General features: G+C 38.1%; 1 protein-coding gene and 1 pseudogene across 2 annotated transcripts; both read right to left on the bottom strand.

The window, feature by feature from the left end:
* Positions 1–17,746: 17,746 nt before the first annotated feature.
* Positions 17,747–44,565, bottom strand: LOC119522315 (annotated as a pseudogene).
* A 3,427-nt stretch (positions 44,566–47,992) lies between these two features.
* Positions 47,993–49,669, bottom strand: BEX3 (brain expressed X-linked 3). 2 transcript variants are annotated; one of them, XM_037822492.1, is made up of 3 exons: positions 49,518–49,669; positions 48,972–49,060; positions 47,993–48,605 (listed from the first exon to the last, which is right to left on the bottom strand). In XM_037822492.1, the coding sequence occupies exon 3, from the start codon at positions 48,579–48,581 to the stop codon at positions 48,243–48,245; it is 339 nt and encodes a 112-aa protein (XP_037678420.1). In that variant the 5' UTR covers positions 48,582–48,605; positions 48,972–49,060; positions 49,518–49,669; the 3' UTR covers positions 47,993–48,242. The 2 variants fall into 2 exon arrangements, with proteins under 2 accessions (XP_037678420.1, XP_037678421.1); XM_037822493.1 differs by having other exon boundaries at positions 47,993–48,563.
* Positions 49,670–72,089: the final 22,420 nt, after the last annotated feature.

The raw sequence follows: 72,089 nt of genomic DNA, 5'->3' as shown, positions 1-72,089 counted from the left end.
ACCCTGATCCCTTGTAACCCCCTATGAGAGGATGTGGTACTCACCCAGAGACTGAGCCCAAAAGTCACCCTCTTTCATTCATAACCACATACTCAGTGGCTGCTCTGTGGCGTGTCGTGTGCCAGAAAAAGATGACAGTGTCTGTCTTATTCCAGAGGCTCAGCCAGTCCCTTTGGCTCTGCATCAGAATTTAAAATCTGACTGATAGCAAAACTGAAGGGAGCAACAGATGTATCTACAATAATAGTGGGAGAATTCAACACACCACTGTCTTCAATAGAATAACCAGACAGAGGATCGATAAGGAAATACCAAACATCAATAACATGACAAATGAATTATACCTAACAGACATATATAGATTGCTGCACCTCAAAACAGCAGGAAACTCATTCTTCTCAAGTACTCATGGAACATTCTCCAGGGTAGATCATATGCTGGGGCACAAAACAGGTCTTAATAAATTAAAAAAAAAATTGAAATTATTCAAAGACTTTTTCTGATTGTAATGGAATGAAGCTGGAAATCAATAACTACCAAAGTACCAGAACTTTGACAAATATATAGGGGTTAAACAACACACTCATAAACAATCAGTGGGTCAAAGAAGAAATTGCAAGAGAAATCAGTAAATATGTCAAGGTGAATGAAAATGAGAATACAACATATCAAAACCTATGCAATGCAGTGAAGTAGGCGCTGAAAGGGAAATTCAGATCTCTAAATGCCTACATTAAAAAGGAAGAAAGAGCTAAAACCAAAGATCTAACTGAACAACTGAAGATACTAGAGAAAGGGCAGCAAGGTAACCCTAAAGCAAGTAGAAGAAAAGAAATAACAAAGATTAAAGTGGCAATAAATGAATTGGAGAAAAAAAAAAACAGAGAGAAACAATAAAACCAAAAGTTGGTTCTTCAAGAAGATGAAGAAGATAAACAAAGCCTTAGCTATACTGATAAAGTAAAAGAGAGAGAAGATGCAAATAAAAAACATCAGAAATGAGAGGAAACTGCAGAAATTTAAAAAGTCATAAGAGGATATTAAGAGCAAATGTATGACAACAAACCAGAAAACTTGGATGATATGGACAATTTTTTAGAAACCCACAAACACACGAACAACCTATACTGACTTGAGAAGAAACAGAAGACCTCAACAAACCAATCACAAGTAAAAAGATTCAGTCAGTCAGCAAAAACCTCCCTACAAAGAAAAGCCCAGGGCCAGATGATTTCACAGGGGAATTTTACCAAATATCCCAAGAAGAACTAACACCATTTCTGCTCAAATTCTTCCAAAAAGTTGAAGAAAAGGGAATAATACCTAATTCTATGAAGCTAACATCACCCTAATGCCAAAACCTGATAAAGATACTATAAGAAAAGAAAATTATAGGCCAATCTTCCTAATGAATATAGACACAAAAATTCTCAACAAAATGCTTGCAAATTGGATCCAATGGCACATTAAAAGAATCATACACCATGACCAAGTGGGGTTTATTCCAGGCATGCAAGGGTGGTTCAACACAAAAATATCAATTAATGTAAAACAACATATTAAAAAATCAAAAAGGAAAAATCACATGATTATCGCAATTGATGCTGAAAAGGCATTTGACAAAATTCAACATCCTTTCTTGATAAAAACACTTCAAAGGATAGGAATAGAAGGCAATTTTCTCAATATGATAAAGGCAATATGTGAAAAACCCACAGCTAACATCATACTCAATGGGGAGAGACTAAAAGCTTTCCCTCTAAGATCAGGAACAAGACAAGGATGCCCACTATAACCATTGTTATTCAACGTTGTGCTAGAAGTTCTAGCTAGAGCAATTAGGCAAGGAGAAGAAATAAAAGGCAGCCAAACTGGAAAGGAAGAAGATAAACTCTCATCATTTGCAATGACATGATCCTATATTTGGAAAATCCTGAGAAATCTATGACAATGCTACTAGTGCTAATAAACAAGTTCAGCAAATTGGTGGGATACAAGATTAACTTGCAAAAATCAGTAGTGTTTCTATAAACTAGTTATAAGCTAACGGAGGAAGCAATTAAGAAAAAAATCCATTCACAATAGCAACTAAAAGAATCAAGTATCTAGAAATAAACCTAACCAAGGTTGTAAGGGACCTGTACACAGAAAACTACAAAACATTGCTAAAAGAAATCAAAGACTTAAATAGGTGGAAAGACATTCTGTGTTCATGGATAGAAAGGCTCAATGTTGTTAAGATGTCAATTCTACCCAAATTGATCTACAGATTCAATGCAATACCAATCAAAAATCCAGCAACCTACTTTGCAGACTTGGAAAAGTTGGTTACCAAATTTATTTGGAAGTGAAAGGTGCCTTGAACAGCCTAAAACATCCTAAGAAAGAAAAACAAAGTACAAAGACTTACACCTCCTGACTTTAAAGCTTATTATAAAGCCTCAGTGGTCAAAACAGCATGATACTGGCGTAAAGGCAGACATATTGATCATGGAATTGAATTGAGAGTTCAGAAATAGACCCTTAGAGATGGTCAATTGATTTTTGACAAGGCCCCCAAATCCACTGAACTAGGACAGAATAGCCTCTTCAACAAATGGGGCTGGGAGACCTGGGTATCCATATCCAAAAGAATAAAAGAGGACTCCTACCTCACACCTTATACAAAAATTAACTTAAAGTGGATCAAAGACCTAAATATGACAGCCAGTACCATTAAACTTCTAGAAAAAAATATAGGGAAACATCTTCAATACCTAGTGATAAGAGGTAGCTTCTTAGACCTTACACCCAAAGCACAAGCTACAAAAGAAAAAAATAGATAAATGGGAACTCCTTAAGATTGAATACGTTTGTGCTTCAAAGGACTTTGTCAAAATGGTGAAAAGGCAGCCAACTCAATGGGAGAGTATATCTGGTAACAATATATCTGATAATGCATATCCAGTATATATAAAGAAATCCTACAACTCAACAATAAAAGGACAAACAGCCTAATTTAAAAATGGGCAAAAGATATGAATAGACAGTTCTCCAAAGAGGAAATACAAATGGCTAAAAAGAACATGAAAAGACGTCCATCCTCACTAGCTATTAGGGAAATGTAAATCAAAACCAAAATGAGATATCATCTCACACCTATAAGAATGGCCGCAATTAAACAAACAGGAAACTACAAGTGTTAGAGAGGAGGCAGAGAAATAGGAACTCTTATTCATTATTGGTGGGACTGTATAATGGTGTAGCCACTCTGAAAGACAGTCTGGCAGAAAACTAGATATTTCTATCAGAAAACTATATATTGAGTTGCCCTATTACCTGCAATTCTGCTTCTTGGTATTCACCCTGAAGATCTGAAGATCTGAAAGCAGGGAGATGAACAGACATTTGCACATCGATGTTCACAGTGACATAATTTACAATTGCCAATAGATGGAAACAATCTAAGTGTCCATCAACAGATGAGTGGATAAACAAAAAGTGCTATATACATATGATGGACTATTATGCAACAGTAAGAAATAATGAGGTCCTGAAGCATGAGACAACATGGATGAACCTTGAGGACATAATGCTGAGTGAAATAAGTCAGACAAAAAAGGCCAAATATTACATGATTTCACTAATATGAACTAACTAGAATATGTAAACACAGAGTCTTAAAACATAGACTATAGGGTACTAGAACATAGACAGAAGCTAGAGAAGAGGGAGCAGTTACCTAATATGTACAGAATTGTTAACAAGGTTGAACTTAAATTTTGGAAATGGATAGAGGTGGGGGTAGCTTGTTATTGGAATTATAAGAAATAGTGCTGTGGTGTAGGTGAATTTGGTTGAAAGGGGTTGTTTAGAGTCATATATGTCAGTGATTAACACTACAAATATAAATAACTTCTTGCATGAACTAGTACAAATGTACAACACTTGTACAAAGAGTTAATAATAGAGTGGTATATGGGGAAAATTACCTATTACAAACTGTGGACTACAGCTACTGGTAATACCTTAATATTCTTTCATCAATAGTAACAGGTGTACCAAACCAATACTAGGGGTCAATAATAGGGGGGAATAAGGGATGTGGAGTGTTTTTGGTTTTCTTTTTATGTGTCTATCTGATATTTTTCTTCTTAGAGCAATGAAAATGTTCTAAAATTGAGTATAATGATTATTGCACAACTAGATGATAATACTGTGAGGTATTGATTGTATACTTTGGATGGAATATATGGTATGTGAATATATCTCAAGAAAATCTGCAGATTCAATTAAAAAGGTGATTTAGGGCACAGAGATTTCCATCCTAGGACAGATGCCCCATCAGAGCCAGACCAATAAGTGTGACCTGCATCTCTCTCTGCTCATCAGGGTCTGCTGATATGTCCACACTGCAGAGAAGGTCTGTCAGAGAAGAAAAAGTGTTCATCCCAGTGTCCCTCCCCAGTATTGGCTGGTCAAACCTTCTTGTCATCCCTTCTGGGTGACACCCTCTCCCTAGCCTTCTGTGCACACTGCTGCCCAGAGCAGTTCTCCCAAGGTACAGTTCTGATGTCATTACCCGGACACCCTCAGCCCACTGCCTACCAACAGAAGCACAATCTTCTTGCTCTGGCTGCAACTTCTCACCTACAATCCCCCATATAAACCTATCTTTAGAGTGCAAACATTATTTACGTACACAGCCCTATGTGGGTTTAAACATAGAATTTGGGATTCCAGATCATCATGCACAATGCAAACTAGGCAAAATGAGTAAGATTTTCAAACAAGTGGAAGGAGAAAGCAACATATTTTCAGCCCTTATTACTTCAATTAATATTTGCCCTATGACATTTCTATGCTAATTTATCCTCAAATATAGTTGTAAGATTGTGGTAATTTTCTGAGACTTTTTTTTGTGAAGTGACAATATTTGAAGAAAAAATAGTCACAAGGAACGAGGGCACTCCCTTCCTTCTGTAACTTATTGGTGTCATGGACCCTTTCTCTACTTTTGTGGAAGGATGATGATTCTTGTCTCCATGTGGGGCAGGTAATTGAAATGGTTCACAATCACCACTGAAACTTTGTGTCCTCACCAACAGAAAGAGGCAAACAATCACTACTGTTGGGTACCATTTCTCACAGGGCTGAATGAATGGATGGATGGACGATATCCAAGGTACAGGAAGAAACACTTACCCATTTCTAAATGGATTGTTTAGCATCCAAACATCAAATTCTATATGGGTAGTTCATGGTCAAGCAGGTTGGGTATGCTAGACAATAGCAAAGTGGACGTCTAGAAAAAGTAGTAAAACCCTTATCTGGGTGGCCCTGGGTCTACAATATCCACAATAGGAAAACTGTTTAGTCACAGCTCTGTCCAGTGGTCAGCTCTTAACTCTGCAGAAAGGGTAAGTGCTCAAAAGTAATATATGAAATATAGTGACCGTGCGTGTTAAATTTTGCCTAACCTTGCCAAAGTGGTGCTGTGTTGTGATACAACTCATTGAGCTGATGAAAGGAGTGGAGGCAACAAAAGAGAAAAATCTCAGTGAATAATCTCTGGGAAGGTGTAGAGAGAAAACTAATGAAAGTGCAGAGAAAGCACTAACACGTGGAGAGAGTATTCCCGTTGAGAATGTGGCTCCAGGAGGTGGGTGGTAACTGGCTGGCAGATGGGAGTCCAAGGGATCTGGGTAAGAGAGAAACTAAAGGGAAGGTATGATTTCCAGATAGAGAGGATGGTTCAATTAATTGTAAATCTTTTGCCTCGATGTCTGCTTCCTACATTTAATGAAGATTTAGGGAACTGAACATCAACTCAGTTTCACTCCTGTCAGTGATCCTGGTTCTACCTGCTTTGTGGACCAGTGACAGATGTGGGGGCATTTTCCTTCTTGCCAATTCAGCATGTCAAGGGGCTATGTAACACTCCTAGGAGCAAACGTGGTGCTTCCTCAATCAGTACTAAACATGGACGACCTCAGACCCGTGGAGTTTCCAATCACTTATCTCTCAGCCCTGTCTGCTTACCTGGAAGCCCCCCACTCTTCACTCCAGTCAGGTTGGGCTCCCAGTTTCTTCCTTCGCATCCAGCTCCCCCATAAATCCTGCCCATTGTAGGCGGCCCAGCTCCTCTTTCAAGGGTCTGTGATGACTCCAGTGAGGCCTTCCTTCCCAGAGGTCACCATAGCTTACAAAAGGACCTGAATCTTGTGAGGTAGTCGTCTTGACATTTCATAGCATCATGTGGAGAGAGACAGCAGAGATGCTCAGTGATTCTGGTGAGGATGAAGATCTGTCCTGGAGGCAGGTTCTGTAGTGCAGTGCTTAAGGATTCTGGCTCTGAAAACATGCCATATTGCGTTCAAATCCAAGATGAGCCCCTCACTAACTCAGCAACCCAGGAGGATGGTGGAGATGAAATCCTGTCCATTGGACCAAGAGGACTGGGTATGGAGGCTGTGTTCATTGACTGGTCCCTGAGGTGCTATGTGGCTCAAGCAGAGGCATAGGCTATTGCTTATAGCAAAGTTGACCTAAGGGGTAGGCTGGTAAAACTTAAAGAATTACAGGTACTATACATTTTTATCTCCTTTCATCCTGCCTTTTATTTTTACCAGGGTCCAGATCAATTGTTAGAAGGAGTATTTTTCCCAGGGAAACAATCTTGTCAATTACTTCTCAGGGACTAAAAACCTGGAAATACTCAATATCCCAATGCTTTTCTACCCCAACCCCACCTTGGACACAGACTTTCAATGTCCCCAAGTGTATGGTTTAGTTTTTCTTTAAATAGTGACCTGTGTTAAAAATTAAAAAAAAAAGCCTATAAATTTTGAAATGTCTCATGTTTAGCTCTATATTTATGTTTTATATAAATGTAGCTACATATGAATGCTTTCAGTGTAGCTGTATCTATATAGCATATAAAATTGCATATATATTTATGGAATATATATATAAATATCATGTATATTTTTGTATGTTTGCATATATATATGCAAAAAGCTGGAGGAAAATAATTGTTACCTATATTGCAGACATGGGATTTAGAGTTAATATCCTTGACATATAAAGATCTCTTAACAAATAGAGAAATGGGCCAAGGAATTACAACAGAGAACGCACATGAAAAGCCACGTAAATAACCAGCAAACATTTGAAAATGTGCCCAACCACAAAACAAATGAAAATTCAGAGATATCATAATAAGGGAAAGAGGTAAGGGACAATATAAATATGTCAAGAGTGAACAAAATTTTGTAAAAGAATTGTGTCGTTTATATATATTTGAATGTTTTGATACATGAGCATGCATTACAGGGGAACAATCTGTAAAATACATAACAAGTGATTAATGGTGAATGGAGAGTCAATTGCCTAAAGAGTCCTACTGACAATTCATAAAATTTATTGGATCATTTGACTCTCAAACAACTCTCTGTGGTACATCAAGAGAAAGTGTTAAACCACATTTTTAAAGTATGTGTTTTGCTTTAAGAACATAAATCAGTTTGAAACCTCCAAGGGTTTGCTAGATAAATGCTGAAGACCAAGTAAAAGCCTCAGGGCAAAGACATTTTTTCTCCTTGACTCAACTTTCTGTTCTCAGCTCCTGACAAATGAGGAAAAGACAAGAGAGATGGTGCTAATAAAATACTTAGAATACTTTCTGATATACCCATTAAAGACACCTTTTCTCCTTTGGTTCTTTCAAATGTCTCTAAAATGTTCTTAAGATAATTACATATGTCATAAAACAGCAGTTATTAAGACCAGTAATTATTTTTAAATTATACCAGTTGATAGAATATAAAATCATAAGACATCAATAAGATCATTAAGCCTCTCAAAAGATATACTGTATTCAGGCTGCATAAATTCAAATTGGAATATTACAGTATCCTAGCATTCTTCAAAGAGACACAAATAGTAACTTTAAAAGCAGTTCATGAGACATTATGTATAGTGTGATGCCAAGTCTGTATGAGTAGTTCCTCTGAATATTAAAAGACTAAAGTGTATATACTCGGTATTCACATACTGTTAACCTCAGGTCTATATTTCCTTGGATTCTGCCCTCCCTCCAACTCTCCCTCCCCAGCGCCTGACCCCTTTCTCATCAGTGTGGGCTGACGGGTCCAGGATGTAGAGAGAGCCCCTCCTTTATCTCACTCCCATAAAGGCTTCCTGGACCTTCTCTGTTATCCCCTCTCCAGGCCACTATAGTGACAGCTGCCTAGCAACAGAGATTCAGAGTCAAGATACTTCTAACTCCAAATCCCCTTTTATTTCCATGATACCACAATACCTCAGCCATAAATCTCACATTTAAGAAATTATATTTTCCTGCTATCTGGAATAAAAATAAGAATGGTTATCTTAACTTCTGTGTAATCTTGGAAAAGTTAATGAACCTCTCTGTACCTCAATTTCTCAACTGTCATAGACTTAAGCATCAAGGTCTCTTTAACCTTTTTTCTACATTCTATGTATTTCTGAATCTACCACTTACTTAAAAGCATTAGGCACAGGACTGATTCAATGTAATCCCTGCTGTTAAATCTTTAAATACAATTTTAAAAATCTGTTACAAATTCATCAGTCTTATAAATTTAAATTGTCCCTGGCAGAGATAACATACCACAATTGGAAAACATGAAATATGTTCAGGATAGAGAAAAGAAACTGATCAGGCACTGGAATTATAGCTGTTTTTCTTAAGTAAAGAGTCAATCAAAATCCTATTAAGTACAGTAATAATTGTTCTGTTTTTGTTCCTCTCATTTTTGTTTAACTTTAGCTTTCATATTTTTCATATAGTTTTTTGCAAATTAAAATTTTAATACATGATAACACACGACAAATGATTCTGCAGTATTCACCATTGAACATATATCTTTGTAGACTGATACTTTTGTTTCTATTTGACAGATTCCCTGGAGCGGAATTTCTGGATCAAAGTGTAAGTACATTACTAATTTAACAGATATTGTCGTATTGCTTTGGTGTTGGAAGGCTATAATAGTTTATGTTTCCACCGGCAATGTTATGAGAGCACCCTTTTTCCTGCAGTTCCGTAAGAAAAAGTATTATTGCTCTTTTAAATTTAGGTCAGTCTGATGCATATGTGATTGTTCTTGTTATTTTGCATTTCCTTTAGTACTATGGAGTTTGAGCATCTTTTCATATGTTGGCCATTTGGATGTGCTCTTTGTGACTTTTCTATCCGTGTCCTTTGCACATTTTTGCACTGAGTGATTTCACTTATTTTGAGCAATCTGTAAAAGTTCTTTGTATATTATCAGTATCAGTCCTTTATCTTTCATTTGTGTGCTGCAAAAATTTCCCATCTCTGTCATTGTTTATGGATTTTATTTTGTCTTTTTACATATAAATATATATTTTTGAATTTAGTTAAATACACCTATCTTCTTGTTTTCCAGATTTTTGGTCTCTCTTAATTTGGAATGTCTCCCTCACCCCTGCATTGTAAATGTAGTCTCCTAATTTTTTGCATAGATTTTTATTGCTTCATTTGGTATAATGAAGTCTTTCATCCATCAGAAATTTACTTTTTTACCTTTTTATTGTATTAACATATACAAAACTGAAAGCTTCCCATTTTAACCACTTTCAAGTGTACAATTCATCGGCATTAATTACATTCACCATATTGTGCTACCAACACCAACATCCATTACCCAAACTATTCATCATCTCAGACAGAAGCTCTGCACCCATTAAACGATAACTCTCCCTTTCCCTCAACCACCAGCCTCTGGTAAACTGTAATCTACTTTCTGTCTCTATGAATTTGCTTATTCTAAGTATTTAATATAAAGGAGATCATATAATATTTTCAGCTTTGTGTCTGACTCATTTTACTCAACATGATGCCTTCAAGATTCATACAAGCAGCATGTATCAGAACTTCATTCCATTGTATGTATATACCTAATTTTGATTATTCATTCATCAATTGATGGACACTTGGGTTGCTTCCTGTTTTAGGGCAATTATGAATAACAATGCTAAGAATATTGACGTGCAAATATCTGCTCAAGTTCCTGATTTCAATTCTTTTGGATATGTATTTAGAAGTGGGATTGCTGGGTCATATGGTAATTCTTCACTTAACTTTCTGAGGAACCACCAAACTGTCTTCTTCAGTTTTCCATTCCCACCACCAATGAATGAGTGCTCCTATTTCTCTACATCCTCTCTAACACTAGAAATTTTTCTTTTTATAAATAGTAGCTATTCCAGTGGGTGTGGAATGGTATCTCCCTGTGGTTTTGATTTGCATTTCTCTAATGTCTAATGATGTTGAACATCTTTTCATGTGCTATCTGACCATGTGTATATTTTATTTGAAGAAATATCTATTGATATTTAGGTCAAGGACTCAGGCCATACATGTTCATAATGCACATTTGCATTGCTAGCTCAGGCATCTCCAATCAGGGTCCTCCTTATCAGGGGCCTTGGATCAGGTACTTCCTGGACACCTCCTCCAAGGACTCCTTATCAGGAGCCTTGGCTGAGGCACTTTTTTCCACTTTGTCTCAACACCTTTCCATCTGTAACCTTCTCACTTTTTCCTTCTCCTGGTCTGTAAAGAGGCAAGAACCTTTGTTCAAGATACCTTGGCAATGTCATGATTCCTACCATCTGTGTTGATCCATCTGACTCTCTCCCAGTGCTGTTCTGTAGAAAAAAGTGAACACTGGGGGCCAGTGCCTTTCTTTTTTGCCTCTTGCTTAAAGTGTCAGAGGAAGCAAATAAAGACATTACTTTCAGTTGGGCTCACTGTCTTAATTGATGACCTTGACACCTGGTTGCTTGATAGATTTATCTTGGTTGACACTTTTCTTTCAGCACTATGAATATTTCATCCCATTGCCTTCCTGTCTGCATTGTTTCTGATGAGAAGTCAGTTGTTTAATAATGTGGTTCCCTTGTATGTGGCAAGTCATTCTACTCTTGCTGCTTTGAAGATGTTTTCTTTGTCTCTGTCTTTCAATATTTTGACTGTGATATGTCTAGTTATGGATCTCTTTGTATTTATGCTACTTGGAGTTTGTTTAGCTTCTTGGACATGTTCATTTGATTTTTCATCAAATTTGGCAAATTTTCAATCATCATTATCTTTGAATATTTCTAATGCTTCTTTCTCTCTTTCTTCTTCAATTACTCCCATTATGCACATGTTTGTACACTTAATTTTGTCTTATTTTTATCTAAGACAGTTCATTTTTCTTCACTCCTTTTTTGTCCTCTGTTCTTTGGATTGCATAATCCCTAATGACCTATCTTCTAGTCCACTGATTCTTTCTCCTGCTACTTGACATCTATTGTTGAGCCTCTATAGTTGAAACAAAACTTTAATTTTGGTTATTTTTCTTTTCAACTCCAGAATTTCCATTTGGTTTTTTTTTTTTAATTATTTAATTTCTCTTTGTTGATAGTGTTTTTATTGATAGTCTCTACTTAATGATGTATTATCATCATACCTGCCTTTACTTCTTTAAACATGGTTTCTGTTATTTCTTTGAATGTGTTTGTAATAGCTTCTTTGTGTGTTAAATCTGACATCTGAGCCTTCTCACAACTTCACAGCCTTTTCCTCCTGTGTATGAATCACACTTTTCTGTTACTTTGCATGTCAAATAATATTTTGCTGAAAACTGGACTCTGTTTCCCTTCCTTCCCACTCTCCTTGTCTCCCTTTCTTCCTCACATATGAGAGATACTGATACTCATGAATATGATTCCATCCCCTACCCCCACACAGCTTGGGTTTTTGTTGTTTACTTGTTTATTGGTGTGTTCTGGTTTGGATCCGTTATGTACCCCATAAAAGACTATGTTCTTTTAGTCCACTCTTGTGGGTTCAGACCTATTGTGGGTGGGATGTTTTGATTAGATTATTTCCATGGAGATGTAACCCTGCTCATTCAAAGTGGGTCTTATTTAGTTTACTGGAGTCCTTAAGAGAGAAGAGAGAGAGAGAGAGCAAGCAAAAGAGAGAGAGGGAGAGCAAGAGAGAGAGAGAGAGCGCTAACACAGACCCAGACACTTGGAGATGCAGGCAGAAAGACATTTGGAGATGCTAAGCTAAGAGAGAAGCTAAGATATGTAATCCAGAGTTTGCCCCTGGGAGAAGCAAGCAAGGACCCACAGGAGCTGAGACAGAACGCTAGAGACATTTTGGAAAAGCCACTGAAACCAGAAGCTAAACCCTGGAAAGAAGGTTCAACAGAGCCAGCCACATGCCCTCCCATGTGACAGAGGAACCCTGATGCCATTGGCATTTCCTCAGTAAAGGGATCCTCTTATTGATGCCTTAATTCGGACACTTTTATGGTCTTAGAACAGTACATTTGTAACCTAATAAATCTCCTTTGTGAAAGGCAATCCATTTCTTGTACACTACATTCCAGCAGCTTAAGCAAACCAGAACATGGGGTTAGTGAGTCGGTTGAACTATTTTAATGATGTCTATTTACCAGGCAGTGTGAAGCCTCTGGTGTCACTCTTCAGAGACACCAGCCTTGGGAATGTGCACAATCACCCTAGGGTTACTGTGGTTTTAGAAGGGCTCTCTTTGATGATCTATTTTTCTGATCCGTTTGTTAATCTTTTTGCCTGTATTAGCTATTAGACTCTATTAGCTATTAGACTCCACTAATATCTGGCTGATTACACTATTATTTTTGCCTGGAGCATAAGTAGCTTCACAGACTGAACCAATTAAATTTAGGTCCCATCTCAGGTGTAGTTTTTTTTTTTTTTTTTTTCATTTAACAAATATTTATTGAGTTCCCACTATGGTCTTGGCCCAGGAGACACAATGATGAACAAAATAGAAAGTGCTGCTGTCTTCTCAGAGTTCAGTATGGCCTTCAGTGGAAACGGAGCCAGTGTGTTGAGGGTCTTTAGGAAATTGTATTGGCCAAAAAAAAGTGAGGCTAGTTTCACCCCTACCCAGCAGAGAAGAGTCTGTTATCTTTCTGGTTTGGAGTCTTCTTAGTTTGCCAGGTTGCTATGATGAATACCACACAATGGGTTCAGGTGTAGTTTTTGAGGTCAGTCTTTGAGGATTTTTATGACCCCAAGATGCATCTTCCTATCTATTTCATTCTCTGTTTCTCTATGATAGACTTTCTGGACTGTGGTTTAGCTTTTTGCTTCCATGGAGCTACCAACTTCTTAATCGCTTACCATCAAAATCTCTATTGTGTTGAGAGTGTTCTTAGTGTTGAAATTCCCCATAATCTGTTCCAAATAAAGTCAGTTACCTTGAGAAGAGATCTGAAGCTCTCTGTTCTCAGGAATTGTCTATTCCCCTGAGTCAATGCTCCAGAGCTGGGTAAGGGATAGTGGCCCACTTTGATAAGAGTGACACCTCTGCCTTGTGAGTAGGGCTCTGGACAGGAATGGTCACCTTGTCTCTCCTGGCATGGTTCCTCCAACCTACAAGTGAGTTTGGGAGATGGCAATTGGGGCTCCAGAATTCTTGGCCCTTCACACCTGAGTAGAGCATCCAACTACATGAATGGAGAATGGGTGCAGGACAGGAAGTCCTTCCCTCTGGACTGCACTTGACTGGAATTTAGCTTTTGCAACAGACAGCAGGGGGAGGGGTGAAAAATGCTGATGGTCTTCTCTGCCCAGAGAGATACCATAGCCTTTGACTGGGAGCTGTGGGTAGATGGAGCCCTGTCTTCCTGGCCACATCCATCTGGAGTGGAGCTTACATCACCTGGGAATGGATTGTAGCTTAAGTGACACAGACTCTTGGTGTTCTTATCAAATTTAGTAGATTTTCTTGAATAAATGTTTCTTTTCGCATTACATCTTCATTTACTGTATACTTTGATAAATTGAGACTTAATTTTTAAAAATAATTTCCCCAGTCATGATTACTTCACTGGGTAATGGGTCTATGGAATTCCTCACACCACCACTATGGAAGCAACTTCTGGTTGATTTTTCCCCCTTCATCCTCCAGATTTATTGGACAGTTTAAAATTACATTTCTGTTTTCTAGGGCTTCAGTTGCTTTTTCCATCTGACTTTTAAAAGCTGATTACACACAAGCAATGAAAGAAAAAATAGATAAATGGAAACTCCTGAAAATCGAAAGCTTATGTACCTCAAAGGAATTTGTCAAAAAGGTGAAGAAGCAGCCAACACAATGGAAGAAAATATTTGGAAACCACATATCTGATAAGGGTTTGATATCCAGAATATGAAAAGAAATCCTGTAGCTCAACAATAAAAAGACAAACAACCCAGTTATAAAATGGGCAAAAGATGTGAAAAGACATTTCTCTGAAGAGGAAATACAAATGACTAAAAAGCACATGAAAAAAAAATGTTCATCTTCACTAGCTATTAGGGAGATGCAAATTAAGACCATAATGAGATATCATCTCACACCAATAAGAATGGCTGCCATTAAACAAACTGGAAACTACAAATGCTGGAGAGGCTGTGGAGAAATTGGAGCTCCTATTCATTGCTGGTGGGTATGCATAATGTTACAGCTGCTGTGGAAGACAGTTTGGTGATTCCTCAGGAAACTAAATATCAAGTTATTCTATGACCTGCCAATTCCACTACTACTTTGTGCCAGTTTGGATGTACTATGTCCCCCCAACTGCCATTATCTTTGATGCAATCTTGTGGGGGCAGGCTTATTAGTATTGATTAGGTTGAAACCTATTGGTTCAGTGTTTCCATGGAGATGTGACTCAATCACCTGTGGGTGAGACCTTTCATTGGATTATTTCCATGGAGGTATTGCCCCACCCATTCAGGGTGGGTCTTTATTGGATCACTGGAGTACTTTAAAAAGAGCCACACAGGCCCAAATGCAGAGCAGCTGTGAGTGACATCTTGGAGAGCAACTGGGAGTGACATTTTGAAGAGGAGCTGCAACTAAGAGAGGACAGAACACCCCAAGAGCAACATTTTGGAGAACGTCATTTTGAAAAGCAACCTGGGAGCAAGTGGATGACAGCCTCATGCCTTCAGAGCTAACAGAGGTTTTCCAAACACCAATGGCCATCCTTCAGTGAAAGTACCCTATGGTTGATGACTTACCTTGGACACTTTATGGCTTTAAGACTGTAAGTTTGTAACCAAATAAACCTCCTTTATAAAAGCCAATCCATTTCTGGTGTTTTGCAAAAGGGAAGCATTAGCAAACTGGAACATTGGTATATATCTGAAAGCAGTGACGTGAACAGACATTTGCACACTGATATTCATAGTGACATTATTCACAACTTCCAAAAGATGGAAACAATTCAAGTGTCCTTCAACAGATGAGTGGATAAACAAAATGTGGTATATGCATGCAAAGGAATATGCAGCAGTAAGAAGGAATGAGGTCCTGAAACACGTGACAACATGGATGAAACTTGAGGACATAATGCTAAATGAAATATCAGACACAAAAAGAGAGATATTGTATAATATCACTGATATGAACCCCATGGATAATGTAAAATCAGTGTCTTAAAATGTAGACTATCGGGGACCTAGAGATAGGCAGAAGGTAGAGAAGAGGGAGTGATTACCTAATATGTACTTACTTGTTAATGAGGTTGAACTTAAAGGTATGGGAATGGACAGGGGTGATGATAGTTCGTTAATTGGATTATAAGTATCAGTGCCAGATTGAAGTCGAACATGATTGAAAAGGGTTGTTTAAAGTCATGTATCTCACAGATTAGCACTACAAATAGAAATAACTTCTTGAATGATATACTTCTAAGTTATGATACTTTTACAAAGAGTTAACAACAGAGTGCTATATGGGAAAAACTACCTATTGCATGCTATGGACTATATTTTATAGGAGCACCTTACTAGTGCCACACCAATACTAAGGGTAAATAATTGAGGGAAGGATAAGAGTTACGGGGTGTTTTGGGTTATGATAATTGTTTAAAATTGAGAGTGATGATGATTGTACAACTAAATGAGGGTAATGTGAGACATTGTTTATTTTGGGAAGAATATATGCTATGTGAAATTAGGGACCCCCTACTTAATAAGTCAAGCACTCAATCTTGAGGTTTGCTCTCTTATGAAACTTACTTCTGTAAAGAGGATGCTAAGCCTACCTATAATTATGCCTAAGAGTCACTTCCAGAGAACCTCTGTTGTTGCTCAGATGTAGCCTTTCTCTCTGTAAGCCAACTCTGCAAGTAAATTCATTACCTTCCCCCTGTGTGGGACATGACTCCTAGGTGTGTGAGTCTCCATGGTGATGTGGGACATGACTACCTGGAATGAGCCTGGGCCTGGCATTGTGGGATTGAGAATGTCTTCTTGACCAAAAGGGGGAAAAGAAATGTAACAAAATAAGGTGTCAGTGGCTAAGAGATTTCTCATAGTCAGGAGGCTATCCTGGAGGTTACTCTTATGCAAGCTTCAACTAGATATTGCAAATTGCCACAGTATGCTAAGCCCAAACCAACAGCATTCCAGAAAATCCTAAAGAATACCCAGGTCCCTACCTGAAATTCTTTTAAAATTCACTCACTAAAGTTTATTTTTCAGACACTTAAAACCTCCAAATAAGTCCCCAAACCCAGAGTCACCCGTCTCTTCAAGAACATCAACCAGCTGCATCCCCCTTCCCCATAATGTCAACACTCCTTTTCAATATGAACAAGTTAGAGTGGTCATTGCCTAGATATCCCTGATGACTGAGACAGTGATCAAATAAGAGGGAGGAGTAGCCACAGATAAGACAGGATTTAACCAGGATTATGACTACTGAATCATTAATATGTCTCTAGAAAATTAGAACAGCTATTGTGAAATTGTGAAACTGTAATCCATACTTTGAAATTTGCTCTATAACTACTTGATAGACTGTACTTTGAAAGCTATCACTTTTCTGTACATATGTTACATTTCACAATAAAAATGTTCAAAAAACTGTTTATAGCAAATGAAACACAGTTGTCTAAGTGATATTTTATACAAAAATAACATCTTGATTTATGTGAAAATGCATTTCTCTGCAATTCCAGAATAGCTCCAAATTATGCTAACTCTGTGCATCGATGTTTACTCTGGGTTTTAGATTTAGTCTTTAAAAAAATGTGTTCTAAACCTTTGCAATCATGGTCTGTATATCCAGCCTCAATGCCATGATAAAGTTGTTCCTATTTTGGCTTTTATCTCGATTTCTCTCTCGCACAGACATTAGCATGCATATTTGTCTTTTTATTTTGTTTATTCTCACTCAACTGTATTCTCTATTGAGGGCCTGATACAGATGTTATTTATTGTTATTTAATAGCTACTGAGGTCAGACAATCGAGGGCCATCATTGTGCTAAAATTAAACTTAGTTATGGAACTTCATAGACACTTCCAGATTTGGTGTTACCTCCTACATGGGAACATAGTCAAGAAACCCAAAACAGACTTAAGGGTCTGACTCAACTCATCCCATTTGTTAACCCCTATTCACCAGTGGCGTGGAAAGGGAGTTCTTTAACATAGCATTATATATAACACCTCTACCAAACTAAACATAAACTTTTATTGTAGTTAAATGCAGAAAGTCAATTTTTTTCCACCCCTTTCCTCCTTTTATATAGCAAGTAATGCTCACTGGCCTGGGAGTAGTCTCTATCTGCCAACCTTTGGCCAGTGAAGAGGATTCGGAGAAAATAATGCAACCATCAATCAGACAAAGGAGGGGCAACAAAGGAAAATAATTAAGTTGTAGCCTCAATTGTGCTTCCCCATGCAAGGTGTCCTGACACACCAAAGTGGTAATAGTTGACTTCACTTCTCTTGCCACAGTTGATGGCTACACGACCAGTTTCACCACACCTATAGCACTGCACTTTGGTGCAATATTTTTGAATGCATCCAAATTCTCTGCAAGAATAGCATTCTGCTCATCTGTGTGGTCACAGTCACAAGCCAGCTGGCCTGGTTTGCCATACTTGTAGCAGTACTGCTCTTGCTCTCTCTTAGGCTTTTGGCAGTCCTTGGCAATGTGGCCACCTCTACCGCAGCTAAAACAGGCATCCTTCTGAAGATTAAAACCCTTGGCAAGATTACCAGACTCACCACAGTGATAACAGATGTCTGGAAGAGATGAGGAAACAAACTGGAAACCTTTATCTGAGGTAAAACCACTTCTACCATGGCTTCTCATTCCACAACCACAGCCTCCTCCAGGAGGACACTCCTGGACCCAGTGGCCATATCGTGCACACTTGAAGCACTCATTGCTACTCACAGCTGCACTTAGATCTTCGGCACCTGAGCGGACCCGCAGTGGTGGAGACTCGGACGCAGCCCCGAGGAAGGAAGCTCACAACGGAGTGGCTGTTTATTTTCAGGGTCCTTGCTTGTGCCTCATGCAGGTCTGCCTTCTGATTGATTTTTGAAAGTCAAATCAACCTTGCTTTCTGGGATGAAACTTCCATTGGTCATGATGTTTTCTTTAATTCAATTTTATTGGGATATATTCGCATACCATGCAGTCATACAAAGCGTACAATCAATTGTTCACAGTACTATTATATAGTTGTGTGTTCATCACCAAAATCAATTTTTGAACATTTTCATTACCACACACAAAAAAATAATAAGAATAAAAATTCAAGTGAAAAAGAACAATTAAAGTAAAAAATAACACTGGGTGCCTTTCTGTTTTTTGCCCCTGTTTTTCTACCCATCCATCCATACACTGGACAAAAGGGAGTGTGGTCCATACGGCTTTCCCAATCCCATTATCACCCCTCATGAGCTACATTTTTATATAATTGTCTTCAAGATTCATGGGTTATGGGTTGTAGTTTGATAGTTGCAGGTATTTACTGCTAGCTATTCCAATTCAGTAGAACCTAAAAAGGGTTGTTTCTATTGCACGTAAGAGTGCCCACCAGAGTGACCTCTCGGCTCCTTTTGGAATCTCTCTGCCACTAAAGCTTCTTTCATTTCCTTTTACATCCCCCTTTAGGTCAAGAAGATGTTCTCCAGCCCATGACTTCCTCCCCAGGAGTTATATTACACGTTGCCAGGGAGATTCACTCCCATGGGTGTCAGATCCCATTTGGGGGGAGGGCAGTGATTTCACCTGCCAAGTTGGCTTAGCTAGAGAGAGAGGGCCACATCTGAGCAACAAGGAGGGATTCAGAAGGAGACTCTTAGGCACAATTATAGGGAGGCCTAGCCTCTCCTTTGCAGCAACAGTCTTCCCAAGGGCAAATCCTGTGGTAGAGGGCTCAGCCCATCAAACCACCAGTCCTTAATATCTGTGAGCACATCAGCAACCATCAAGGTGGGGAAGCCCAACACCCCTGCATTCTCCCCCAGTTCCTCAGGGGGGCTCTGCATACTTTTTCATTGTTTTTTTTATTAATTAGCTATTAACTATATCAAAAAAAAATTTTTAAAACATACAGTAAAACAACATTTCAAACAAACCAAAACAAGGGAATAAGAAAAAGACAACCTAAAATAACTACTTTACTTCCAACATGTTCCTACTCTACCCCAAGAAAGTAATCTAATATAGCAACATTTCCATGAACTTGTTCCTACCATACCCACCATAAATTAACAAACCAGTCATTCCTGGGCATTCCCAGAATGTTAAATTTACCCATAATAACTTATCTGCTCTTATTGGGTTATCATTCCCCCTTCACTAATTGCTCTCTATCACTAGGTCCCCTACATTCTACATTATAAACCATTTATTTTACATTTTTCGATGTTCACCTTAGTGGTAGCATATAATATTTCTCTTTTTGTGCCTGACTTATTTCATTCAGGATTATGTCTTCAAGGTTCATCCACGTTGTCATATGTTTTACGACATCGTTCTTTCTTACTGCCATGTAGTATTACATCATGTGTATGTACCACATTTTATTTATCCACTCATCTGTCGAAGGACATTTGGGCTGTTTCCATCTCTTGGCAATTGTGAATTGGCATGCAGATATCTCTTCATGTCACTGCTTTCAGATCTTCTGGGTATATACCGAGAAGTGCAATCACTGCATCAAAGGGTAACTATATGTCTAGTTTTCTAAGGAAGTGCCAGACTGACTTCCAGAGTGACTGAACCATTATACGGTCCCACCAACAATAGACAAGAGTTCCAATTTCTCCACATCCTCTCCAGCATTTGTAGTTTCCTGTTTGTTTAATGGCAGCCATTCTAATTGGTGTGAGATGGTATCTCATTGTGGTCTTAGTTTGCATCTCTCTAATAGCGAGTGAAGCTGAACATTTTTTCGTGTGTTTCTTGCCCATTTGTATATCCTCTTCAGAGAACTGTCTTTTCATAACTTTTGCCCATTTTATAATTGGGCTGCCTGTACTATTGTCATTGAGTTGTAGGATCTCTTTATATATGCAAAATATCAGTCTTTTGTCAGATACATGATTTCCAAAAATTTTTTCCCGTTGAGTTGGCTGCCTCTTCACCTTTCTGACAAGTTCCTTTGAGGTACAGAAACTTGTAAGTTTGAGGAGTTCCCATTTATCTATTTTCAGTTCTGTTGCTTGTGCTTTGGGTGTAATTTCTAGGAAGTGACCTCCTGATACAAGGTCTTGAAGATGTTTCCCTACTTTATCTTCTAAGAGTTTTATGGCACTGTCTTTTAAATTTAGGTCTTTGATCCACTTGAGATAATTTTTGTGTAGGGTGTGAGGTAGGGGTCCTCTTTCATTCTTTTGGGTATGGATATCCAACTCTCCCAGCCCCATTTGTTGAAAAGACTGTTATGTCCCAGTTCAGTGGCTTTGGGGGCCTTATCAAAGATCAGTTGGCTGTAGATCTTGGGGTCTATCTCCGAATTCTCAATTCGATTCCATTGATCAATATGTCTATCTTTGTGGCAGTACCATGCTGTTTTGACAACTATGGCTTTATTCTAAGCTTCAAAGTCAGGGAGAGTAAGTCCTCCCACTTCATTTTTCTTTTTTAGAGTGTTTTTAGCAATTTGAGGCATCTTCCCTTTCCAAATAAATTTGATAACTAGTTTTTCCAAGTCTGCAAAGTAGTTTGTTGGAATTTTGATTGGGATTGCATTGAATCTGAAGGTGAGTTTGGGTAGAATTGACATCTTAATGACATTTAGCCTTCCTATCCATGAACATGGAATGTTTTTCCATTTTTTAAGGTCCCTTTCTATTCCTCTTAGTAGAGTTATGTAGTTTTCTTTGTATAGGTCTTTTACATCTTTGGTTAAGTTTATTCCTAGGTACTTGATTTTTTTAGTTGCTATTGAAAATGGTATCTTTTTCTTGAGTGTCTCTTCAATTTGTTCATTTCTAGCATACAGAAACATTACTGATTTATGTGCATTTATCTTGTATCCAGCTACTTTGCTAAATTTGTTTATTTGCTCTAGTAACTGTATCATTGATTTCTCAGTGTTTTCAAGATATAAGATCATGTCATCTGCAAATAATGACAGTTTTGATTCTTCCTTTCCAATTTGGATACCCATTATTTCTTTGTATTGCCAGATTGCTCTGGCTAGCACTTCCAGCACAATGTTGAATAACAGTGGTGACAGCGGGCATCGTTGTCTTGTTCCTGATCTTAGAGGGAAGACTTTCAGTCTCTCACCATTGGCTGTGGGTTTTTCATATGTGCTCTTTATCATATTGAGGAAGTTTCCTTCAATTCCTACGTTTTGAAGTGTTTTTATCAAAAATGGATGTTGGATTTTGTTGAATGCTTTTTCAGCATCTATTGAGATAATCATTTGATTTTTCTCTCTTGATTTGTTAATGTGTTGTAATACATTGGTTGATTTTCTTATGTTGAACCATCCTTGCATGTGTGGAATGAACTTTGATATATGTAATTCTTGGCCCACCCTGCCTTTTCTGTCCCATGAAATAGAACATTTAAATCACAGAGCATCTGGAAATGTAGCAGCAAGAAGTGAATTTTGGTCCCATCTCATCATTTTCTTTTACTCCACGTGCCTCCTTGATTGTTAATTTCCCTTCTAGTTTGGCATGGGTGAATCAGTTTCTTACTGAATCCCCAAAAGAAGAAATAGTACAGTAGAGCACAGAATAATAAAGAGTGGGATAGACAGAGAGGGCATCATCAAACCTGTGTCCCAGGTGCCAGGCTCATCAACTGACCACGGGACCTTGGCTGAGCCCCTTGACTTGTGATGCCTTCAGCCTAAAACAGAAGAATACTCAGTATAGAAGCAGTGGTCAGGGATGTAGGTTTTGGGTCAGTATTTGACCCTAGGAACTATTACCTGCTGTTGCATGATCTTTATCAAGTTATTTAACTACCATCTGCTGTATAATTTCTGAGGTCCTTTATTATTGTTTATTATTATTATTAATAGTATTTCTACTAGCCATGGAAAGTGTGAATGATGAAAGTGTGGATTATGCTACCAGGTGTTACAATGTTCCATGAACCTATGATTTTGTAACAGTTGCATAGAGTGTTTGACAAACAGATTAAGGGAAGACTATAGAAATCTCACAAGTCGATCCAGATCAGTAACTGTGATGGTTTGAAGCTATGTACCCCAGAAAAGATCATGTTCTTTTAATCCATTCCCATGGATGTAGACCTATTGTGGGTGGGATCTTTTGGTCAGATTATTTCAATTGAGATGTGATCCACCCCATTCATGGTGGATCTTAATCCTCTTACTGGAGTCCTTTAAAATAGGATAAAAGACGCAGAAAAGAGCCCCAGAGAAGCTGAGAGAGAAAGCACTGAAACCAGAAGCTAAAGTAATGAAATCCAGGAGAGAAGGACCAGCAGATGCCAGCCATGTGTGTTGCCATGTGGCAGAGGAGTCCAGATATCATCTGATAATGCCTTGATTCTCATGCTTCAGAACTTTAAGTTAATAAATCCCCATTGTAAAAGCCAACCCACTGCTGGTATATTGCATTTCATCAGCTTTACCAAACTAAAGCAATAACATTATTTAATATGCAACAAATATGTAATTTTCAATTGTATACATTGTTCAAGAAATGTGGCTGTCTGGGTCAACTGGTATGGCTTCATTAAAAAGTGATGTTTGATGTTACCCTATACTTTGTGTTTTAATGTTGAGATAAAGACAAAAAGAATAATAATCCCCAAACCCCTGGAGACTAGCCTGTATATAGAGTATGATAATAGTTACATGAAATGTCTACTCTGTATGCACAGAAAAATTAGTGGAATGATGCAGCAAATGTGAGTTTTAATGATGATGGGATTGAGAGTATTTGTTTTTGTAATCTCTGCAGTAACCCTGTATTAATCGTTTGCTAAGATTTCTATGCATTACATTTATGATAAAAATGCTGCCTCTAAAAGTTCTGCGACTTATTTTTTTTAATTTAATGGTTTTTAATTATTCTTAGTCTAAGTCCTGTTTTATCAAGTAGGAAACTAAGAGTCATCTTACAAGTTAAGTGAGATGACCACATTTATAATCAGCAAGTCAGAAAAGTGAGGCAAGTGTCTTCATCTTCTGACTTCTACTGTTTCAGAAAGAATGCCATACCATAAACCTGAGTTATCCATTTGAAATAGAGTGAAAGAAATGGTAGCATGGAATAGGATGTGATACCAAGTATGTTTTCTCCTTCCTAATGTCACCATTCTGCAATGTCTGTTTATTCCTCTCTGAAATATGGAATTAAAAATAATTTAATATAGGATTGTGTCTTATGATGACTATGATGACAGTAAAGCCAAACTTATATTCACTGGTCACTATATGGCTTAAAAAATGCATCTTCATCTAATATTATGGAACCTTTCTCCATATCTCTCTCTCCTTTCTTTGTTTCTCTGTCGGTAGGGCCCCCTTTAGTATCTGAAGTAAGGCAGGTCTTTTATCAGCAAAATCTCTCAGCATTTGTCTGTGAAAATTTTAAGCTCTCCTTCAAATTGGAAGGAGAGCTTTGCTGGATAAAGAATTCTTGGCTGGAAATTTTTCTCTCTCAGAATTTTAAATATGTCGTGCCACTGCCTTCTTGCCTACATGGTGGCTGCAGAGTAGTCACTACTTAGTCTTATGTTTTTTCCTTTGTATGTATGTGGTGAATTGCTTTTCTCTTGTTGCTTTCAGAACTTGCTCCTTCTCTTCAGTATTTGACAGTCTGATCAGAATATGTCTCAGAGTGGGTTTATTTGGATATATTCTATTTGGAATTTGCTGGGCATTTATGCTTTGAGTATTTATGTTGTGTAGAAGGTTTGGGAAATTTTCCCCAACAATTTCTTTGAAAACTCTTTCTAGACCTTTACCCTTCTCTTCCCCTTCTGGGAAACCAAGGAGTCTTATATTTGGTCATTTTATTTTATCTATCATATCCCTGAGGTCCATTTCAATTTTTTTATTTTTTCCCCATTCTTTCTTTTGTTCTTTCATTTTCCATTTTGTCATACTCCAGGTCACTGATTTGTTATTCAGCTTCCTCTAGTCTTGTACTGTGAGTATCCAGAATCTTTCTAATTTGGTTGACAGTTTCTTTTATTTCCAAAAGATCATCTATTTTTTTATTTACCCTTGCAATTTCTTCTTTATGCTCTTCTAGGCTCTTCTTCATGTCTTTTATATCCTGTGCCATGCTCTTCTTCATGTCCTTTATATCCTGTGCCATGGTCTCATTGTTTGTCTTTAGTTCTTTGATTAATTGCTCCAAGTATTGCATCTCCCCTGATCTTTTGATTTGGGTGTTTGGGTTTGGGTTATCCATATCATCTGGTTTTTTCATATGCTTTAAAATTTTCTGTTGTTTTTGGCCTCTTTGCATTTGCTTAACTTGATAGGGTTCTTTTAGGATACATAGGTTTATTCAAAGACATATCTAATTTGTCAGATCTACAGCTTGGTGGGATACACTTTCTCTAACTAACCAGCTTGTGGCCTCTGTGAGCCACCTATTCCCCTCAAGCCAGTTCTCCCCAACTTTGTCTTTGTGGTGAGTGGGGGTCTGAGACTTGTGGGGGTCCAATTGATGCACCAAGTTTGCATGTGTATTTGGTGCTGCCCACCCTGAATGTGAGGCGTGTGTCTGTGAGGTTAGGGAGGGAAGGCAGCTTTAATAATCAAGTCTCCCAGGTGTTCCTGGAGATTTAAAACTGTTGCAAGAGTCTAAACCTTCAGTTCAGTCTCACCACAGTTTGTCTCTGCTGCTGACCCACAAGTCCTTGGTATTGGCGTATGGTCCCTGGGACTTCCAAATGGGTCTCTCTTCCAAGCTGTGCCCTCCTAGGGCCTCTGCTGAGGGAAGGCTGCTATATCACAAGTGAGCACCATCCCTAAGGGAAGTTCTGGGCCACAGGCTGTATAGGGATGTTCCCAGCCTGCTGAAAGGATGGCTGTATGGAGCATGTTAATTTCCCCCTTTTCGCACAGCTCTGCCTTCCCAGCTCCGGGACAATTAGCTGCAGGTGCATGAAAGGCTATTGTCCATACCAGATATTGTGGCATGTGCAGGTGTTGCTAGAAACACTTCCTGTCACAATGGGTTGTTTGGCGCAGCTCTGGGGTGCAGCGCTGGTGCCAGGCAGGAGCCTTTCTAGCCCGCTGGTAAGATGGTTGTAAGGGGTGTGTTTATTTTCCCCTTCTGGCTAACCTCTACCTTCCTTGCTCTGATAAAATTAGCAGCAGGTGCTCAAAAGGATATTGTTCACACCAGATATTGAGGCGTGCCCACAGGCTGTAGGGATGCAGTTCCCGCCGTGCTTCACTGTGTGGTTTTCGCTGCCACATCTGCCACTGCTTTGGGTTTTTAAGACTAGCCTGACTCCAAATGCCAACCCACAGTTTCCTCAGACTGCAACATGGCTGTTGGTTATTCAGCAGGCTTACTCACTCATTTCAGAATGCAGACTCCCGTTTTCACCAAGTGCATGCTTCCTGTGGGTTTAGCAGACCTTGTCCAGCTGGTGCATTGCTGGCACTGGTGTTCTGTGTCACTTTCTGTCTTTTATCTAGTATTTTTCACAGAGATGTTTTCCTTCCCTGTCTCTCCTAATGACCATCTTCTGGAAGCCTCTCATGATGATGTTTTAAAAATATTGGATTCAATTTACTAAGTGTTAAAGGATTTTTGCATTTATTCTCTTGAGAGATATTAGTTTCTAACTTTCTCTTAATGTCTTTGTCTAAGTTTCGTATGTGGCCTCAAGGAATGCATTAGAAGTATTCTGCCTATTCAATTTTCTGGGAGCATTTGGATAAAATTGCTATTTCCTCATTAGTTGTTTCATAGAATTCACTGGTGTAGTCATTTGTGCCTGGAGACTTCTTCCCATGAAAAATGTAGACTTATCATTTATTTACTGATTTATTATTTTTTATTTACTAATTTTTATTTACTTATTTGATTGCTGTGTTATATATGGTGATATTGAGATATTCTTTTGCTTCTATATCAATTTTGACATAGAAGATTGTTTTTGGCTTAAAGTTGTTCATAAAATATTCCTTTTTAAGATCTTTAAGTTCTAATGATGAAGTCACTTTCATTGCTGATATTGCTAATTTGTGGTTTTCCTCTTTTTTCCTTTATCAGTTTAGGAATGGTAGATATGTTTTATTTATATTTCCAAAGAACTTTTGTTGTTTTTTCCCTACTGGTTACTATTTTTATTTTACTATTTTCTGCTATCAGTTCATTCTATATATTTTGGGTTTAACTTGATCTTCTAGTTTAGCTTCTTCAGATGGACTCTTAGCTCCTTGATTTGAGTCCTTCATTCTCTTCTAATATAAGCATTTAAGGCTATAAGTTTCCCTTCCTACACTACTTCTACATTTCACACATTCTGATAAATGGTGTTTTCATGTTTATTGTTCAGATCAAAATATTTTCAAATTTCTTTTGTGAGGTCTTCATTGATCCATGGGTTATTTAGAATCATGTTGCTTAATTTAAACATATTAGTGGATTTTGTGATAGCTTCCTGTTATTTATTACTAATTTAATTCAGTTGTTAGCACTGAAAGTACTCTGGATGATTTTATTCCTCACATTTATTGAAGCTTGTTTATGTTGAGAATATTGGTTTATCTTGGTGAATGTTCCAAGAGCTGCAAGAGAAAAGCAATGTGTTACATAAAAGGGAGTCCCAACTAGATTGAGTTCCAGTTTCTCATCAAAAACCATGGAGGCCAGAAGGCAGTGGGTTGAAATACTTAAAGTGCTAAAGGATGACAATTTCCAGTAAAGGGTTTCATATCTGGTGAGACTGTCTGCCAAAAAATGAGGGAGAGATCAAGAAATTCTAAGATAAACAAAAGGTGAAGGATTTCATCACCATTAGACCTGCCCTATAGGCAATGCTTAAAGGAAATTCTTGAGACTTAAAGCAAGGGACACTAGACAGTGGTCCAAAGCAGCAGAAGGAAACAAAGGCCTGTGGTAAAGTAAGCATTTGAGTAATTACAAATGCCACTATTATTTTATTGTATTGTTTGGTATGCAATTTCATTTATTACATACCACAGTTGTTAAAAAGGCAAACGTGTAAAAAGGAATGATTAATGTATATTTTTAGACATAGAAAGATAAAAGTGGCAACAAGCACACAAAAGAGGTGGGGAGACAGAGGGTTATAGGAAAAGCATATGCATATGCTATTGAAGTTAAGTTAGAATTAAATCAAGTATGATAATTATATATTTAGGATGTTAAATTTTGTCCCCATGGTAACCACAAGCAAAACAGATGAAAAATATATCCAGATAGAAATGAGAAAGCACTCCAAATGTTACAACATAAAAGGCAAATAAATATAAATGTAAATTTTAACAAAAATGAGAGACAAAAATTGTATAAGTCTGACAAAGGCTAAATAGCAAAATATCAGAAAAAAAAATGTGCTGGTTTGTATATATTGTGTCCCCCAGAAAAAGCCATATTCTTTAATGCAATCTTGTGGGGGCAGACATATTAGTGTGGATTAGGTTGGAACCTATTGGCTCAGTATTTCCATAGAGGTGTGACTATGCCCATTCAGCATGGGCCTTGATTAGCTCACGGGAGCTCTATAAAAGCTCAGACAGAAGGAGCTCATAGCTAGCTGTAGCTGAGAAAGACATTTTGAAGATGGCCATTGGAAACTGATGCAGACATTTTGGAGAACCTGGGAGCAAGCAGATGCCAACCACATGCCTTCCCAGCTAACAGATGTTTTCCAGATGCCATTGGCCATCCTCCAGTGAGGGTACCCAATTGTTGGCACTTTATGGCCTTAAGACTGTAACAGTGTAACCAAATAAAACCCCTTTTATAAAAGCCAATCCATCTCTGGTGTTTTGCATTCCGGCAGCATTAGCAAACTGGAACAAAAATCCTGCATTATCAGTAGTGATGTTAAATGTAAATGGATTAAACTCTCCAGTCAAAAGGCAGGGATTGGCAGAATGGATAAAAAAAGCAAGACCCAGCTTTATCCTATTTGCAAGAGACTGTTACAAAAATGGTACAGCTGCTGTGGAAGACAGTTTGGTAGTTCTTCAGAAAGGTAAGTATTGAGTTGCCTTATGATTTGGCAATCTGCTACTTGGTATATTCCCAGAAGATCTGAAAGCAGGGACATGAACAGACCCTGGCACACCAATGTTCATAACGGCATTATTCACAATTGCTAAAGGATGGAAACAATCTAAGCGCCCATCAACAGATGAATGGATAAATAAAATGTGGTATGTATATATGATGGAATATTATTCATCAGTAAGAAGGAATGGAGTCCCAAAGCATCTGACAACATGAGTGAACCTTGAGGACATTATGTTGAGTAAAATAAGTCAGACACAAATGGGCAAATATTGTATGATCTCACTAATATGAACTAATGATATGTAAACTCATAGACATAAAATCTAGAATATAGGTTACACGGAAATAGAATAAGGATTGAGAATGAGGAGCAGTTGTTTAATATGTGCAGAATTTTTAACTGGGTCCAACTTAACCATTTGGAAATGGGTAGAGCACATTATTGTGAATATAATTAACAGGGCTTAATTGTAGGTTAATGTGGTGGAAAGGGGAAGTTTAGAGTCATGTATGTCACCAGAAGGAAAGCTGGAAGTTAGAACATGGGAACATATAAAACAGTGAATCTTGTGGTGGATTATGACTGCAATTAACAGCGCAAATATAAAAAATTTATTTCATGAACTAAAACAAATGTGCTACAAAATTACAAGGAGTCAATAATAGAGTGGTATATGGTGAAAATGTACCTATTGCAAACTATGGACTACAATTAACAGTAATATCTTAATATTCTTTCATCAATAGTAACAAATATACCACATAAATATTAGGGGTCAATAATATGGATGGATAAGAGATATGGAATATTTGGGGTTTTCTTTTTTATTTATTTATTTTCTTTTTTTTGGAGTAATGAAAATGTTCTATAATTGATTGTGGTGATCAATGCACAACTGTGTGATGATACTGTGAGCTATTGATTGTACACTTTGAATGGATTTTATGGTGTGTGAATACGTCTTAATATAATTGTGTTTAATAAAAACATTTATGAGGAACAAAGACGGTTATTATTTACTGATATAGGGGACAATTTAACAGGAAAATGTAACAATTATAAATACATAAGCTCCCAATTGCTGAGCTCCAAAATATATGAAGCAAATTATAGACAGAATTGAGGGAGAAATTGATGATACTACATTAACAGAGAAACAAATGGAAAATTCACAAATATATGGAGATTAAACAGCTTACTCTTTTTTTTTTTTAATCTTCATTTTATTGAGATATGTTCACATACCACGCAGTCATACAAAACAAATCGTACTTTCGATTGTTTACAGTACCATTACATAGTGGTACATTCATCACCCAAATCAATCCCTGACACCTTCATTAGCACACACACAAAAATAACAAGAATAATAATTAGAGTGAAAAAGAGCAATTGAAGTAAAAAAGAACACTGGGTACCTTTGTCTGTTTGTTTCCTTCCCCTATTTTTCTACTCATCCATCCATAAACTAGACAAAGTGGAGTGTGGTCCTTATGGCTTTCCCAATCCCATTGTCACCCCTCATAAGCTACATTTTTATACAACTGTCTTCGAGATTCATGGGTTCTGGGTTGTAGTTTGATAGTTTCAGGTATCCACCACCAGCTACCCCAATTCTTTAGAACCTAAAAAGGGTTGTCTAAAGTGTGCATAAGAGTGCCCACCAGAGTGACCTCTCGGCTCCTTTTGGATTCTCTCTGCCACTGAAGCTTATTTCATTTCCTTTCACATCCCCCTTTTGGTCAAGAAGATGTTCTCCGTCCCACGATGCCAGGTCTACATTCCTCCCCGGGAGTCATATTCCACGTTGCCAGGGAGATTCACTCCCCTGGGTGTCTGATCCCACGTAGGGGGGAGGGCAGTGATTTCACCTTTCAAGTTGGCTTAGCTAGAGAGACAGGGCCACATCTGAGCAACAAAGAGGCATTCGAGAGGAGGCTCTTAGGCACAACCATAGGGAGGCCTAGCCTCTCCTTTGCAGCAACCGTCTTCCCAAGGGTAAAACCTGTGGTAGAGGGCTCAACCCATCAAACCACCAGTCCCCTATGTCTGTGGTCATGTTAGCAACCATGGAGGTGGGGTAGGCGAATACCCCTGCATTCTCCACAGGCTCCTCAAGGGGGCACTACATCTTTTTTTTTCCTTGTTTTTCTTTTTTTTTTTTTTTTTTAACTTTCCCTTCTTTTTTAAATCAACTGTATGAAAAAAAAGTTAAAAAGAAAACAAACATACAATAAAAGAACATTTCAAAGAGACCATAACAAGGGAGTAAGAAAAAGACAACTAACCTAAGATAACTGCTTAACTTCCAACATGTTCCTACTTTACCCCAAGAAAGTTCCCTAATATAGCAACATTTCTGTGAACTTGCTCCTACTATATCCATCAGAAATTAACAGACCGTAGTCATTTCTGGGCATCCCCAGAACGTTAAATAGCTTAACTGTTCTTCTTGGATTATTGTTCCCCCTTCCTTAATTGCTCTCTACTGCTAGTTCCCCTACATTCTACATTATAAACCATTTGTTTTACATTTTTCAAAGTTCACATTAGTGGTAGCATATAATATTTCTCTTTTTGTGCCTGGCTTATTTCGCTCAGCATTATGTCTTCAAGGTTCATCCATGTTGTCATATGTTTCACGAGATCGTTCCTTCTTACTGCCGCGTAGTATTCCATCGTGTGTATATACCACATTTTATTTATCCACTCATCTGTTGAAGGACATTTGGGTTGTTTCCATCTCTTGCCAATTGTGAATAATGCTGCTATGAACATTGGCGTGCAGATATCTGTTCGTGTCACTGTTTTCCGATCTTCCGGGTATATACCGAGAAGTGCAATCGCTGGATCGAATGGTAGCTCTATATCTAGTTTTCTAAGGAACTGCCAGACTGACTTCCAGAGTGGCTGAACCATTATACAGTCCCACCAACAATGAATAAGAGTTCCAATTTCTCCACATCCCCTCCAGCATTTGTAGTTTCCTGTTTGTTTAATGGCAGCCATTCTAACCGGTGTTAGATGGTATCTCATTGTGGTCTTAATTTGCATCTCTCTAATAGCTAGTGAAGCTGAACATTTTTTCATGTGTTTCTTGGCCATTTGTATTTCCTCTTCAGAGAACTGTCTTTTCATATCTTTTGCCCATTTTATAATTGGGCCGACTGTACTATTGTCATTGAGTTGTAGGATTTCTTTATATATGCAAGATATCAGTCTTTTGTCAGATACATGGTTTCCAAAAATTTTTTCCCATTGAGTTGGCTGCCTCTTTACCTTTTTGAGAAATTCCTTTGAGGTGCAGAAACTTCTAAGCTTCAGGAGTTCCCATTTATCTATTTTCTCTTTTGTTGCTTGTGCTTTGGGTGTAAAGTCTAGGAAGTGGCCGCCTAATACAAGGTCTTGAAGATGTTTTCCTACATTATCTTCTAGGAGTTTTATGGTACTTTCTTTTATATTGAGATCTTTGGTCCATTTTGAGTTAATTTTTGTGTAGGGGGTGAGGTAGGGGTCCTCTTTCATTCTTTTGGATATGGATATCCAACTCTCCCAGCCCCATTTGTTGAAAAGACCATTATGGCTCAGTTCAGTGACTTTGGGGGCCATATCAAAGATCAGTCGGCCATAGATCTGAGGGTCTATCTCTGAATTCTCAATACGATTCCATTGATCTATATGTCTATCTTTGTGCCAGTACCATGCTGTTTTGGCAACTGTGGCTTTATAATAAGCTTCAAAGTCAGGGAGTGTAAGTCCTCCCACTTCGTTTTTCTTTTTTAGAGTGTCTTTAGCAATTCGAGGCATCTTCCCTTTCCAAATAAATTTGATAACTAGCTTTTCCAAGTCTGCAAAGTAGGTTGTTGGAATTTTGATTGGGATTGCATTGAATCTGTAGATGAGTTTGGGTAGAATTGACATCTTAATGACATTTAGCCTTCCTATCCATGAACATGGAATATTTTTCCATCTTTTAAGGTCCCCTTCTATTTCTTTTAGTAGAGTTATGTAGTTTTCTTTGTATAGGTCTTTTACATCTTTGGTTAAGTTTATTCCTAGGTACTTGATTTTTTTAGTTGCTATTGAAAATGGTATCTTTTTCTTGAGTGTCTCTTCAGTTTGTTCATTTCTAGCATATAGAAACATTACTGACTTATGTGCATTAATCTTGTATCCCGCTACTTTGCTAAATTTGTTTATTAGCTCTAGTAGCTGTATCGTTGCTGTCTCAGGGGTTTCTAGATATAAGATCATATCATCTGCAAACAATGACAGCTTTATTTCTTCTTTTCCAATTTGGATGCCTTTTATTTCTTTGTCTTGCCGGATTGCCCTGGCTAGCACTTTCAGCACAATGTTGAATAACAGTGGTGAAAGCGGGCATCCTTGTCTTGTTCCTGATCTTAGAGGGAAGGCTTTCAGTCTCTCACCATTGAGTAGTATGCTGGCTGTGGGTTTTTCATATATGTTCTTTATCATGTTGAGGAAGTTTCCTTCAATTCCTACCTTTTGAAGTGTTTTTATCAAAAACGGATGTTGGATTTTGTCAAATGCTTTTTCAGCATCTATTGAGATGATCAATTGATTTTTCCCTTTCGAGTTTTTAATGTGTTGTAATACATTGATTGTTTTTCTTATGTTGAACCATCCTTGCATGCCTGGAATGAACCCCACTTGGTCATGGTGTATGATTTTTTTAATGTGTCTTTGGATTCGATTTGCAAGTATTTTGTTGAGGATTTTTGCATCTATATTCATTAGGGAGATTGGCCGGTAGCTTTCCTTTTTTGTAGCATCTTTGCCTAGTTTTGGTATTAGATTGATGTTAGCTTCATAAAATGAGTTAGGTAGTGTTCCATTTTCTTCAATGTTTTGAAAGAGTTTGAGTAAGATTGGTGTCAGTTCTTTCTGGAAAGTTTGGTAGAATTCCCCTGTGAAGCCATCTGGCCCTGGGCATTTATTTGTGGGAAGATTTTTGATGACTGATTGGATCTCTTTGCTTGTGATGGGTTGGTTGAGGTCTTCTATTTCTTCTCTGGTCAGTCTAGGTTGTTCATATGTTTCCAGGAAATTGTCCATTTCTTCTACATTATCCAGTTTGTTGCCATACAGTTGTTCATAATATCCTCTTATAATTTTTTTAATTTCTTCAGGATCTGCAGTTATGTCACCTTTTTCATTCATTATTTTGTTTATATGGGTCTTCTCTCTTTCTGATTTTGTCAGTCTAGCTAGGGGCTTGTCAATCTTGTTGATCTTCTCAAAGAACCAACTTTTGGTGATATTTATCCTCTCTATTGTTTTTTTGTTCTCTATGTCATTTATTTCTGCTTTAATCCTTGTTATTTCTTTTCTTCTACTTGGTTTAGGATTGGTTTGCTGTTCATTTTCTAGCTTCTTCAGTTGATCCATTAGTTCTTTGATTTTGGCTCTTTCTTCCTTTTTAATATATGCGTTTAGTGCTATAAATTTCCCCCTTAGCACTGCTTTTGCTGCATCCCATAGGTTTTGGTATGTTGTGTTCTCATTTTCATTCGTCTCTATATATTTAGCAATTTCTCTTGCTATTTCTTCTTTAACCCACTGATTGTTTAGGAGTGTGTTGTTTAACCTCCAGGTATTTGTGAATTTTCTAAGTCTCTGATGGTTATTGACTTCTAATTGCATTCCATTGTGGTCAGAGAATGTGCTTTGAATAATTTCAATCTTTTTAAATTTACTGAGGCTTGTTTTATGTCCCAGCATATGATCTATTCTGGAGAAAGTTCCATGAGCACTAGAAAAGTATGTGTATCCTGGTGATTTGGGATGTAATGTCCTGTATATGTCTGTTAAATCTAATTCATTTATCAGATTGTTTAGGTTTTCAATTTCCTTATTGGTCTTCTGTCTGGTTGATCTATCTATAGGAGAGAGTGATGTGTTGAAGTCTCCCACAATTATTGTGGAAACATCAATTGCTTCCTTTAGTTTTGCCAGTGTTTCTCTCATGTATTTTGTGGCACCTTGATTGGGTGCATAGACATTTATGATTGTTATTTCTTCTTGCTGAATTGCCCCTTTTATTAGTATGTAGTGGCCTTCTTTGTCTCTCAAAACATCCCTGCATTTGAAGTCTATTTTATCTGAGATTAATATTGCTACACCTGCTTTCTTTTGGCTGTAGCTTGCATGCAATATTTTTTCCATCCTTTCACTTTCAGTTTCTTCGTGTCCCTGTGTCTAAGATGAGTCTCTTGTATGCAACATATTGATGGTTCATTTTTTTTGATCCATTCTGCGAATCTATATCTTTTAATTGGGGAGTTTAATCCATTTACATTCAGCGTTATAACCGTGAAGGCATTTCTTGAATCAGCCATCTTATCCTTTGGTCTATGTTTGTCATATTTTTCCCCTCTGTCTATTAATATCCTTTATTGTACCCATACCGAATCTCTTAAGTACTGAACCTTTCTCCAAGTCTCTCTGTCCTTTCTTTGTTTCTCTGTCTGTAGGGCTCCTTTAGTATCTCCAGTAGGGCAGGTCTCTTGTTAGCAAATTCTCTCAGCATTTGTTTGTCTGTGAAAAATTTAATCTCTCCCTCAAATTTGAAGGAGAGCTTTGCTGGATAAAGTATTCTTGGCTGGAAATTTTTCTCACTCAGAATTTTAAATATATCGTGCCACTGCCTTCTCGCCTCCATGGTGGCTGCTGAGTATTCACTACTTAGTCTTATGCTGTTTCCTTTGTATGTGGTGAATTGCTTTTCTCTTGCTGCTTTCAGAACTTGCTCCTTCTCTTATGTGTTTGACAGTGTGATCAGTATATGTCTCGGAGTGGGTTTATTTGGATTTATTCTATTTGGGGTTCGCTGAGCATTTATGATTTTTGTATTTATGTTGTTTAGAAGATTTGGGAAGTTTTCCCCAACAATTTCTTTGAATACTCTTCCTAGACCTTTACCCTTTTCTTCCCCTTCTGGGACACCAATGAGTCTTATATTTGGACGTTTCATATTATCTATCATATCCCTGAGGTCCATTTCGATTTTTTCAACTTTTTTCCCCATTCTTTCTTTTATGCTTTCATTTTCCATTCTGTCATCTTTGAGGTCACTGATTCATTGTTCAACTTCCTCTAGTCTTGTACTATGAGTGTCCAGAATCTTTTTAATTTGGTCAACAGTTTCTTTAATTTCCATAAGGTCATCCATTTTTTTATTTAGTCTTGCAATGTCTTCTTTATGCTCTTCTAGGGTCTTCTTGATTTCCTTTGTCTCCCGTACTATGGTCTCATTGTTCATCTTTAGTTCTTTGAGTAGCTGCTCTAGGTGCTGTGTCTCTTCTGGTCTTTTGATTTGGGTGCTTGGGCTTGGGTTATCCATATCGTCTGGTTTTTTCATATGCTTTATAATTTTCTGTTGTTTTTGGCCTCGTGGCATTTGCTGAACTTGATAGGGTTCTTTTAGGATTTGTAGACCAATTGAAGTCCTTATCTCTAATTTATCAGATCTACAGCTTCGTGGAGTACACTTTCTCTAACTAACCAGCAGGTGGCGTCCACGAGCCACCTGTTCTCCACAAGCCAGTTCTCCCCTGCTTAGCCTTTTTGGTGAGTGGGGGAGTGAGTCTTGTGGGGTCCAATTGGTGTACCAAGCTTGCGTGTGTAGTTGGTGTTGCCTGCCCTGTATATGGGGCGTGTTTCTGGGCAGTCGGGGAGGGGGGGTGGCCCGAACAATCAAGTCTCCCTGGTGATCCTAGAGTTTTAAAGCTGCTGCAATAGTCTAATCCTTCAGTTCAGTCCTGCCACAGTTTGTCTCTGCCACTGACCCACAAGTCCTTGGTATTGGCATATGGCTCCTGAGACTTGCAAGTGGGCCCCTCTTCCAGGCCGTGCACCCCGGGTCCTCTGTTGAGGGATGACTGTGCTATGTCACAGGTGAGTGCCGTCCCCCCAGGGCAGTTCTGGGCTGCTGGGCTGTGTAGGGAGGCTCCCAGTCTGCTAAAATGATGGCTGAATGGGGCTTTGTTAATTCACACTGCTCTACCTTCCCAACTCTGGGACAATCAGCTGAGGTTGCAGGGAAGGCTAATGTCCACGCCCAGTTTTGTGGTGTGTGCCTGTTATTTGAAGCACTTCCGTCACACTGGGTTGTCTGGGGCAATTCTGGGCTATGGGGCTGTCGATGGGCAGGAGTGTTTCCTGTCCACCAGGATGATGGCTGTGAGCGGACACCCCCCTTTTCTTGGGAAGTTGTGGTGTTTAGTGAATTTTCTCAGCCACTGGATTATTGCGTTTTGTCTCAGAGCTCTCCTAGTTCTGCTCTTGACTTGACCTGCCCAAATTGCAAGTCTTTGAAGCTTTCTGTATTGGGCTTCTTAGAGTAATTGTTTTAGAAAAAGAAAAAAGGATTAAAAAAAAAAAAAAAAAGGGCCCCCCTCCTCAGAGATCTAATGGGTTATTGAAATGTTAAGAGACAAAGCAACCAGGGCCATTAAGGAAAGGTCCACAGGGCAGAGAGATCAGCTTTTCTTCGGGATTTGCATATGCACCTCAGGGCCCTTCCCCTTTCTATGTTCACCAGAACTCCAAAAATCCTCCGCTTTTATTTTGGAGTTTTTCGTATTGTTTTTTTTTCTATGCCTGTCTCCTCTCTGCTGGGCTGGCTGCTCTCAGATTCTCTGGTGTCTGGTCTCAGTCTATCTATGGTTGGAGTTTGGATCAGTAGAATGAGTTTCCGATAAGGGCTGCCACTGCAGTTCTCCCTTCTCCTTCCCGGAGCTGACAGCCCCTCCTCCCACGGGACTGAGCCTGGCAGGGAGGGGCGTGGGTCCCCTGGCCGCAAAAACTTACAGATTTCGCTGATCTCAGCAGTTCCACATTTTCATGAGTGTTGTATGAAGTATGCCCAAAGTCAGATTGCTCTGTGGTGTCCAGTCCACGCAGTTCCTGGCTTTCTACCTACTTTCCTGTAGGAGTAACTAAAACATACAGCTCACCAGTCTGCCATCTTGCCCCGCCTCTAAACAGCTTACTCTTAAACAGCCAATGGGTTCAAGAAGAAATCAGAAGCAAAATTAGGAAGTGTATTGAGACAAATGAAAATGAAAATGCAACATACCAAAACTTATGGGATAAAGTGAAGTTGGTGCTGAAGAGGAATTTATGGCTCTATATGCTTACATAAAAAAAGAATAAAGACTTCACATCAGAAACCTAACCTCAAAACTGGGAGAACTAGAAAAAGAAGATCAAACTAAACCCAAAGTGACCAGAAGGAAGGAAATAACAAGATCATTATGGAGATGAATGAAAAGAAAACAAACAAAAAAAGCAACGGAGAGAATCAACAAAACCAAAATTTGGTTCTTTGAAACAATCAACAAAATTGACAACCCTTTAGCTAGACCGGGCAAGGAAAAAAGAGAGAGCATACAAATGATGAAGTTAAAAAATAAAAATGGGACATAACTACTTACCCCACTGAAATAAAAATGAGTATAAGAGGATAGTCTGAAAAACTGTATGCCAATAAATTAGATAACATAGATAAAATGGACACATTTCTAGAAACACACAAATTGCATACAGTGACTCAAGAAGAAATAGATTCCAACAAACCAATTATTAGTAAAGAGATTGAATCAGTAGTAAGAAACATCCCAACAAAGAAATCCCAGGACTGGATGGTTTCCAGGGCGAAGTCTATGAAACATTCCAAGACTAAATTCCAATTCTGCTCAAACTCTTCCTAAGGCTGAAGAGGAGTGAACACTCTCTAACTCATTCTATGAGGCCAAAATCACCCTCATACCAAAGCCAGATAAAGATACCACAAGAAATGAAAACCACAGACCAATTTCTCTTATGAATATAGATGCAAAAATTCTCACCAAAATACTAGGAATCTGAATCCAACAGTATATTAAAAGAATTATACATCATGATAAAGTGAGATTTATTCCTGGTGTGCAAGGTTGGTTCAATATAAGAAAGTCAATTAATGTAATACACCACATTAACACAATGGAGAAAAAGAAACATTATCATCACAATTGATGTAGAAAAGGCATCTGACAAAATACATCACCCCTTCTTGATAAAAACACTTAGAACACTAGGAATAGAAGAAAACTTCCTCAACATAATGAAGGGAATATATGAAAAGCCCAAGCTAACATCCTACTTAAGGGTGAAAGACCAAAAGCTTTCCCCTTAAGATCAGGAACAAGACAAGGATGCCCACTGTCACCACTGTCATTTAACTTTGTACTGGAAGTTCTTGCCAGAGTAATTAGGCAAAAAAAAAAAGAAATAAAATGTCTTCAAATCAGAAAGAAAGATGTAAAACTTTTTCTATTTGCAGATGATATGATGGTATACAGAGAAAATCCTGAAAAATCCACAACAAACCTCCTACAGCTAAGAAATGAATTCAGTAAAATGGAAGGGTACAAGATCAACACCCAAAAATCAGTCATGTTTTTACACACAAGCATGAAGAATCAGAAAAAGAAATCAAGAAAAAAAATTCTCTACACAATAGCAACTAAAAGAATCAAATATCTAGGAATAAATGTAACCATGAATGCAAAGGAGTTGCACAGAGGAAACTACAATATATTGCTAAAAGAAATAAAAGAAGACCTAAATTAATGGAAGGACCTTCCATGTTTGTGGAGTGGAAGAGTAAATATTGTCAAGACATCCATCCTACCCAAAGTGACTTATAGATTCCAGGCAATCATAATTACAATTCCAATAACCTTCTTTGCAGAAATGGAAAAGCCAATCATCAAATTTATATGGAAGGGTAAGGGACCCTGAATAGCTGAAGCCATCTTGAAGAAGAAGAATGAAATTGGAGGACTCATACTTCTTGATCTTAAAACTTACTACAAAAACACAGTACTCAAGACAGCACAGTACTGGCACAAGGACAGAAATGTAGACAAATGGAATAGAATTGAGATATCTGAAATTAACTTTCACATTTATGGCCAACTGGTTTTTGACAAGGTGGCAAAGAACACTCAATTGGGTAAGAATAGCCTCTTTAACAAACGGTGCTGTGAAAACTGGATCTCCATTTGCCATAGAAAGGAGGACGATCCCTACCTGACAACATATACAAAAATCAACTCAAACTGGATCAAAGACCTTAATAGAAGAGCTAGAACTTTCAAGCTCCTAGAAGAAAACAAAGGGAAGCATCTTCCGGGCATTGTGTCAGGCAATGGTTTCTTAGACTTAACACCCAAAGAATAAGCAACAAAAGAGAAAATAGATAAATGGGACCTCATCAAAATTAAAAACTTTTGCACTTCAAAAGACGTTATCATGAAATTAAAATGACAGCCTACCCAGTTGGAGAAAATATTTGGAAATCACATGTCTGACAAAGGATTAATAATTAGAATATATAAAGAAATCCTTCAACTTAACCACAAAGAAACAAACAACCCAATTAAAAATGGGCAAAAGAACTTGAATAGACATTTTTTCCAAAGAGGAAATACAAATGGCTAAAACACACATGAGAAGATGTTCAACATCATTAGCTATTAGGGAAATGCAAATCAAAACCACAGTGAGATGCCATTTCACACCCACTAGAATGGCTACTAATAAAAAACCAGAAAATTACAAGTACTGGAAAGGATGTGGAGAAAAAAGAAAACTCATTAATTGCTGGTGGGAATGGGAAACTATGCAGCCACTGTGGAAGACGGTTTAGCAGTTCCTCAGAAAGTTAATTAGAGAATTTTCATATGACCTGGCAATAAAACTACTAGGTGTATACCGAAAAGCTTTGAAAGCAGGGTGTTGAACAGGTATTTGTACACTAATGCTCATAGTGGCATTATTCATAATTGCCAAAAGATGGAAGCAACCCAAGTGTCCATCAACTTATGAATGTATAAATAAAATGTGGTATTTACAGACAATGGAATATTATTCAACATTAAAAAGGAATGAAGTTCTGACCTTTGTGACAACATGGATGAACCCTGAAGACATCATGTTGAGTGAAATAAGGCAGACACAAAAGGACAAATAATATACTATCTCATTGTTATGAAATAACTAGATTAAGCAAACTGGTAGAGTCAGAATTTAGAATATAGGTTACCAGGGGCTGGGTTGGTGGCAGGGAATTGGAAGTTAATGCTTAAATTATAGACAATTTCTCTCTGGGTTGATTGTAAAGCTTTGGTAATGGATGGTGGTGATGGTAGCAAAACACTGTGAATGTAATTAACAGCACCAAATTGTATGTATGAATGTGGTTAAAAGGGGGGAAATTTCAGGTCGTACATATTTTACCAGAATAAAAACTAAAAGAAAAAAAAAACACATATACAGAAAAGTGTGTCTTTTGAATATACCCATATACCATCTCCCAGATCAAGAACAGATCATTACAAGCACCCAGAAGACTTTCTCAAACTCACTTCCATTTGCTACCCACACCCCCAGGGGAACCACTATTCTACTTTCTAACCCCAAAGATTAGTTTTTGTCATTTTTTGTACTTTATATAAATGGAATCATACATTAAAAATGTTAGGACATTGTTTACAGTGCAATAGCTATCCACTTTTAAAAATGTATATGGATCCAAAAGACAGAAGGAATCTACTTGGGACATTTCTCTCCCATTTATTATGCATTCATACAACCAAAGTTTATCCTCTTTTTCCATTGTTGAGCAGTGTCTTAATTTTTTACTGCATAGCATTTCTCTGTGTCCTAGCTTCTGCTTTCTCATAGCTTCTGCTCTCTCCAAATTTCAACTTCCTCATAATTTTCACTTATTATGATGACTTTTCAAGTCCCCAGTATCAGAGACCATATTGTTTTTCTTTCATTTTTCTTTTTCAGTTCCCAGTGTCAGTTACATGATCACCATCCTGGCCATCTTTATTCAGTATAAGAGAAAATATGGTTTGCATTTGAAGAAACAATTGGATTGGAAGTTGTCACTGCTAAAATATCTAGAAAAACAACATAATTTAAAAATTACATTTAAGTAAATAGGTGATTCTCTCCAGCTGCTCTAATTATCATTTTAATTTGTTCATTATTTACTTTATTGAGAGGCTGAGAGCACTGACTTTGGAGACACATATATTGGGCTATATCCTGTTTTTGCAAATTGCTAACCATACAGCCTCAGGTAACTTGCTTAATTTCTATGTGCCTCAGTCTCCTCATATGGAAAGTGTGGAAATTGATAGTATATCCTTCACAGGTTTCTTATGAGGAATGGATTAATCATTATCTCCAAATCACTTAGAACACCCTCTGGAACATGGAACATGCAAAATGTATTAGTTATGATTATTGTTATTATTACCATTATTTTCTTAACATTTATTACCATTATTATACTCCAAATTAACATGATTACATACATATATTCAGAAAAATATTTTTAGTGGCAATAAGATTGGAACTGTAGAATAAAATTTAAAAAATTTTTAAAATAGCATTGAAATAAATAAGAACAGAAAAATCACCTTTATTTGCATATTCATTCCAAAATATTTTCAGCAATGAATTCCTTTATGTCCCTTTTGTGTTTGTATATGAACATGCCCATATGTATTTATATATCTTACTTGATTATTAGACTACAGCATCTGTAACATAACACCATTGATTCAAAAACATTCTTGTAGGAAAAATTAAGACCATCAATAAAATCTACACATCTATTGTATGATGTATCCTAATGTGAGAAATGTTGAAAAGTTTTAAAAATAGATCCTGACTTAGAGTAATGTGGTTTAAAACATGTGATATATGTATTGCTAGGACCCCTGTGACATTTTATATATTTCCTTGCAGTCTTTTCTAGACATATTTATACTCACTATATTTGTGTTTTCACTGTGCTACCAGTGTTTCTCCAGTATTAGTGTGTATTGGAACCACTCAGAGGAAAGTGTTAATGTTTGTACTAAGGCCCAGTTGGAGGTTAGGGTCTTGGGAGGGGTACGAAGCATGCTTTGTTAATAAAACAGAGAGGAGATTCTGAGGCAGGTGGTCTGTGTGACACACCATGAAAAGCACTGATGTGTACAATACTAAATTTTGTTTATGTTTTAATTTGTTGTGTCATTCTGCCCCTGCTAACCTCCTTGGGAAATGCAAGTCTTTGCCTGCTGTTCCATAGTCGAGGGCAGAACTGGCCAAGGACTTGAGAATCCTGACAGATTCATAATGACAACACTGAACATTTATTCAACACATACCCAGACTTCTGGGCAAGATGGAGTAACAGAGATTGGATTTATTCTCCCATCTGCAATAAGTAAAAAAAAAGTGGATGATAGACACAACCCAACTGTTCTGAAGATAGTAGGCATCAGGCAACAGAGGTCAGTGAGCCTTGAAAGACTAGAAACAAATTAAGTTATTATTATGATTACCTCAGCTTAATTCCTGGAGAAAGTTTTCAGGTCACATGCAAGGAAGTGGGAATCTAGGCAGAAACTAGTGATCTCCAAGAGTTTAGGATAAGAAGTGGGGAGTTTGAGGAGCCAAATTCAGGTAAACTTTGCAGGATAGAGTACCAAAGAGGAAAGATCTGCACAGAGAAAGAATTCCCGATGTCTGCAGCAACTCTCCCTTTCGTATTCAATTGAGTACTGATCAGTACATGCCCGTGAGAAAATTATCCCAAATCAGGGAAAGCACCACCCAAAAAGGATTAAAGGGAAAAATTCCTTAAACTAACATGTTTTGGAATAGTACTTGTTCCCACTAGCCAGACCTGAAAACCTCATAATTCACAGGACATCAGAGAGTCCTCAGAGGTGTTTTGACTCATTAGTGGGTACAATTAACTCTAAACTAAACACTATTCTGGTTCTTCCTTTTCAAGGCCTAAAATAGAAAACCCAAAAGATCGAACAGTTTACAAGTAACTTAGTTGTGTTACAGAATAAAAATTAAAATATTTACAAGGATACAAAAATATCCAGCACACAACAGGTAAAACACAATTTCTGGCATCCAATCAACAATTAACAGGCATGCAAAGAAGCGGGAAAATATAACCCCCATCATGAGGAGAAAAATCAATCAAATGCAACTGAACCAGAAATAACAAAGATGCTAGAGTTAGTAGTCAAGGACATTAAAACAGATTTTATAATTGCACTTCATATATTCAAAAAGCTAGAGGAAAAAATTGAACGTGTTAAGTAGAGACAGAGAAGATGTAAAAAAGATCCAAATAGAAGTTCTAGTGATAAAAAACTATGTCTGAAATGAAAAATATACTGGATGGATTAATGGCATATTAGACATTTCAGAAAAAAAGATTGGTGAACCTGAAGACATAGCAATAGAAACAATTCAAAATGAAATATATAGAGAAAAAAGATTGAAAACTTAACAGCCATTAGTGAGTTGCAGGATAACCATATTGATAACCATTTTAAAAGGAAATAGTCTAAGCCCTCTAATTACATGTAGGCAGAGATTGTCAGAATGAATAAAAAATAACACCTGGTTCCTAATACCTGAGTATTATGGAGAAGAGAGGGCTGTTTGCACACACACACAAATCATGCACACTCACACACTGAGAAAAAAGTCTGTTTTGTTAAAAATGTACAAAACACCATGGTCCAAGCATCACTGAGATAGTACCCACCTAAACTATATAGCGCTAAGGCAAGTAGAAGGACTTTAGACACACTTCTGTAGGAGACAAACTAGTACATTGGCACACTGAGGTGTCTGGAGAAATCAGTAGTAATGAGGGCCAGTGGAGCATGCAGAACTGGGGGTGGGAGGAGTGTGTGGCTCACCAGGTCACCATGGCAGAGGAATTGATTGGGCTTGTGGCATGCAGTTAGTATACTACTCCCAACAGCTGAAGGGAATCCAAAGGACTTGGGTTCCTGCATGTGCAAGTGAGGATAAAAGCAGCCAAACATAGCTCACATTCTATTTACCTTGTTTGGATTCCACAGCAGCCCTGGAAATTATCTCCATTTTACCAATGAATAATCACTAAGGAATTGCCCTGGTAATATCTACTAAATTTATATTACTAGCAAAAGGATCCAGAAGTAACATGAAATCCATTACTCTTGTTCGTTGTTACTTTTTCAACATGTTTTTATAAAGTTTGTCACTGTCTTTTAAGCCAATTGACAAATTAATTCGTCTTTTTTAAAAATCAAAGTTCCAAATTAACTAGAGACTAATTTTGGGAAAACAGGAAGTAAAATTAAAATGAATTGATAATCATGTGATCTCTGGAAAGGAGACAGTGTGTTGGAAGTGAGATTTTAAAATTTTCTTAATATATCTTTTCTCTTATTCCAAAATGACAACGACAAAAGCACTCTAGAATGCATTATTTTACAATCAGAAATACAATTAAACTCTAATTCACTTGTGGCAAATTTACTCATTTTTAATGGGCTTTTGTCTGAGGATTTTCTCTGCATATGAAATTCAGCAAAGTTAACTTTTACTAAATAGAAACGATTTTCCATCAGCTACAAGGAAGAGTGGATTTTTAAACGTGCTAATTGTAACTTTTCAAACAATGTTTGGGTAAAAAGACTTAAAAATAAAACTTAAGAATTTCAAATTCATAAAGATGCCTTATTGTATTTGGTTATGTATATTTATATCCCTTAGAAAACACTGACTGGTTACACGAGATAGCAACTACATACATGTTACCTGTTTGAAAATTTAAAAGCTAGATTGTTCTAAACAAAATCAGTATGTTTATTACATGATCTATGTGATGTCAGGAAAGGAAACAGAGAATGCACATGGGATTTTATCTATTTCATTCATGTGATCTTGTCTCTGACAATTTTTAAGTTTCATAAATAAACAGTTCTGTCCTAGTCTATTAAATAAGTGTATTCACTTAATATTTCCAAACTTGCCAACTGAGAGTGGCCCTGCTGAAATGTGATAACTGTTATCTTGAAAGTTCTGAAAATCAGAAACGAATTGAAAGTTGATTATATGTGATCCAATTAGTTTTGATGAGTGGGAGACATTTTACAAAACAAAACTGAAAAACTAAACATGACACACTAAAACTGTCTCCTTGGAAGAGGCTTTAAGAGGCAATGTTCCTCACAAGAGGTTCTGAGTCTGACATTTATCATGACTAAATATAGGATTATAACAAAAAATTTACAAGTGGTATCTCTGGATGATTGACTTATGGTTTTGTTTATCTTCTTCCCAACTTTTCTGCATAAACTAAATATGTACAATGACCTTGTATTACATAAGTAATTATAAAAAGTAATGTATTTTTAATGTTCCTCAGAAACTTTTAAAACATGAAAATGTTTTAAAACATTTTAAAACACAGACACATTTTAAAGACAGACACATTTAAAACATTTTAAAACAGACACAAAAATGTTATTTATTATTTAGTGAAATAATCCAAATAATTAATAATCATATTAGTATATGCATTAAGAATTAAATACATTATTATATTATTAAATATCTACTGTGAGGCCAGTGCTAGAAATTGAACTCCAGTTCAGTTTGACAAAATTAATGTTGTAACAAGGGCACAGGCTCGTATAGAAATGATAATGCCTAATTTGTTATTTTTATAATCATTATAAATTATTAATAATAAATTCATGATAATGCATTAATCTAATAAGACATTTGAAAAGATAAAAAATAGTACCTGTTTAAATACGGGCATACTTTGCTTGTTTAATGTAATCCAATTTTAGAAATGTATTTTGGAAAAGTATATTTACTGCGGAATAAAAGAAGGTAATTTAGATTGTAATATCTGTAAAATGGTAGAGTCACTGCCGGTGTTTCTCTGTGCTAATGTTGTCAAGACTCGAATGCATCAGAATCACTTAGAAGACTGTCAAAAGAGTAGTTTCTGATTCAGGTGTTTCTGAAGGTAGGAGTGGGATGAGAAAGGAGGAGTGGGGGAAATGGGAGTGGCACCCAAGTGTCAGCATTTTTAACATTCTCCCTAGATGATTCTGATGCAGGTAAGGGGTCTGTGTTCCCCTAAACAATAGCATATACAAGCTAAAGTAAAAAAGGATGGTTAGAAACTTTCCTTGCTATGTTCCTTTGAAAATTAAAATCAATACTTTCTGGATACCTAAGGATACTTGTCCCAGGCAACTTAGTTAGGAACAGTCAGTTAGGGACAGTAGAGTTGGTTCCTAACCCCATTATAGTTAATCAGTCAATTGAAATAATTAATAATTAAATATCTACTATGCCAGGCACTATACTAAAAACTGATCTCCAGAATGATTAAGACAAAATCACTGTTTTGAGAAGGCACACATCTGCATAGATATGATAATGCTCAAAGTTTAATAGTGTTTAAAGTCTTACAAGGTAGTTTCACATGTTTCAGGTGGGGATGGGATGGAGATGGCATGTGTTTCAGCTTTGGCATTGTTCCAACGTAATTTACATGACTAAGTCTGCTAAACTGGTTGAGCACACCTGCCAATTTTCTCCTTTGAGAATATTAATGTTAAAGAGTAGAAAGACAGACAAAACAAAGTCTGCAGCCTGTATTTGTGTTTTGGAGTTCCGCAATAGTGCAATTCTGAGCACTCAATGGCATCTGACACCTGGATGTGTCTCCTGAGCTAGACTCCAGTGCATTCATTCACAGCTGAGTTCTTTAAGAAGAGGGCCATGAACATAAAAACTGAAAGCATTATTTTGCTAAGAACCAATTTAAGCCCCCAAACCATGGGAATGGTACACACTTGGAAAAATATGACTCTAAAGTGGGGAGAAGGGCATTCTCCACACTTCTATAGGGGTCAAAGTTGGGGGGGGGTTGACTCACCAGGGACTCCAGAGAAATCAGTGGGGCTTTGTTACTTTGAGGACTCCAACACATCAGCAACTGTAAGCAGAGGGAATAGGACCCAGAAGATAAAGTATGCCCAGCTGACATGGTAGTAATCAGGGCAGCAGGAGACTGCAAATACCAGAGGAATGCCATGGTGGAACCCAGCTATTTGCCTTCTAGACTTGTGAGCACGAGTGTGAATGGCCTTCAACCCTCCCCAATTAATTGATGAGGTCCGGGGTGTTGGTAAATGCTGGGGATCTAGATAGGAGTCAGCTCAACACAGTTCCACACCTCATCTATTCCACTCAGCAGCCCTGTAAGGCAAGCATTGTCTCCAATTTCACAAAAGAGAATACTAACCCTTTGGAAATGTATCTGTGATAATGGAAAGGTTTATTCTGCCAGGTAAAAAGGCTGGAAGAAACTTAAGGTTTACTCTACTTTAAATCTGTTGAACCAGTATTTACACAGAAATGTTCCCCAGCCAACACTCTGGTGTATTTAATTTCAGATTTTTTGGTTTATATGCTATATAGAAGTGTACATGTTTTTAATGAGACAATAATAAATGTATAGATTGCTTTTAAAATTGCTTTATTAACTTTACATCTTTCCATGCAAATGGGTGAAAATCTACTGCTGGTAGAAAACTTAGACTGGGTGCAAAGACAATCTCCAATAAGAAGCTGGTAACACAAGATCCACTGACCCATAGAAATAACATAAAATTCACAGTAAACAGATCAGCAAAGGTATACAAGGAAAATGCAAAGAAAAAACAATCAGTGGGAATCACAGTATTAATCTCAGAAAATGGCAGGAGTCAAGGCATAAGGCAAAATTCATCATGATGGTCATGGTGATTAGAGAGCTCTCCCATAAGGATGCGCAGACAATTCCTCAACTGCAGCTCCCTAAGTTTTCTCCTGATTTCTCTCATTTCCTCCATGAAAATTTCCATATCATCTCCATCTCCATCCATCCCATCATTGATCTGCCTATTGGGTATGGCCCATCGAAAATTAGGGGCAAGTCGACGAGCCTGTCCGCGTCTATTATTTCCTGCAGGTTGCTGGGCTTCGCCCCCTCCTAAAGGGCGGGCTTCCTCTCCATTCTGCATGGCCTGCTCCATTTCTTCGTTTTCCTGGTAGATATTTGCCATGATGAGAATTTTTTTTCTGGTTTTCTTTGAACAAAAGTAGGACAAACGCAAAAACAAAGACTGAATGCTTGGTGCCCTGACCAACAGGACATAGAGCCCTGGATATCAACGGTTTTTTATATTTCATCTTTCCCACCTGAGAGACCTCGCGCGCCCTCTAGGGAGCCACCCGCCCGAGTTCCACCCCACCCCCGACCCCGCTCCCTCTTTTCCCGTCCCTTCCCCCAAGCCCACCATTTTTCCTACAGATCAACCCCAGGCCTCCGCAGGCACCAAAATGGAGGACCCGGGTTGGGGGATAGGGGTTGTTGGGAGGGGAGGGTCTCAGACTGGGCTCGGCTCGGCCCCGCCCCGCCCCGCCCCGCCCCCAACACGGTCCCTCATACGGACCCGGTCCTATCCTGGCAGTCTCCTCCTCCTCCTGATTCTCGTCGCGAGGTACGGCGCCTCGACCCTCGAGCCAGCAGACCTGCAGTTGGCTGGGAAGCGGAAGCGGGAGCGGGAGTTCTGTTGTTGCGGAGCGCTCCGCACGGGCTCGCCACCGCCCGGCCCTTTCCCAGACCCCGGCCCTCCTGGCCGCTCTCGCCCACGTCTCCCGCCTCTACCCTCAGCCACCCTGCCCCCCACTCCCCACGCAGTATTCGCCTTTTTCCGGCAGGGACTCAGCGGCGGGGTTGGGGTGGGGGTTGGGGGTCGGAGGGGGAGGGAGCTGTGATTCTCCCGTTTCTTTTGGTTGCTCTGTTGCCCTCCCTGGAACACCAGCCGCCTCTGCGCCCACACAGGAGCCACCATTTCTGTTCCCCAAAATGCCTGGGTGTCTGTGTGAGAGGGTGGGGGTAGCTGGCCAGGACCCCTGCGCTGTTCCCCCTGTGCCCGCTGCTTGGGTCAGCAGGCGGCTGCCGCAGCGTTGCAGCTCGGGGGCCCCAGGGCCCTTACCTGCCCCGCGTTCCCCGGGCCCGATGCCAGCCCGCCGTGCGCAAGACAGCGTGAGCTGGTACCCAGACGGGAGTGACGACTGCACCGAAAGCGGCGTCACTCTGCGGCTCCCGGTCACGTGAGGGCCGCGCGTCACCGCCGCCCCCCGCCCCCACCCCGGCGGACTGGCAATGTAACAGGACACCCTCCACGTCTTCTACACCCCACCCCCACCACCTGAACAAGCACAGACACTCCTCTCTGCCCCGCTATGCACGTCGCCCCAGCGCACAGCTCCCTGTCAGTTATCCCGGTCCTCTCCTATTGAAGAAGCCACAAGTGGCATCACAGCCCTTTGCCCATCCCACTTCTCTGGTTTCCAGGGAGAGGCTGCATCCCACTCCACCTCCAGGCCTGTGGACTTGGCCTTTTATTTTATTTTGTTAATGTTTGTAGCAGCTTTATTTACATTAGACGAAAACTGGAAACAACTCACGGCCCGTCAATGAATGTATGGTTAAACAAACTGGTACCATGGTACATACCATGGAATACTACTCAGCAATAAAAAAGAAGGAATTATTGATACACAGCAACTTGGATGAATCTCAAGCGAATAATGCCAAGTGAAAAAAAAGTCAATACTAAAAGGTAACGTACTGTATGATTCCATTTATGTAACATTCTTAAAATGAGAAAATTAGAGAAGTGGAGAACAAATTGCTAGGACATGAGGAGGTGAGGGAGAGAGGGAAGTGGGTGTAGCTGAAAAAGGACAATAGGAGGGAACCTTGTGGTGATGGTAATGTTCTATATTTTGACTGTATCAATGTCAGTTTCCTGGTTGTGGTATTGTACTATAGTTATGGAAGATTTTATCACTGGGGGAAACTGGGTAAAGGGTACATGGTATCTCTGTATTATTTCTTACAGCTGCATGTGAATCTACAATTATCTGAAAATTAAAGGTTTAATTTCATTTTTAAAATGACATGAAAAACTAAAATTATATATACACAGGGACACATATACGTATGCAAGTATAGTTTATCTTTATTACCAGGTTTTGCCACACATTCTTAATATTTAATTTTTTTATTACAGAAGTTGTAGGTTTTCAGAAAAATCATGCATAAAATATAGAGTTCCCGTATACCACCCTATTAACTTCTTGCCTTAGTGTGAGTGTGGTACATTTGTTACAATTGATGAAAGAATATTTTTATATTTGTACTATATAACTGTAGTCCATGGTTTATATTAGGTTACATTGTGTTGTATAGTCCTATGTTTTTTTAAAAAATTTTTATTCAGGTAACATATATACAAACTGAAATTTACCCTTTTAACCATATTCAAAGATATAATTCAGTGCTGATAATTACTTTGACAATATTGTGCTATCGTCCACCACAATACATTTCCAAAACTTATCCATCATCCCAAATAGAAATACTGTATAATTTAAGCATAAACACCCCATTCCCTACCCCCACACTGACCCCTGGTAACCTGTATTCTAGAAATGGACTCTTGGAGTTTTCTTGTTCTAGTAGTTTCTTAGCAGTGAGATCATGCAATATTTGCGCTTTTCTATCTGGCTTATTTTGCTCAACATGATGTCTTCAAGGTACACCCATGTTGTTGCATGTCTCGGAATTTTATTCTTTTTTAAGACGAATAGCATTCTATTGTATGTATTTTCCACATTTTGTTTATCCATTCATCAGTTGATGAACATTTGGATTGCTTCCATCTTTTGGCAATGGTGAATAATGCTGTTCTGAGGTATTGGTGGGAAAATATCTGTTCGAGTCCCTGCTTTCAATCCTTTTGGGTACATACAAGGAAGTGAGATTACGGGGTCATGTGGTAAATCTATACATCTCTTTCTGAAGAACTGCCAAATGATCTTCCACAGTGGCTTTTCCATTTTACGTTCCCACCAGCAATGAATGAGTGTTCCTATATCTCTACATCTGTTCCAACACTTGTAATTTGAAATTTTTAAAATATTAGCCATTGTAGTGATCGTGAAATGATTTCTCATTGTGGTTTTGATTTGTATCTCCCTAATGGCTAACCATACTGAGCATCCTTTCATTTGCTTTTGGTCCATTTGTATATCTTCTTTGCAGAAATGTCTACTCAAGTCTTTTGTCCATATTTTAATTGGGTTGTTTGTCCTTTTGTTGTTGAGTTGAAGATTTCTTTACATATTCTGGATATTAAATCCTTATCAGATGTGCAGTTTCCAGCTATTTTCAACCATTATGTAGGTTGTCTTTTTCCCTTCATGGTAAAGTCCTTTGATGCACAAAAGATTTTAATTTTGATGAGGTGCAATTTATCTACTTTTCTTGTGTTACTTGTGCTTTGGGAGAAAACTCTAAGAAGTCATTCCCTAATATGAGTTTCTGAAGAGGCTTCCCAGTGTTTCTTCTAGGACTTTTAGTAGTTCTGCTTTTTATATTTAGGCCATTGATCCATTCTGAGTTGATTTTTGTATATGAGGAGAGGGTGGAGTCCAACTTCATTCTTTTGCAAATGGAGATCCAGTTTTCCCAGCACCATTTGTTCAACAGACTATTCTTGCCCCTTTGGGTGGTCTTTACCATCTTGTCAAAAATCAATTGGCCATAAATGTGCAGGTTGATTTATGACCTTTCAAATTGATTCCATTGGTCTATATGTCTGTCCCTGTGCCAGTATCATGCTGCTCTGGTTACTGTGGCTTTATAATAAGCTTTTAGATCAGGAAGTGTGAGTCCTCTAAGTTTGTTCTTCTTTTTCAAGATGATTTTGCCTATTTGGGGACACATACTGTTTTATATAAATTTGATGATTGTACTTTCCATTTCTGCAAAGAAGGCTCATGGAATTTTGATTCGGAGTGCTTTAAATCTGTAAATTGCTTTGGGTAGAATTGACATCTTAACAATATTTGGTCTTCCAATCCATGAACAAGGAATGTCCTTCCATTTCTTTAGATCTTCTTTTATTCCTTTTAGCAGTGTTCTGTAGTTTTCTGTGTTTAAGAGCTTTACATACTTTGTTAGATTTATTTCTACATATTTGATTCTTTTAGTTGCTATTTTAAATAGAATTTTGTTCTTTATTTCTTCTTCTGACTGTTCATTACTAGTTTATAGAAACATGACAAATTTTTGAGTATTGATTTTGTACCCTACCACTTTGCTGAATTCATTTACTAGTTCTAGTAGCATTATTTTGGATTCTTCAGATCTTTCTATATATAGGTTCATGTCATCTGCAGAGGGAAAGTTTCACTTCTTCCTTTCCAGTTTGGATGCCTTTAGTTATTTCTCTTGCCTAATTGCTGTAGCAAGAACTTCCAGTACAGTGTTGAATAACAATGGTGACAGAGGGCATCCTTGTCTTGATCCTACTCTTATAGGGAAACTTTCATTATTTCACCATTGAGTAGGATGTTGGCAGTGGGTTTTTTATATATACCCTTTATCATGTTGAGGAAATTTCCTTCTATTCCTAGTCTTCTAAGTGTTTTTATCTAGAAGCGGTGCTGGATTTTGTCAAATGCCTTTTTTGCATCAATTGTGATGATCATGTAGTTTTTTCCTTTGTTCTGTTTATGTGGTGTTTTGCATTAATTGATTTTCTTATGTTGAACAGCCCTTGAATACCTAGGATAAATCCCACTTGATCAAGGTATATAATCCTTTTTTTAAAAAAGTCAATTTTATTGAGATATATTCATATACCATATAGTCATCCACAGTGTACAATTAGTTGTTCACATTACCATTATATACTTTGCATTCATTGCCAAATCAATTTTTGCACATTTTCATTACCACACACAAAAAAGAATAAGAATAAAAGTTAAAGCAAAAAGAACACCCTCCTATTATTCATTTACTTTTTATTCTCATTTTTCTATTCATCTGTCCATACACTGTATAAAGGGAGTGGGAGCCACAAGGTTTTCACAATCACATGGTCACACAGGGTAAGCTATATAGTTATACAACTGTCTTCAAGAATAAAGCCTACTGGGTTGCAGTTCAACAGTTTCAGGTATTTCATTCTAGCTATTCCAATACACTAAAAACTAAAAAGGGATATCTATATAATGCATAAGAATAACCTCCAGAATGACCTCTCAACTCTGTTTGAGATCTCTCAGTCACTGAAACTTTATTTTGTTTCATTTCTCTTCCCCTTTTTGGTCCAAGAAGGTTTTCTCAATCCCATGATGCCAGGGCCAAGCTCACCCTTGCAAGTCATGTCCCATGTTGCCAGGGAGATTTACACCCCTGGGAGTCATGCCCCATATAGTGGGGAGGTCTGTGAGTTTACCTGCAGAATTGGCTTAGAGAGAAAGAGGCCAAGTCTGAGCAACAAAAGAGGTTCTCTGGGGGTGACTCTTAGGCACAGTTATGTGTAGGCTTAGCCTCTCCTTTGCAATAACAAGCTTCATAAGGGCAAGCTCCAAGATCAAGGGCTTAGCCTTCTAAATTGGTAGCCCCCAATGCTTTTGAGAATATCAGTAATTCCCCAGGTGGAGAAATTTAATATTTCCACATTTTCCCGCAGTCCCTCAAGGGGGCTTTGCAAATATATTTTTATTCTCTTCCCAAATTACTCTGGGATGTATAGGGGCTTCACACTAACCTGTACAAACCAACCAGATTTCACTCCCTCATCAACGTTCCATGTAATTATGTTGTTTGAATAAACTGATCTTACAAGTTAAATTATATAGTGAGTTACAAAAAATACAGATTTGGCACCTAATAAACATCTCTCCCTTTGGTCTCACACCGAAGTTGAAGTTTTAAAAACACCGTCAATATCATCCTTTACCCTTTATTCTGATTTTCCTTAGTCCTAACCAAGTCCATTTCGTTCACATCTCTAATCGAAGTCTGATCTCTTTTTCAGCCTCTTTAACATTTGCTGTATGGGGTAATGCTGACATTCATAGCTGCTGGACTCTGGCTCTGAGTGTCAGGTGTCACACAGATACCCAAATTTCCAGGGACCAGCCAGGTTATACACAAAGAACTCAGCATCTCGGAATTTAGAAATAGCCATCACAACTAAGGAATAGATGTAACTGCTGCGAGAGCTTACAATCTAGGAACCTTTACCATAAGCCTTCCCCTGATAACCTTTGCTCCCAGATTCAATTCTCAGAGTTTGCACATTATAGTTAGTCCATATTGGTGAGGCGTTATAATGTTTGTCTTTTCATTTCTGGTTTATTTCACTCAACATACTTTCCTCAGGGTCCATTCACCTAGTTGCGTACCTCACAACTTTATTCCCTCTTGTAGCAGCTCAATATTCCATTGTATGTGTACAACACATTTCTCCATTCAGTTCACCAGTTGATGCACCCTTAGGCCACCTCCATCCATTGCAAATTGTGAATACTGCCACCATAAAAACCAGTGTGTAAATTTCCATTCATGTTCCTGCTCTCAGTTCTTCCAAGTATATACCCAATAACTGAGTTGCAGGACCATATGGCAACCCCATGCTTAGCTTTCTGTGGAACCACCACACTGCCCTCCAGATGGGCTGCACCATTCTACTTCCCAACCAACAGTGATTAAGTACATCCCTTTCTCCACATTTTCTCCAGCACTTGTATCCCTCTGTTTATTTTTTAGATGGTTTTATTCACATCCCGTATAGTCCATCCTAAGTAAACAATCAGTGGTTCCCTGTATAATCATATAGTTATGCATTGACAACCATTATCTATATAAGACCATTTCCATTTCTTCCACAAAGAAAGAGGAAGAGGTGAAAAAAGTAAAAAGAAAAAAGAAAGAGAAAGAAAATGACAACTATAAAGAAAAAAAATTAAAGTTAAATACAATAAAAAAGTCAGACAACAATACCAATGTCAAGAATCCCATACCCCTCCCTTATGTCCCTCTCTTATAGACATTTAGCTCTGGTATATTGCCTTTGTTACAATTAATGGAAGCATATTACAGTGTTACTGTTAACTATAGTCTCCAGTTTGCATTGATTGTATTTTTCCCCAATACCACCCCATTTTTAACACCTTGCAAAGTTGACATTCATTTGTTCTCCCTCATGTAAAAACATATTTGTACATTTAATCACAATCATTGACCACTCTATGCTTCACTAACTTATACAGTCCCAGTCTTTATTTTCTGTCTTTCCTTGCAGTGTCCTACATGCCCCTAACCATCCTCTTTCAACCGTACTCAGTCATTTTTTGTTCAGTGTATTTACATGATTGTGCTACCATCAACCAATATTGTGCTCCAAACCTCTCTTTCCTGTCTTTTCCTATCTGTCTGTAGTGTTCCCTTTAGTATTTCCTGTAGAGCAGGTATCTTGTTCACAAACTCTCTCAGTGTCTGTTTGTCTGAGAATATTTTAAACTCTCCCTCATTTTTGAAGGACAGTTTTGCTGGATATAGAATTCTTGGTTGGCAGTTTTTCTCTTTCAGTAACTTAAATATATCATACCACTGCCTCCTCACCTCCATGGTTTCCACTGAGAAATCCACACATAGTCTTATTGAGCTTCCCTTGTATGTGATGGATCACTTTTCTCTTGCTGCTTCCAGAATTCTCTCTTTGTCTTTGACATTTGATAATCTGATTATTAAGTATCTTGGTGTAGGTCTGCTAGGATCTATTCTGTTTGGGGTATGCTGCACTTCTTGGATCTGTAATTTTTTGTCTTTCATAAGAGATGGGAAATTTTCCGTGACTATTTCCTCTATTATTGTTTCTGCCCCTTTTCCCTTCTCTTCTCCTTCTGGGACACCCATGACACATACATTCATGCACTTCATGTTGTCATTCAGTTCCCCAAAACATTGCTCATATCTCTCCATTCTTTTCCCCATCTGTTCTTTTGTATGTATGGTTTCAGATGTCCTGTCCTCCAGTCCATGAATCTTTTCTTCTGCCTATTCAAATCTGCTGTTGTATGTCTCCATTTTGTTGTTCATCTCTTGATTGTGCCTTTCATTCCCATTAGATCTGCCAATTGTTTTTTCAATCTTTCGAGTTATTCCTTATGTTAGCCCAATGTCTTCTTTATATCCTTCATCTCTTTTGCCATATCTTACCTCAACTAGTTGATTTGATTTTTGATTTAGGAGATTTGTTTGATTAATAACTATTTGTTTCAATTCCTGTATCTCAGTTGAAGTCTAAGTTTGTTCCTTTGACTTGGCCATATTTTCATTTTTCCTAGTGATTTGTAATTTTTTGTTATCTAGCCATCTGGTTTCCTTGATTACCCCAATCAGATTTTCACAGACCAGACGGGCTAAGGTCTCAGGAGGAGGCTGTATTCAGCATCAGGTTTCCCTGAGGGTGAGACCCAGGAGACTGTCACACTTTCCTGTGAGGCCTTTAGACTCTGTGCTTTTCCTATCCTGTCCAGCAGTTGGTGGTTGTCAGCCCACAGTTCCCCACTGGTGTAAAGAGGTGTGGTCCCTTTAATTCTCAGTGGACCCTGTCCTGGCCAGGGGCTAAGGGTGTCATAGGAAGCCCCTTTTCAGAGCTAATTCTAAGCCCCTCAGTTTCACTGGTCTACTGGTTCTCTGTGCCCCTTTTCTTGGGACACAGCTGTTTTCCAGTATTCTGAGCTCATCTGTTGCAAAATGTCTCTGTTTTTTTTTTATTTCTGTATTTTTTTCCCCTCAGCCCTGCCTTGTCTCTGTTGGGAGGAACCTCAGGTTCCCTTTCTGCTTGCTCTGGGTTTTTCTTTGCTTGTAGCTTGTATTTGGTAGTACAGATTTGTTAATTAAAACCGCAGTTGTAGCTTGGTTGAGTTACTTTCCCTTGCTCTAGGTAACCAGCTTCTTTTTTCCACAGGAAGTGTTTCAGCTCAGCCTGTCATGCCAGTGGGGGAGGGGCGCCAGCTCTGCAGTTTGGAGAGCTTTCCTTACAGTTCTGTCAGCTGTTCCACCCATTCCAGGCTGGTGTATGGTGTATGTCTAGTCATGGATGTTCCCCAACAGTTGTCCCAGACTATTTACTAGTTGTTCCTGGCTATTTACTAGGTGCTCTAGGGGACTAACTAAATTCCACACTTCTTTATGCTACCATCTTGCCCCACCCCTTGGTATAATTCTTTTAATGTGCTGTTGAATTCGGCTTCCTAATATTATGTTAAAGATTTTTGCATCTAAATTTATAAGGGATATTGGTCTGTAATATTCTTTTCTTGTGGTATCTTTAACTGTCTTTGGTATGAGGGTGATATTATGGCACGTTTCCTTCTCTTCAATTTTTTTGGAAGAGTTTGAACAGGATTGGTGTTAATTCTTCTTGGAATGTTTGGTACAATTCCCTTGTGAATCCATCTGATCCTAGGCTTTACTTTTACTTCCTTAGGAGGTTTTTGATTACTTAGTCCACTTCTTTACTAGTTATTGATCTGTAGAGATCTTTTATTTCTTCTTGAGTCAGTGTAGGTAATTTTGTATGTTCCTAGGAATTTGTCCATTTCATCTAGGTTATCTAATTTGTTGGTGTATAGTTGTTCATAGTATCCTCTTAAAGTCCTTTTTATTCCTGTGGGATCAGTAGTAATGGCGCCCTTTCATTTATGCTTTTGTTATTTAATGCTGTCTTTTTTTTCTCTGTCTGTCTACCTAAAGGCTTGTTGATTTTATTGAACTTTTCAAAGAACCAACATTTGGTTTTTGTTGATTCTCTCCATTTTTTATTCTCTATTTTATTTATCTCCACTCTAATCTTTGTTGTTTCTCCTGCTACTCACTTTGGGTTTAATTTGCCCTTCTTTTTCTAGATCCTCTGGTTTTGGGTTAGGTCTCTGATTTGAGATCTTTCTTCTTCTTTGATGTAGGCATTTAGAACTGTGCATTTTCCTCTCAGCACTGCCTTTGCTGCATTCCATAGCTTTTGGTATGTTATGTTTTCATTTTCATTCTCCTCAAGTTTTTACTAATTTCCTTTGTGATTTCTTCTTTGACTCATTGGTTGTTTAAGAGTTTATTGTTTAATTGCAACATATTTATAAATTTCCTATTTTTCCCTCTGTTATTGATTTGTAGCTTCATTCCATTGTGGTTGGAGAAGATACATTTGATGATTTCAATATTTTTTAATTTATTGAGACTTTTTTGAGCTAACATTTGGTCTATCCTGGAAAATGATCCATTTTACTCAAAAAGAATATGTATTCTGTTTTTTTCAGTGAAGTGTTCTATATATGTCTGTTAAGTATAGTTGGTTTAGAGTCTCATTCACGTCCTCTATTTCCCTATTGATCTTTTGCTTAGATGTTCAATCCATTGAAAGTAGAGTTTATCCTGTTTGGGTTTTGTTGGGCTTCTTGAATGTGCATATGTATGTCTTTTGTTAAATTTGAGAAGTTTTCTACCATTACTTCTTTGAATATTCCTTTTGCACATTTCTTTTTTCTCCCTCTGTGATGCCCGTAATGTGCATATTTGTATGCCTGATGGGTCCCACAGTTCTCTTAGACAGTGTTAACTCTTTTTAATTCTATTCTTTCTGCTCCTCAGCTCAGCCAGAATCATTTCAATTGTCTTTTCTTCCTGATCACTGATACTTTCTTCTGCCATCTGTACCCCACTGTTGACATCATCTAGGGAGTTTTTCATTTCAGCTATTGTGTTCTTCAATTCCAGTATTTCGGTTCAGTTCCTATTGACAATCTCAAAGAGATTCCCATATTGTTAATTCATTGTTTACTTCATATCTTTTAGTTCTTGCTGTATGTTTTCCTTTATCTCCTTGAGAATATTGAGGATCATTATTTTTAATGTCTTTGTTAAGTCTAAAGTCTGGTCCTCTTCATTGATGCTGTCTGGATTTTTATCTTATTCCTTGGCTAGTCCATTATTTCTTTTCTTCATCTTGCAATCTTTTGTTGCACACTGAACTTTTTATTATTTTTAAATGTTAACAGTAGGATTTAGTTTCTGAGTTGTCTGTTCCTCAAGTTTGTATCTGGATAATGATATGACACAGGTTTTCTTGGCTGCCACGAGCTAATCAAAACAGACAAATCAAAGCAAAACACACCTTTCATAGTTTTTGCAAATTGGCTATGCTTTGGCTGGTGATCTCCTTCAGAGCTTAGCCCTCCTATGGAGAAGGTCAGCTCAAGGCAAATGTAAAGTGCAAGGTCTTCTCTGTTTTATCAGAGCCTGTTTGGAGCCACCACTGAGCCTGCTTATTTTCCTGGCCTTGTGCTTGCTCATGTCCTTAAGAATTCTGGGGTTTATCTTTTACAGGAGTTTGAAATAGACTTTAACCCCCTCTTGGGTACTCTCTTGTGTGACTTAATGCAGGTAGTCCTTTACTCAGGTCACTTTGACTTGTTTCTCACTCTGTCCCAACTGTCTGCCAGCCACTCCCTCTGCCCCCAGGACAAACTCTGGAAGGGTGAGCCTGAGACAGATTACCTGGCTCAGTCCCTCAGACTTCCACCCAGTAGATTGGCATGACATGCATGCACCCCAGTATGTGACAGGGGCCATGCTGCTCCCTCCAGAACAGGGCCAGGAACTCACAATGGGAGTGCAAGCTGGCCCCACCCTGCATTGTAGAGGGGTAGTGGAGAGGCCAGAAAGGGTGCTGGAATCTTCTTCTACGGGTTTTTAAGCTGTGTTTTCTTGATTCAGCACTCCAGTGAATGCAGCCCTTTAACTATTTTCCATAGTTTTGAGGAAGGTCACTGTTGTTAAGTTTCCTCTACCATCTTTGCCCAAGGGGGCTTGGTACAATGGCCACCCTCAGAGCTGGCCCCCAGCAATTTGAAGTATCTCATCTAAAGCAATAATCAGTGAACAGAGCACACAGCCTCAGAATTTGGAGAACTAGGTCTTTATGTCCCACCCTGGTACCAGCACGTTGTACCAGTAGCCAAGTCTGCACTCCCCACTGTTACCCACCATGAGGCTGGGGGGTGGCAGACTGTAGCCACTGCAGAGAGGGTGGAACGTGCTAGTATTTACACAATTTACCAACCTCTTCCTCCTGCCCCTCCCTGGATGCTGGACAGTGTTCCACTGGACTTTGGAGTTTCAAAATAATTGATTCAGACAGTTTCTGCTAGTTCAATAGTTTTAGTGGAGAGACGGATTCCTGGAGTTTCGTATTCTACCATCTTCCCATAATCGTCTCAGGACTTGACCTTTTCTGCTTTGTCTCCTTTACTCCCTGGTTGTGTGCCTCCCCATCCCCCAACATGCATTAGCACAGGAACCAATGTGACCCATGTCCTCAGCAGTCATACCTCTCTAGAACATTTAGACTGAGAGCTCTGTGGGTAAGGAGGAAGGGGTTTGTCAGAAAGAGAAACAAGGAGGTGGAGTTGGCGGTATATATCCTTCCTAATAATTTCTATTTATTTCCTCTTATTAAATAAGCATTCCTCAAAAAATTAAAAATTATAAATTCTCATTTTCAAAAGGAAATGCTTCAACCTGGGAAAGTAAAAAGCCTCACTGATTATTTTCACTTGGAATGCAGAAAGTATTTTCTCAGCTCCATACAACATTGCTTTTTAAAACATACTAGATTTTTTCAAAATTTTATTTTAAATAATAAAAGCAATGTTCTTGAATAAGTTGGTGTTTTCAAAATGATCTGTGAAGTGACTCTTCAGAGAGAAATCTAATTGTCAGGTATTAGCCATTTTATGTAAATTTAATGATGTGTTTGATACCACAGTTACTGGAATAAAGACATCTTTTCTTTTCCTGCCTTCCTTTCCAAACCTTCCAAATTATCTCTACAAATACCTCCTCAGAATAATCTCATAAGTTAAATACATCAAATGCAGACATTTGTCCCCAAACTTTGTAGTGTGAATATTTCAACTACAATATGAGAAATAAGCTGGGTGTGTGATAAAACTAAACTTGAGACTGAAACCTATCCAATGTGTAAAGACTTCTTTCTCATTTTAAAAACTTATCATGTTCATAAAATAGATATTTATTTAGGAAAGCAGCATTATTATAAAAAGAATTATTTAGTAGCTGTTTGCTGTGATAAAGGAACCAAAAGAGTTATATGCAGCACTGAGGCAAGACAGGACAGACCAATACTCACTGCCTCTAGTTTTGGCCCCAAACTTCTATACAATATCCTACCCTGCTACACTAACTGGAACCTTGAAAAACAGAAAAGTATATGCCTAGTATATATACAATTTAAGGTTTTGGAAGTATATATTATGTATAAAAATTATATGTATATGTGTATGTGTGCTTTTTTATATATATATATGAATATTTATGTATAAAAACTCCAATTACCAAATCGCATCCAATAAATATCTTTTTGAGCAATGTTAGTGATTCTGAATTGTCTTATAATTAACAACTCTTCATACTGATAATTCAGTTAGTGATATTGGCTGGTAAGAGGCAGGTTCGGAGCATGAGCTGTGAAATCAGACAGTCCTGGGTTCAAACCTACTCTCTGCTGCTTGCCTGATGCGTGACTTTGGGTCAGCTACTTATCAAGTTATCTTTGCTTCCTCTATGGAACAAAATTGTTAGTAGAATTAAATTATATAATATATACCAAGAACTTACAACAAGTAAAATTTATTGGAAAGTAAAGTTGTCAATAAAAGTTGACATTTATTATTTTTAGAATTATTTCATGGTTTCTACATAAGATTTGAAGAGTAAGCAGAGCTTAATTCTTTCCTTAGCTAGATCCACTTGTCTTAAAAATCCATGAAGGGTCATCACAGTACTATTGATAGAGTTATTGGAAAAATGAAACTGTTTTGTGATTTTCCCCTCAACTAGTTAAGATCCCTCAGTCAACCTGTGGAGATACTGGGTTAGTATTCCATCAAAGGAAGCACATTTTTGCTGAAATATTTCTGCATGTTGCCATGATATAGTTCACATATATTTGGCTGAACCTATTTTCCCCTCATTATACTCTCCTGGGTGAATGCTAGGTTAGGAGACCACCCTGGAAGGCTCTGTGGGTATGGGTATCTCTGTTCCCAAATAGATTGGTTCTCTTTGTGTCTTCCTGATGCTTCATTGCTGTACTTTTATTGTGGTTCATTCTTTTTCTCTAAATTTAAGTTCCTGTTAATAAACTGAAAGTAGGGATTAAGAATGCAGGAAATTTTGTCTGCTCCAGCTTTACTGTAAGTTATGTCCATTCTAACTTTGATGCCAAGATTTAAGCAGAATGGTAGAACAGACATAATGAAATTTTAAGGGTGCCATGGTGAGAGATAATCCATTATGTTAGATCCAGTCTAAAGTAATGGAAGAACCGTGAGGCTGAGGTATGTGAATGTGAAAGGAACATGTATTCAGCCCTCATTATCTTTTGGAGAGTGGGGTATTATTTTTGTAGTTCAGGAACTGCAGATGATATCCTAAGACAGCAAGAGTCCCGTGGTGCTCTCTCCCATTGTTCAGGACTCTGATGGAAAAGAAGCTCTGCCCTGTATGGTCTCTTAAACTGAGAATCTGAGCAAGATTATGGAAGAGCCAAGATAACTCCTTTGGCTCTTTTAGCTTGATGCTTATACTAAAACCATTCTTACTTTCCCCTGGACTTTGGGAAGAGTTTAGAGGAGTTCAGAAAAGTCATGAGTAAAACATTCATGAAGTCTCTTTACCTTGCCTTACTATTGCTATGCTCATGTAATCTCCATTGCAAATACCCATGTGACAAAAGAATTCTAATCCTTTTACACACATTTCAAAGACAAAGAACAAATGCATAAAAGATATTTTAACCCTATGTGAATAAAAAATATATTGCATTATATCTAAATAGCTCATACAAGGCTGAGCCCTCAATCTTGGGGCTTACCCTTATGAAGCTTGTTGCTGCAAAGAAGATGCTAAGCCTACTTAGAACTGTGCCTGAGAGTCACCCCCAGAGAACCTCTTTTGTTGCTCAGATGTGGCCTTTCTCCCTAAGCCAACTCTGCAGGTAAACTCAGTGTCCTTCCCCCTAAGTGGGACATGACTCCTAGGGGTGTAAATCTCCCTGGCAGTGTGGGACGTGACTTCTGGGGATGAGCCTGGACCTGGCATCATGGGATTGAGAAAAACTTCTTGACCAAAAGGGGGAAGAGAGATGAAACAAAATAAAGTTTCAGTGGCTGAGAGATTTCAAATGGAATTGAGTGGACATTCTGGAAGTTATTCTTATGCATTATATAGATATCCCTTTTTAATTTTTAGTGTAGTGGAATAGCGAGAAGGAAATACCTGAAATTGTTGAACTGCAACCCAGTAGCCTTGATGCTTGAACACGATTGTATAAGTATATAGCTTACACTGTGTGACAATGTGATTGTGAAAACCTTGTGGATCATACTCCTTTTATCCAGTGTTTGGACAGATGAGTAGAAAAATGGGGACCTAAATTAAACGAATAATAGGGGTGTATGGGGGATTGGATGTTTCGGGTGTTCTTTTTTACTTTTATTTTTATTATTTTTCTTATGCTCAAAAATTGATTGTGGTGATGAATGCACAACTATATAATGGTACTGTGAGTAACTGATTGTACACTTTGGATGACTGTATGGTATGTTAATATACCTCAATAAAATTGAATTTAAAAAATAAGGAGCTTGTACAAATTAAGAGTAAAAAATGAACATACCAATAGAAAAATGAGCAAAATATGTGAAATAAGTCCTTTATGAAAGACATAAATATGGCCAATAAAATTAAGTATTTATTTATTGCTTTAACAAATAGCAATTGAGCATTTACCATGTGCCAAGCACTGTTTTAAGCACTGGGGATACAGCAAGAAACAGCATAGACAGGGCTCCTCTCCTCAAAGACCTTCATTATAGTAGTTAGATACAAAACAAACAAATGAATAAATAAGATTATTTCAGATAATGATAAGGGCTAAGAAGAAAATAGAACAGAGCATTGTGATAGTGACTGGCTGAAAGCAGCCAGTACATATGCTACTTTAGATTAACCCACTAAAGCCACTTTGAAAAAACTGACTTTTGAATGCAGACCTGAATGATGAGAAAGAGAAGCCATGCTAAGTGTATACTAAGAGTATTCCAGGCAGACGGATTTGTAAGCGTAAAGGACCTAAGGTGAGAAATAACTTAGCACCTTTGAGGAATAGAAAGAAAGCTGGTGTGATTAGAGCATAATGAGCAAAGCCAGGACTATTAGGAGATCAGCTCAGAGACATAGGCAGGAGCAATATCTTGTAGTTGGATCTTTAATTCATGGTAAACAGTTTGATTTTATTTTAAATGTGATGAGAAGCTACTGGAGAGTAATTTTTCTCATTAAAAATCAAAGAGCTTTCAGCAGGCTGGGAACACCCCTACACAGCCCTGCAGCCCAGAACCGCCCCGGGGAGATGGTGCTGACCTGTGACATAGCACAGTTGTCCCTCAGCAGAGGACCTAGGAGTGCACGGTTTGGAAGAAGGACCCACTCACAAGTCCCAGAGACCATACGCCAATACCAAGGACTTGTGGGTCAGTGGCAGAGACAAACTGTGGCAAGACTGAACTGAAGGATTAGACTATTGCAACAGCTTTAAATCTCCAGGAACACCAGGAAGATTTGATTATTAAACCTGACCCCCCATCCCTAACCACTCAGAAACACACCCCATATACAGGGTGGGAAACACCAACTACACACGCAAGCTTGGTGCACCAATTGGACCCCACAAGACTCACACCCCAACTCACCAAAAAGACAAAGTGGGGGAGAACTGGCTTGAGGGGAATAGGTGGCTCGCGGATGCCATCTGCTGGTTAGTTAGAGAAAGTGTACTCCACGAAGCTGTAGAGCTGACAAATTAGAGATAAGGGTTTTAATCAGTCTACATATCATAAAAGAACCCAATCAAGTTAAGCAAATGCCAAGAGGCCAAAAACAACAGAAAATTTTAAAGCATATGAAAAAACCAGATGATATGGATAACCCAAGCCCAAGCACCCAAATCAAAAGATCAGAGGAGACACAGTACTTGGAGCAATTCTTCAAAGAGCTAAAGATGAACAATGAGACCATGGCACAGGATATAAAGGACATGAAGAAGAGCATGGCACAGGATATAAAGGACATGAAGAAGACCCTAGAAGAGCATAAAAAAGAAATTGCAAGAGTAAATAAAAAAAAGTAGATGATTTTATGGAAATAAAAGAAACTGTTGACCAAATTAAAAAGATTGTGGATTCTCCTACCACAAGACTAGAGGAAGCTGAACAGTGAACCAGTGACCTGGAGGACAACAGAACAGAAAATGAAAGAACAAAAGAAAGAATGGGGAAAAAAATCAAAAAATCAAAATGGACTTCAGGGATATGACAGATAAAATAAAACATCCAAATATAAGACTCATTGGTGTCCCAGAAGGGGAAGAGAAGGGTAAAGGTCTAGGAAGGGTATTCAAAGAAATTGTAGGGGAAAATTTCCCAGATCTTCTAAACACCATAAATACACAAATCATAAATGCCCAGTGAACTCAAAATAGAATAAATCCAAATAAACCCACTCCAAGACATATTCTGACCACACTGTCAAATACAGAAGAGAAAGAACAAGTTCTGAAAGCAGCAAGAGAAAAGCAATTCACCACATACAAAGGAAACAGCATAAGATTAAGTAGTGACTACTTAGCAGCCACCATGGAGGTGAGAAGGCTGTGGCATGACATATTTAAAATTCTGAGAGACAAAAATTTCCAACCAAGAATTCTTTATCCAGCAAAGCTCTCTTTCAAATTTGAGGGAGAGCTTAAATTTTTCACAAACAAATGCTGAGAGAATTTGCTAACAAGATACGTGCCCTACATGAGATACTAAAAGGAGCCCTACTGACAGAGAAACAAAGAAAGGGAGAGAGATATGGAGAAAGGTTCGGTACTAAAGAGATTCAGTATGGGTACGTTAAAGGTCATTAACAGAGAGAGGGAAAAAATATATCCGACAAACATAAACCAAAGGATAAGATGGCTAATGCAAGAAATGTCTTCACAGTAATAACATTAAATGTAAATGGATTAAAATCCCCAATTAAAAGATATAGATTGGCAGAATGGATTAAAAAAAATGAACCATCAATATGTTACATACAAGAGACTCATCTTAGACACAGGGGCACAAAGAAATTGAAAGTGAAAGGATGGAAAAAAATGTTTCATGCAAGCTACAGCCAAAAGAAAGAAGGAGTGGCAATATTAATCTCAGATAAAACAGACTTTAAATGCAAGGCTGTTATGAGAGACAAAGAAGGCCACTACATACTAATAAAATGGGCAATTCGACAAGAAGAAATAACAGTCATAAATGTTTATGCACCCAATCAAGGTGCCACAAAATACATGAGACAAACATTGGCAAACCTAAAGGAAGCAATTGATGTTTCCACAATAATTGTGGGAGACTTCAACACATCACTCTCTCCTATAGATAGATCAACAAGACAGAAGACCAATAAGGACATTGAAAACCTAAACAATCTGATAAATGAATTGGATTTAACAGACATATATAGAACATTACATCCCAATTCATCAGGATACACATTCATCTCTAGTGCTCATGGAACTTTCTCCAGAATAGATCATATATTGGGTCATAAAACAAGCCTCAATAAATTTTAAAAAATTGAAATTATTGAAAGCACATTCTCTGGCCACAATGGAATACAATTAGAAGTCAATAACCATCAGAGACTTAGAAAATTCACATATACCTGGAGGTTAAACAACACGTTCCTAAACAATCAGTGGGGTAACGAAGAAATAGCAAGAGATATTGCTAAATATATAGAGACAAATGAAAATGAGAACACAACATACCAAAACCTATGGGATGCAGCAAAAGCGGTACTCTGGGGGAAATTTATAGCATTAAATGCATATATTAAAAAAGAAGAAAGAGCCAAAATCAAAGAACTAATGGATCAACTGAAGAAGCCAGAAAATGAACAGCAAACCAATTCTAAACCAAGTAGAAGAAAAGAAATAACAAGGATTAAAGCAGAAATAAATGACACAGAGAACAACAACAACAACAAAAAACAATAGAGAGGATAAATAACACCAAAAGTTGGTTCTTTGAGAATATCAACAAGATGGACAAGCCCCTAGCTAGACTGACAAAATCAAAAAGAGAGAAGACCCATATAAACAAAATAATGAATGAGAAAGGTGACATTACTGCGGATCCCGAAGAAATTAAAAAAATTATAAGAGGATACTATGAACAACTCTATGTGAACAAACTGGATAATGTAGAGGAAATGGACAATTTCCTGGAAACATGAACAACCTAGACAGACCAGAGAAAAAACAGAAGATCTCAACCAACCAATCACAAGCAAAGAGATCCAATCAGTCATCAAAAAGCTTCCCACAAATAAATGCCCAGGGCCAGATGGCTTCACAGGGGAATTCTACCAAACTTTCCAGAAAGAACTCACACCAATCTTACTTAAACTCTTTGAAAGCATTGAAGAAAATGGAACACTACCTAACTCATTTTATGAAGCTAACATCAATCTAATACCAAAACCAGGCAAAGAGGCTACAAAAAAGGAAAACTACAGGCCAATCTCCCTAATGAATATAGATGCAAAAATTCTCAACAAAATACTTGCAGATCGAATCCAAAGACACATTAAAAAAATCATACACCATGACCAAGTAGGGATCATTCCTGGCATGCAAGGATGGTTCAACATAAGAAAATCAATGTATTACAACACATTAACAAATCAAAAGAGAAAAATTGAATGATCATCTCAATAGATGCTGAAACAGCATTTGACAAAATCCAACATCCGTTTTTGATAAAAACACTACAAAAGGTAGGAATTGAAGCAAACTTCATCAATATGATAAAGAGCATATATGAAAAACCCACAGCCAGAATAATACTCAATGGTGAGAGACTGAAAGCCTTCCCTCTAAGATCAGGAACAAGACAAGGATGCCTACCGTCACCACTGTTATTCAACACTGTGCTAGAAGTGCTAGCCAGGGCAATCTGGCAAGACAAAGAAATAAAAGGCATCGAAATTGGAAAGGAAGAAGTAAAACTGTCATTGTTTGCTGATGATATGATCTTACATCTGGAAAACCCTGAGAAATCGACGATACAGCTACTAGAGTTAATAAACAAAATTTAGCAAAGTAGTAGGATACAAGATTAATGCACATAAATCAGTAATGTTTCTATATGCTAGAAATGAACAAATTGAAGAGACACTCAAGAAAAAGATACCATTTTCAATAGCAACTAAAAAAGCCAAGTACCTAGGAATAAACTTAACCAAAGATGTACAAGACCTATACAAAGAAAACTACATAACTCTACTAAAAGAAATAGAAAGGGACCTTAAAAGATGGAAAAACATTACATGTTCATGGATAGGAAGGCTAAATGTCATCAAGATGTCAATTCTACCCAAACTCATCTACAGATTCAATACAATCCTAATCAAAATTCCAACAACCTACTTTGCAGACTTGGAAAAGCTAGTAATCAAATTTATTTGGAAAGGGAAGATGCCTAGAATTGCTAAAGACACTCTAAAAAAGAAAAACGAAGTGGGAGGACTTACACTCCCTGACTTCGAAGCTTATTATAAAGCCACAGTTGTCAAAATAGCATGGTACTGGCACAAAGATAGACATATTGATCAATGGAATCAAATTGAGAATTTGGAGATAGACTCCCAGATCTATGGCCGACTGATCTTTGGTAAGACCCCCAAAGCCAGTGAACTGGGACGTAACAGTCTTTTCAACAAATGGGGCTGGGAGAGTTGGATATCCATATCCAAAAGAATGAAAGAGGACCCCTACCTCACACCCTACACAAAAATTAACTCAAAATGGATCAAAGATCTCAATATAAAAGACAGTACCATAAAACTCCTAGAAGATAATGTAGGGAGACATCTTCAAGACCTTGTATTAGGTGGCCACTTCCTAGACTTTACACCCAAAGCATAAGCAACAAAAGAAAAAATAGATGAATGGGATCTCCTCAAGCTTAGAAGTTTCTGTACCTCAAAGGAATTTGTCAGAAAGGTGAAGAGGCAGCCAACTCAATGGGAAAAAATTTTTGGAAACCATGTATCTGACAAAAGACTGATATCTTGGATATATAAAGAAATCCTACAACTCAATGACTATAGTACAGACATCCCAATTATAAAATGGACTAAAGATATGAAAAGACAGTTCTCTGAAGAGGAAATAAAAATGGCCAAGAAACACATGAAAAAATGTTCAGCTTCACTAGCTATTAGAGAGATGCAAACTAAGACCACAATCAGATACCATCTCACACCAATTAGAATGGCTGCCATTAAACAAACAGGAAACTACAAATGCTGGAGAGGATGTGGAGAAACTGGAACTCTTATCCATTGTTGGTGGAACTGTATAACAGTTCAGCCACTCTGGAAGTCAGTCTGACAGTTCGTTAGAAAACTAGATATAGAGTTACCCTTCGATCCAGCAATTGCACTTCTCGGTGTATACCTGGAGATCTGAAAGCAGTGAAATGAACAGATATCTGCACGCCAATGTTCATAGCAGGATTATTCACAATTGCCAAGAGATGGAAACAACCCAAATGTCCTTCAACAGATGAGTGGATAAATAAAATATGGTATATACACACGATGGAATATTACGCGGCTGTAAGAAGGAACAATGTCATGAAACATATGACAACGTGGATGAACCTTGAAGACATAATGCTGAGCGAAATAAGCAAGGCACAAAAAGAGAAATATTATATGCTACCACTAATGTGAACATTGAAATATGTAAAACAAATGGTTTACAATGTAGAATATAGGGGAAGTAGTGATAAAGAGCAATTAAGGAAGGGATTGGAATGATAACCCAGTAAGAACAGATAAGCTATAGTGGATAAATTTAACATTCTGGGAATGCCTAGGAATGACTATGGTCTGTTAATTTCTGATGGGTATGGTAGGAACAAGTTCACAAAATGTTTCTATATTAGGTTGTTTTCTTGGGGTAGACTCAGAACATGTTGAAAGTAAAGTAGGTATCTTAGGTTAGTTGTCTTTTTCTTATGGTCTTGTTATGGTTTGTTTGAAATGTTTTTTTTATTGTATGTTTTTAACATTTTTTTGATACAGTTGATTTTTTAAAAAAAAGAGTTAATAAAAAACTGAAAAAAATATGCAGAGTCCCCTTGAGAGGCTGGTGGAGAATGCAGGGATGTTGGGCTTCCCCACCTCGATGGCTGCTGATGTGCTCACAGACATAGGGGACTGGTGGTTTATGAGCTGAGCCCTCTACCACAGGACTTGCTCTTGGCAAGACTGTTGCTGCAAAGGAGAAGCTAGGCCTCCCTATAATTGTGCCTAAGAGCCTCCTCCCGAATGCCTCTTTGTTGCTCAGATGTGGCCCTCTCTCTCTAGCTAAGCCAAGTTGAAAGGTGAAATCACTGCCCTCCCCCCTACATGGGATCTGACACCCAGGGGAGTGAATCTCCCTGGCAACGTGGAATATGACTCCCGGGGAGGAATGTAGACCTGGCATCGTGGGACGGAGAACATCTTCTTGACCAAAAGGTGGATGTGAAAGGAAATGAAATAAGCTTCAGTGGCAGAGAGATTCCAAAAGGAGCCGAGAGGTCACTCTGGTGGGCACTCTTATGCACAATATAGACAACCCTTTTTAGGTTCTAATGAATTGAAATAGCTAGCAGTAAATACCTGAAACTATCAAACTACAACCCAGATCCCCTGAATCTTAAAGACGACTGTATAAAACTGTAGCTTATGAGGGGTGACAGTGTGATTGGGAAAGCCATATGGACCACATTCCCCTTTGTCTAGTTTATGGATGGATGAGTAGAAAAATGGGGGAAGAAAAAAAAAACATTAAGTCATATTTCTGCTTCCAATCAACATGGACTAACAGGTTCTAGATTTATCTCCCTAAATGAAAGAACTAAAACCTGGACAAAATATGTGAAACAACAGTTTTCAGTCATTGAACATCAGGCAGTGCAGGCAAGGTCCCTGAGAGAGGGTAAAGAAACAATGTGAGCCTTATTACTGTCCCATCTTACTGCCTGGAGAGGGTTTCCAGGTTGCTGTACAGGAAAGGGTAAGCCAGGAAGAGCACAGTCATCTTCATGAGCTGAGAACACAGATGAGGGAATTTGGGGGTGGGGCAAGAAGGCTACAGTTCTCAGGAAAAAGACTGCAGAAGAGATAACTACAGCAAGCAAGAGACAACTCCAGAGATCTGCAGAAGGTACCTTTCAGGCCTTCAGGTGAGTACTGATCAGTTCATGCATGTAATCATACATCAAAGCCTGGGAAAAGAACAACCCAAAAAGATTAGAGAAAAAAATTCCAGAGCTTATACAGGGCAGGGAAAGGTTTGTATTTCCACTAGCCAGAGTGGAAAAACCTCATAATTCACCAGCAGGGTACTCGAAAAACCTCATAATTCACCAGCAGGGTACTCAGAAGAAAAGAATATTGCATCAGTAAGCAGAGCAAAACTAGCCTAGACTGATGGCTGCTGCGATCCCACTTAAGC

Source organism: Choloepus didactylus, chromosome X, assembly GCF_015220235.1.
Source record: "Choloepus didactylus isolate mChoDid1 chromosome X, mChoDid1.pri, whole genome shotgun sequence".
Lineage (NCBI taxonomy): Eukaryota > Metazoa > Chordata > Mammalia > Pilosa > Megalonychidae > Choloepus > Choloepus didactylus.
Note: the sequence above shows the minus strand (reverse complement) of the source record. Positions and strands in the feature narration are given on the sequence as shown.

Excerpts from the sequence above, each read along its gene's own strand:
- BEX3 (XM_037822492.1), bottom strand. The coding sequence starts at position 48,581 with ATGGCAAATATCTACCAGGAAAACGAAGAAATGGAGCAGGCCATGCAG.